Here is a 72089-nt window from a genome sequence, read left to right on the forward strand (position 1 = left end):
ATGTTTCTTAAAATTCAACTGGATGGGACAGAATGGCAGTATAGAGCGCTGCCAAATGGGTTAACATCAGCCCCCAGACTGTTCACACAAATTTTGAAACCAGCCCTAGGGTTTCTACGGAAACGAAAACACATGGTCATGGCATATCTAGATGACATACTTATTGTGGGCAAAACTTTGGAATTGGCCAAGCAAACTGTAACAGCCACAAAACAGTTATTTGAAAAACTGGGGTTTATTATCCATCCAGTTAAATCTAAATTAACGCCTTCCACTACTATGGACTATTTGGGGTTCACCATTGACTCAGTTCACATGTCGGGGACTTTGCCAAAGGGAAAGGCTATAGACTTAATAGAGGCTTGTAATAACCTCATTAACATCAGTAAACCATCCATCACATTGGTAGCAAAAGTAATTGGCAAAATGGTGGCTGCCTTTCCAGCCACACAATTTGGACCTTTACATTACCAAAATTTACAGAGAGCAAAAATACAAGCACTCAAAATCAATGCTGGTCATTTTGACAGACCAATGAAGCTACCAATCAAAGCTATAATGGAACTAAAATGGTGGGTAGATAACATTTGGCTTTGTTTCAATCCAATCATTATCAGCAACCTTTCAATGGTGCTACAAACTGATGTCAGTGCACTTGGTTGGGGTGCCACCAATTCCATCTCCAGCTGTGGAGGTAGATGGACTGCTCAGGATGCATCATTATTACTCACACTGGGCATAAACTACCTGGAAATGTTGGGTGCATTCTATGGCCTAAAGTCATATTGTTCTGGGTCATATCACCAGCACGTTAGACTACAAATTGACAATACCACCATGGTAGCATATATCAACCACATGGGTGGAAACAAATCGACATCATGTGACAATCTGGCTAATACAATTTGGCAATAGCGTATCCAGAGAGATATTTGGATATCAGCTACTTACCTACCAGGTAAACTAAATTTAGTGGCAGACACCAGGTCACGCAAATTTAATGAAAACACCGAATGGATGTTGAATAAAAAAGTATTTGCTGATATTACAGCACGATATGGAACACCAGATATCGATCTATTCGCATCCAGGCTTAATTGCCAGTTATCAAATTATGTTTCATGGGAACCAGACCCTGGGGCAGCGGCGACAGATGCATTTTCGCTGCATTGGGGGTATTGTTTATTTATGCATTCCGCCTCATCAGTTGGGTATAAAGGAAAATACAGCAGGACTCTGCGTCTGATATTTTCGTAGTACCCGATTGGCCTACTCAACCATTGTTCCCAGTGATACTGAACATGGTATTAGAACCATGTATCACCATCCCGAATAGACTAGACTTGTTGGTTCATCCCGTAACAAGGGATAGACACCCATGCCATAACTATTTGAATTTATTCATTTGTAGAGTTTAAAAATACGTCTACTACAGCTGGGACTGATGGACCGAACAGTGAATATGATTTTGGCGGCCCAAAGACAGTATACCAAAAAACAGTATCTGGTCTATATCAGGAAGTGGGAGATGTATTGTAACAAAGACAGCATCACCTACAGAGATATGAACATCCCGTCTGTTCTGGAATACCTGGCAGGCCTCCATTATGATGAGGGGCTCGGTTATAGTGCCATCAACTGCGCCAGAAGTGCCTTATCAACTTATCTATGGCAAGGAACAGAGCATCACTCTGTTGGAACTCACCCAATGGTAACAAAACTTATGAGGGGAATTTTTAATACCAATCCCCCAAGAACCAGGTACTCCCAAATATGGGATGCGAGTATTGTCCTGAAGATGCTCAGGAATTGGTCTCCAGCAACAGCTCTGTCCCTACATAGACTGACATTAAAAAACAGTCATGCTTATGGCATTGGTCACGGCACAAAGGGTACAGTCATTACATAAATTAAGACTGGACAACATGACTTCTTCATCTGAAATTATTATGTTTCATATTTATCAATTAGTGAAGCAGAACAGACGGGGATCAGCGGGCCTCAATATAGAATGTAGGTCTTACCCTACAGGTGATCGTCTCTGTATAGTAAGACATTTGTCGTTATACATAGAGAAAACTAAAATCATTAGAGACAATGAGAAGGCACTTTTAGTCAGCCATAAGCAACCACACAAAAAAGTGACGGTCCAGACCATCTCAAGATGGCTCAAACAGGTTCTAACACAGGCTGGGGTGTATAGTAATATTTTTAAATCTCATTCCACCAGGGCTGCAGCTACATCAGCAGCTATGCAGTTGGATGTACCAATGGACCAAATCCTCAAGGCAGCAGGATGGTCAGGGGAAAAAACATTCCAACTATTTTATAATAAACCAGTCATGAAACCTGGAATGTTTGCAGAAACAATTTTAAGTTCTGTAATTAAATTTATCCTATAAATAGGGGCTATAATCTGCGTTAATAAATTTCATGGATTTTAATGTCGGATTCATGTCTAAATTATGTTGACACAATTCCTCGTACAGTCATTAAGGCAGATGTGATGCATGGACTCGTTTCCACGGCATGAAATCACAGAGTTTTGAAATCTTCACGTAGTCACTTACGTGACTCCGAAGTAAAATAGTAAGATTAAACGAAAACTTACCAGTTCGAAGTTTGATCATTATTTTATGAGCAGTACGTTGAGGGAATACGTGCCATCCGCTCCCACCCATGATCATATACTCAACTGGTATTTCTTTCTCTAATCTTACTATGTTTAAGTCATTACAGTTATCTGTTATTTCACACCACTGCTTTGAAGAATTACACGCATGCGTCCAGGCGGGGTTCTTCACGTATTCCCTCAACGTACTCCTCATAAAATAATGATCAAACGTCGAACTGGTAAGTTCTTGTTTAATCTTACTATTCTGTGACATTTCCCAGGATGAGCCATACTGATTCATTGGGTTTTTTTAATTTTAGCAAATGTGCAGGGAGCTGAATAAATCACCGTATAAAAAGATTTCCCATGAAAATTGTATGGCACTCTATATCTCACCAGAGTGAAACTACTTCATAGACATTTTTATATCGACCAATAGGTTAAAATTTACAGGCATGGAACTGAAAATTACATATTTTGGTTTAAGTACAAAATCATGTAATATAGTCTTTCCGCTGACTGGTTAGCACGCAACAAAACCTTTTCACTGTTCATATGACAATAAAATAAACTAAAGTAAATTAAAAAATGCACCAAAAATAACATGCAAACATTCAGTCGAAACAAACAACTGCAGATTCTGTTTTAAGGACCCAAAGTGCTGGAATAGTTCAGCGAGTCAGGCAGCATCTCTGGAGAACATGGATAGGTGATGTTTTGGGTTGAGGCCCTTCTTCAAACATTCTCACTGATATTATTAATTAAAATTACAATTAATTCTATTGACTTGTTTAACGAATAAATAAAAAGCTGCTCTTCACTTCACCCTTTGGGCATGACAGAGAGAGTGATACAGTGTGGAAACAGGCCCTTCGGCCCAACTTGCCTATGCCAACCAACACATCGGGGCGCTGCATGATTGCTGCCTCTGCCTACAGTCTGTTTGTTTTTTCTGTTTTTTTCAATTTTAGTTTATTTAAGGTATGTTTTGGAGGGTTTGTTTCAGTGCTTTGTGTGGGAGAGGGGGGTAGGGTAGGGGGAAACCGTTTTTCGGTCACTTCCTGGCGAGATGCGACTGTTCTTCAAGTCGCGCCCTCGCCCCTCCCTCCTCGTGGCATACCACATGGATTGGAACGCCTTTCCTGCCGGGGACCGGACCAGAGGTTCAGCAACGGCGGCGCAGCGCTGGATACATTGCGGAGCAGGTGATGCCTCACTTTGGATCGCCGTTTGAAGCTCCGGAGTATTGGACCTGCTGCATCGACATCGCGGAGCTGTGGTTTGCGGAGCTCCTAGCGCGGGCGGCGCTGACCAACATCGCGGAGTCCTGGGACCCTTTGCCGAGGACCGCTAGCGTTGAATCTCCGCCCGGCTTGGCCTGTGGATTTTGGGAACTGCGGACTCCTGTAGGAAGTGGCCGATTTGTAGGTCCAAGCTACTGAGGATGTTCTTTCGTCTGATGTCGGAGTTCCATCATCCCGGTGAGAGGGCCTGAACATCGGGCCGCCTGTAGCGGCGACTGCAGGGGGCTCGTGAGGCCCCGACCACGGGTTAACATCGGGGAACATCGCAGAGCATCAACAGGGAGGTTGAGTGAACTTTGGTGCCTTCCCTCACGGTGGGAAGCTTTGGTGCCGCTGTGGGGATGATTGTGTTGTAGACTATCGTGTTTTGTGCTCTCTCTCGTGAATCCCACCTCCTCCATCAGATCGTCACAGAGACACCAGGATGAGTGCGCCTCAAGTCACGGCACCCCGTTCATGGGGCCTTTTCAGCGCCCGGCGCGGCTTAAAATCAAACTGCTGCATCGAGGCGATCAATGTTTAAGCCCCCGCCGGTCAATGGAAAGACCCGCGAATGGGCCGATTCACGCCCCATGATTCGGGGCGGATGAAGCTGCTGTTGCTGGAGTTCGGAGTCGGTCACCAACCAGGTCAGCTCCCGATGTTACCGTCCACAGGGCCCACGGCCGAAGCTTCACGTGTGTGCTTGTGTGAAGAAATTGCGTCTTCCCCTTGTTTTGATAGCGATTTCTGTGCCTGACTCAGTGGGCTGAGGGGCCTCTTTCCATGCTGAATATCTCAATAAAATAAAATAATTCTTCAACATGTTAACATGGTATTTTTTACAAAAGAGCAGAGCAGAATAAACAGTCTACTTGTCACAGGAAGTCTCTTGCTTTCTCAATACACCTGGAATTTCAATAAAATGCATTCTTCATGATAATGGATTTTGCAATATTTTCTTTGTCACATCCTGGCACAAAGGAAGACTTCAAAGTGTCCTTAATTAGTAAAATATAGGGATGACCTGATGTTCTGCGTGTGTGAACTCCAACCAACATTTGATTGATTCTGTCCGTAGATTTTCTGACATTCTTTGCTATAATGAACAGCAGTTGAAATGCTTTAAAATCAGTGTCCACCTCACACAATCTCACACGACAGAAGTGAGACACTTTTTTTCCCCATCTCATTAAATGTAAACATGCCTGCTCTCCGTTAATTAGTCAAGCAGGATTGCATAATTTTCTCCGCTTTCTGAGACCTGCTGCCAGACGCTTGGGAAGATATTCCTGTGAATCCAACTCTTTTAAGGGAAAAAATAAACACACACAATGTAATGTGCGGCTCTGTGGCTAATAGGAGGTAAAAACTGTGCCACGTCATTATAGAGGTACAATAAAGATATTGCATGCAGCAAAATGAATTGAATTGAAATGAATTGAATTTCTTTATTTATCATTGAAAAACAAGTTTGAACAAAATGTTGTTGCCATGCAGTCATAATAATAATAATAATAACTTTATTTATAAAGCGCTTTTAGACAACATCAGTTACCACAAAGTGCTGTACATGGGAAGTCAACAAAAAGTTATTACAAACTACTAAAATCATTAAGACGACAGGACTATAAAAACAGTAAAAATTAAAAGACATTAAAAGCACTAAAACAGGAACAATGTCTCAGCCAGTGTCGAAAGCCAGTGAATAAAAGTGAGTTTTTAGGGAGGATTTAAAGTGAAGTGGACAGTGAAGGGGCCTGTCTGATCTGCAGCGGCAAGGTGTTCCAGAGTGCCGGGGCAGCAACAGAAAAGGCTTTATCCCCTCTGAGCTTCCGCTTAGACCTTGGTACCTCAGTACCTCAGTCATAACAGTAAAAAAGCAACAAAACACGCAATTAACACAATTTAACACATCCATCACAGTGATTCTCCTCCAGGCACCTCCTCACTGTATTGGAAGGTAAAAAAAAAGTCTTATCTCTTCCCTGCTCCTTCTCCCGTAGTCAGTCAAACTGATACATCGTGGCGATCGAGGCTCCCGATGTTGAAGCCCCCGTCGGTCGCCAACCAGGGACCTGCGAGCTCCCGATGTTGCACAGGGTCCACAGCCGAAGCCTCCGAAGTTGAGTCGCAGCCTCTTCGCAGCGCCACCACAGCCTCCAAAGTCAGCCAGCTCCGCGATGGCAAGTCCACAGGCTCTGCAAGCGGAGCTCTCAAGGTCGATTCCAGTTGGAGGCCGCAAACTCCTCGATGTTGGGTCTCAGCGTGAACGGAGACACGACACGGAAAAAGGTTGCATCTTCGTTGAAGGAAGGGATTAAAAAAAAATTTCCCCACCCCCCTAGCATAATACACAACTAAAAATAGACTAAAACATAGTCTAACATTAATGATAAGGCAAAGGAGGAAGCAAGACAGATGGACTGCAGGCACTACACGGAAATTAGCTCCATTGTTACTAATTCCTAAAGGGCCTGTCCCACTTGGGCGACATAATCCACGAGTTCTGGCGAGTTTGCCATCGACTCATACTCGCAGCATGGTCGCCACGAGGTCATAGGGGGTCTTCGTAACTCCCCTTCATGCTCGAGAGTGGTCCCCGCGAACGCGAGGTCTCAGCTGGGTCGCAGTGTTTTTTTCAATATGTTAAAAAATCCCCGCGAGTAAAAGAAAAATCACCATGGAAAAATCGATACATTTTTTACTCGTAGATTTAGTCGTAGTAGGTCGTAGTAGGTTGGCATGTTAGTTGTATGTAGTCGAGGGTAATCGAAGGTAGTCGTAGATAGTCTTCATCGTAGTTGAAGGGAGGTCGGATAAGATCGAAGGATGTCGTCTTCACTCTCCACTATTCAGTGACCAATTTTCCCGAGGGTAGTCGAAGCTAGTCTTCAACATAGTCGAAGGAGGTCTTCAATGTCATTTTTTCAAACTCTTCTAAACTTGCCAATTAGGTCACCCAAGTGGAACAGCCCCTTAACGCTATTGTTGCTAATTCCTAACGCTATTGTTGTTATTTCCAAACGCTCTCAGAAAGGCTGTGAATTGTGCTGTTTAGTTTCGTTTAGAAATACAGGCCCTTCGGCCCACCGAATTTGCACTGACCAGCGATCCCCGCACATCAACACTATCCTACACACACTAGGGACAATGTTACATTCATACCAAGTCAAGTAGCCTGCAAACCTGTACGTATATAACCATATAACAATTACAGCACGGAAACAGGCCATCTCGTCCCTACAAGTCCGTGCCGAACAACTTTTTTCCCTTAGTCCCACCTGCCTGCACTCATACCATAACCCTCCATTCCCTATCCAACTTATTTTTAAATGATACCAATGAGCCTGCCTCCACCACTTCCACTGGAAGCTCATTCCACACCGCTACCACTCTCTGAGTAAAGAAGTTTCCCCCTCATGTTACCCCTAAACTTCTGTCCCTTAATTTTGAAGTCATGTCCTCTTGTTTGAATCTTCCCTATTCTCAGTGGAAAGCTTGTCCACATCAACTCTGTCTATCCCTCTCATCATTTTAAAGACCTCTATCAAGTCCCCCCTTAACCTTCTGCGCTCCAGAGAATAAAGACCTAACTTATTCAACCTATCTCTGTAACTTAGTTGTTGAAACCCAGGCAACATTCTAGTAAATCTCCTCTGTACTCTCTCTATTTTGTTGACATCCTTCCTATAATTAGGCGACCAAAATTGTACACCATACTCCAGATTTGGTCTCACCAATGCCTTGTACAATTTTAACATTACATCCCAGCTTCTATACTCATTTTTTTGAGTATTTGGAGTGTGGGAGGAAACTGAAAGATCTCGGTGGAAAACCACATGCAGGTCACGGGGAGAACATACAAGTTCTGTACAGACAGCACCTGTAGTCAGGATGGAACCCGGGTTTCTGGCACTGTAAGGCAGCAACACTACCGCTGTGCCACAGTGTCACTGGTGCAAATTGATTGTTGCAATATTTTCTGTAGTGATGGAGAAAGGAAAATAGTGCAGGGGAAATAAAGAGAAATCGCAAGAAATTGCAGAGAACTGTGGATGCAGCCCAGATTATCACGCAATCCATCCTCACTTCCATTCACTCTTTACATACAGTAGGTTTAAGCTGAAGGGGGAAAGATTTAACAGGGATCTGAGGAGTAACTTTTTCACATAGTGGTGGGTGTATGGAATGAGCTGCCCGTGAGGTAGACAATAGATAAGAGGAGCCAGCACCGCCATTCAATGGCTAATTCATGGTTGAAGAAGGGTCTCGACCTGAACCGTCATCTATTCCTTTGCTCCATAGATGCTGCACCCGCTGAGTTTCTGTAGTATTTTTGTCAACCTTTGATTTGTCCAGCATCTGCAGTTCTTTCTTAAACATAGAAACATAGAAAATAGGTACAGGAGAAGGCCATTCGGCCCTTCGAGCCAGCACCGGCATTCAATTTGATCATGGCAGACCATCCTAAACCAGCACCCCGTTCCTGCTTTTTCCCCACATCCCTTGATTTAGCTAAGAGCTAAATATAACTCTCTCTTGAAAACATCCAGCGAATTGGCATCCACTGCCTTCTGTGGCAGAGAATTCCACAGATTCAGAACTCTCTGGGTGAAAAGGATTTTCCTCATCTCAGTTCGTAATGGCCTACCCCTTATTCTTAAACTGTGACCCCTAGTTCTGGAGTCCCCCAATATCTGGAACATTCTTCCTGCATCTAGCCTGTCCAATACCTTAAGTGCTTTATATGTTTATATCAGATCCCCTCTCATCCTTCTAAATTCCAGTGAATACCGGCTCAGTCGACCCATTCTTTCATCATTTGTCATTTGAGGCAGGGACTATTGCAATGTTTAAGAAACAATTAGACAGGTACATGGATAGAACAGATTTAGAGGGATATGGGCCAAATGCAGGCAGGTGGGACAAGTGTGCACATGATGAGTTAGTCGATGTGGGAAAGTTGGGCCGAAGAGCCTGTTTCCACACTGCATCACTTTATGACTATAACTTCATGCTCTCTTGGCAAGGCCACCAACATAAGCAAGGATGAGTCTCAACCCAGACCCTCCCTCTTCTCTCCTCTCCCATCAGACAAGAGGCACAGACGTGTGAAAACACATATCTCCAGATTCAGGGACAGTTTCTTCCCAGCTATTTCAGGCAATGGAACCATCCTATCACCAACTAAAGAGCAGTCCTGACTTACTATCTAACTCATTGGATACCCTTGGACAATTTTTACTTGGGCATTACTGGACTTTAGATTCAGATTCAATTTTAATTGTCATTGTCAGTGTACAGTACAGAGACAACTAAATGCATTTAGCATCTCCCTGGAAGAGCGACATAGCAAATAATTTGAATAAATAATAATAAGTGTCCGGTGGGGGTGGTGATTGGCAGTCACCAAGGTACGTTGTTGAGTAGAGTGACAGCCGCCGGGAAGAAGCTGTTCCTCGACCTGCTGGTTCGGCAACGGAGAGACCTGTAGCGCCTCCCGGATGGTAGGAGGGTAAACAGTCCATGGTTGGGGTGAGAGCAGTCCTTGGCGATGCTGAGCGCCCTCCGCAGACAACGCTTGCTTTGGACAGACTCAATGGAGGGGAGCGAGGAACCGGTGATGCGTTGGGCAATTTTCACCACCCTCTGCAATGCCTTCCGGTCGGAGACAGAGCAGTTGCTATACCATACTGTGATGCAGTTGGTAAGGATGCTCTCGATGGTGCAGCGGTAGAAGTTCACCAGGATCTGAGGAGACAGATGGACCTTCTTCAGTCTCCTCAGGAAGAAGAGACGCTGGTGAGCCTTCTTGATCAGAGTTGAGGTATTGTGGGTCCAAGAGAAGTCATCGGAGATGTTGACTCCCAGGAACCTGAAGCTAGAAACACGTTCCACCTCCGTCCCGTTAATGTGGATGGGGGTGTGCGTGCCGCCCCTAGACTTTCTGAAGTCTACAATGAGCTCCTTGGTCTTCTTGGAGTTAAGGGCCAGGTTTACCTTGCACTAAACATTATTCCTTTTAGCCTGTATCTGTACACTGATGACAGTCTCAATGTGATCATGTACAGTCTCCAATGAGGTACATGGTAGCTCAGGACTGCTCTCTGGTTGGTGATTGGAGGGTTCAGTTGCCAATAGCATTATTGTTAATTCTGGAAATGTCAACAACATATATTTTTACAGATACAGCACGGAAACAGTCCCATTGGCCCATTGAGTCCATACCAACCAACGATCCCGGCACATTAACACTATCCTACACACACTAGGGACAATTTTCAATTATACCAAACCAATTAGCCTACAAACCTGTTTAAGAAGGAACTGCAGATGCTGGAAAATCGAAGGTAGACAAAAATGCTGGAGAAACTCAGCAGGTGCAGTAGCATCTATGGAGCGAAGGAAATAGGCAACGTTTCGGGCCAAAACCCTTCTTCGGACTGATGTGGGGTGGGGGAGCGGGGGGAGAAGAAAGGAAAAAGGAGGAGGAGGAGTCCGAGGGCTGAGGGAGACAGCAAGGACTAACAAAGTTGGGAGAATTCAATGTTCATGCCCCCAGGATGCAGACACCCCAAGCGAAATATGAGGTGCTGTTCCTCCAATTTCCGGTGTTGCTCGCTCTGGCCATGGAGGAGACCCAGGACAGAGAGGTCGGATACGGAATGGGAGGGGAAGTTGAAGTGCTGAGCCACCGGGAGGTCAGGTTGGTTAATGTGGACCAAGCGGAGTTGTTCGGTGAAACGATCGCCAAGCCTACGCTTGGTCTCACCGATGTAGACCTACAAACCTGTACGTCTTTGGAGTGTGGGGGGAAACCAAAGATCTTGGAAAAAACCCATGTGGTCACCGGGAGAACGTACAAACTCCGTACAGACAGCACCCATAGTTGGGATCGAAACCGGCTCTCTGGCGCTGTAAGAGCTGTTAGGCAGCAACTCTACCGCTGCGCCACCGTGTAGCCTCTTTATTTGATTTAATAACATATTTATTTTGTCTTGTCATCTGAATCACTTTCCTTCTGAGCTTTCTGCATGAAAGGATTTTGCCTTTGCAATTCATGCATTATTTCCTGAAATATCAGCTCTCGACTGTCCAGTGTCAATCCTTGCAATGTATTTACCAAATTAACTGCAGCCAATTCTCACCCTGAGATCCACTCTGTTTCCTTTGTTAATAAAAGTTTCAAGTTAAATATATTATTTCCAAAGTCTTATGACATTTTATTATATTACGTTCACTCTTTGTATTTTCCTCTTTACAAGATCATCAATTAAAGTTCTTCAATGTGTAATGTGGTACGGTGGTGCAGCGGTAGAGTTGCTGCCTTACAGCACCAGAGACCCATTTTTGATCCTGACTGCAGGTGCTGTCTGTATGGAGTTTGTACTATGTGTTTGTCCCTGTGGCCGGGTGGTCCGGTTTGCTCCCACAATAGACAATAGTCGCAGGAGAAGGCTATTCGGCCCTTTGAGCCAGCACCGCCATTCAATATGATCATGGCTGATCATCCCCTGACTCCGCCATCTTTAAGAGCCCTATCTAGCTCTCTCTTGAAAGTATCAAGAAAACCTGCCTCTGAGGCAGAGAATTCCACAGTGCAGACTCGGTGGGCTGAAGGGCCTGTTTCCCCACTGTATCTCTAAACTAAACTAATCTAGTGTAGGGGTGATTGTTGGCTGGTGCTTGACAATAATAAATCTAAACCTAATGAGAAAGTCGAGGTGTATCATCCACTCAATGATGTGATTACTTTAGCTAATTTTCAGCGCTCTTATAGGTTGGGTCAACCATCACTGCAGCTGGGTATATGCCTAGATATCCTTCCTATTTATTGTTTAATGGTCAGAGTAGGGGAACTGAGAACCAGAGAACATAGGTTTAAGGTGAAGGGGGAAAGAGAGTCGCAGTCTGCCCTCTCCTCATCCTCATCCACTTCACCTCCCAGTACTTTTCCACCGGTCCCTCCTTCTCCTCACCTGCCTGCCTGCCACTCCCCTCTCATCAGCCTAACTCCCCTCACCTGTTGCACTCAGTTGCCTCTGATCACCTATTAACCCGGTATATAGACTCTCCTCACCATTCACACAGTGCCAGATTGTTCTCAGCATTCATGCAAGGCTCTCCAGCGATTTCCCGACTGCCTACACGGATTCGAACCTGCCTGCCCCTGACCATTCCGTCCTGTCGTCTTCCCGGATAGCACCTCAGCCTTCTGTCCCCGACCTCCGGCTTTCTGTCTGCCTCTCTCCTGGGCTGTTTGGTGTATCCCTGCAACGGCTCCTCGACTTCCTGCCTGACTTCGGCTCTCCTTTCGTCTGTCCCTCGCTGGTTTGTTTGCATCGTGTGTTGGATCTCCTGGTTACCTGATCTTCCGCTACCCCGACTACGTCTCCTGCCTGCCCCTCTTCGGAACCCTCGCTCAATCCTGAGCCTCTGTGTGAGTACGGTGTACCCATTCCTGTGTTACTACTCTGTGTTACAGTATCGTAATAAGGTTCATTATCAATTATACCTGCCTGATTCTGTGCTGCTATTGGATCCAAGCTATACCCGTTACAGAAAGAGTTAATAGGAAAATGAAGTACAGAAGTGTATTAAGTATATGGAATGAGCTGCCAGAGTTGAGGCAAGTTCTGTCATACTGTTTATGAAACATTTAGACAGGTCCATGGGTAGGACAGGTTTGGAGGGATATGGGCTAAACGCAGGCAGGTGGGACTAGTGTACATGGGGCATGTTGGTCGATATGGACAAGAAGGGCCTGTTTCTACCCTGTGTGACTATCACTCAAGGTCTCTAATGCTCCTGCAAACCAAGCAGGGATATTTTTGCCTCCTGAAGCTGCTATAACGGGAGGTTACTGCATTGAATTATATTACATCTAACCAAGTGCTTGCAGAGTGTACATTAATGCAAAAAGTACTACAATTGTTCCAAAATAAATCGATTCTTTTACCCCTGAGGCATCTTAACATTAAAATTCTCCCTTTCTCCACATTCTGTTACAAATTCCATTTCTTTTCCAACCAGTTCCAAGATTGCCAGTTTTAATAGCTTCAACCTACATTTTTTTGTTCAATCGGATTTCTGCCTCAACACGTGAAATTGTGTTTCCTTTGACATTCATTAAAATTAGAAAGTGTGATTTTTCACTAATAGGGGGCAGAGTAGCTACCAGCGGCCTGAGTTTGATCCTGGTTACGGGTGCTGTCTGTACAGAGTTTGCACGTTCTCACCGTGACCCGCGTGGGTTTTCTCCGGTGCTCCAGTTTCTTCCCACATTCAAAAGACAATAGACAATAGGTGCAGAAGTAGACCATTCGGCCCTTCGAGCCAGCACCGCCATTCAATGTGGTCATGGCTGATCATCCCCAATCAGTACCCCGTTCCTGCCTTCTCCCCATATCCCCTGACTCTGCTATCTTTAAAAGCCCTATCTAGCCTTCTCTTGAAAGCATTCAGAGAACCGGCCTCCACTGTCCTCTGAGGCAGAGAATTCCACAGACTCACAACTCTCTGTGGAAACTGCACACAATACTCCAGATGTGGTCATACTAGGGCCCTGTACAACTGCAGAAGGACCTCTTTGGTCCTATTCTCAACCTCTTGTTATAAAGGTCAACATGCCATTCGCTTTCTTTACTGCCTGTTGTACCTGCATGCTTAATTTCATTGACTGATCAACAACGACCCCCAGATCCCGTTGTACTTCCCCTTTTCCCAACTTGACACCATTTAGATAATAATCTGCCTTCCTGTTTTTCATGCCAAAGTGGATAACCTCCCATTTATCCACATTAAACTGCATCTGCCATGCATCTGCCCACTCACCCCAACCTGTCCAAATCACCGTTCATTCTCATAGCATCCTCCACACAGTTCACACTCCCACCCACCTTTGTGTCATCAGCAAATCTGCTAATGTTACTTTGAATCCCTTCACCTAAATCATTGATGTATATTGTAAATAGCTGCGGTCCCAGTATCGAGCCTTGCGGTATCTCACTAGTCACAGCCTGCCATTCTGAAAGGGACCCGTTAATCCCAACTCTTTGTTTCCTGTCTGCCAACCAATTTTCTATCCGTGTCAGCACTCTTCCCCCAATACCATGTGCCCTAATTTTGCCCAGTAATCTCCTATGTGGGACCTTTTCAAATGCTTTCCGAAAGTCCAGGTAAACTACATCCTCTGGCTCTCCCTTGTCCATTTTCCTAGTTACAGCCTCAAAAAATTCCAGAAGATTAGTCGAGCATGATTTCCCCTTCGTAAATCTATGCTGACTCGGACCGATCCTGTTACTGCTATCCAAATGTGCCGCTATTTGATCTTTTATTATTGACTCCAGCATCTTCCAAAGATGTGCTGGTTTGGAGGCCAATTGGCTTCTATAACTTGTACTTAGTATGTAGGATTGAGACAGTGTACGGGTGTTAGACATAAAAAATCTGGAGGAACTCTGTGGTTCAGGCAGCATCTCTGGAGGAAATAGGAGCAGATGACGTTTCAGTTTGATACTCTTTTTCAGACTTCAGTCTTGACCCGAGACGTTCGTTCCTGACGTTGATTTCTCGAATTTCAAGTAACCCCAGCTTTCCCTCTTTCACCCCACTTCCACCACACCAGTCACACTACTGTTCACATCCCTGCATCCCTGTCATTATCACCACGTCCCCAGCCAACAATGGACCATTATGGGCTCCACCCTTTCTTGGTCATCTGTAGCCAGCTCTGATTTGTCCTGGCCTTTTTCCAACCTCCAGTTCCCCCCCCCCACCCAACTCTCAGTCTGAAGAAGGGTCCCGACCCGAAAAGTTACCCATCCTCTCTCTCCGGAGATGTGCCTGACCCCTGAGTTACTCCAACGCCTTGTGTCTATCTCCCTTGTGACCACGTGGGTTTTCTCCGGGTGCTTCGGTTTCCCCCCCACACATACGAATTACAGCCTCTTCGGCCCACCAAGTCCTCACGCGACCAGAGGTCACATAACCATGTGCTTGTTTGTAGGTTAATTGGACTCTGAAAATTGCTTCTAGTGGGTAGGCAGTGGATGAGAAAGTGGGGTAACATCAAACTAGTGTGAAGGGGCAGTGGATGGTCAGCATGGTGGGCCCAAGGGCCTGATTCCATGCTGTATCTCTAAACTAAACTGAAAAGCAGTTTAATATTGGTGATCCCAGAGGCAATTCGGACTGTAAACGCCTATCTCACCAGGGACTAACTCTACAGAACGTTTTTCCTTCCATTATTTATTATGTAAAAGAATATGTGTGTTATGATTGTGTTTATAATTTGTTTGGTTGTTTTGTTGTTTGTCTTTTGCACAAAAGTCCGCGAGCATTGCCACTTTCATTTCACTGCACATCTCGTATGTGTATGTGACAAATAAACTTGACTTGACTTGATGGTGGTCATTTGTACTTTTGGGGCACTGATGATCAGCCATGATCACATTGAATGGCGGTGCTGGCTCGAAGGGCCGAATGGCTACGTCTGCACCTATTAGCTATTGTCTATTGTCTATTTTATCTGTGCACTGCAAATAGCTCCATTGTAATCATGTATTGTCTTTCCTCTGACTGGATAGCACGCAACAAAAGCTTTTCACTGTACCTCGGTACACAAGACAATACACTAATCTAAACTAAATGGCTTGAGGTCAAATGTCTTCTGATAAAGCTCCTGCTAAACATTTTGTATGCTAAAGCTGCTATAAATGGACATTATTGTTCGGGAAAATACCACACACAACCATGCTTGGAGAGTCTGTGTTTACATGGAAAGGGCTTGAGCAGTTGTAAGGAGAATCAATTTGCTTTTCATCCCTCAGGCCACTATGCCAGAGTGACATGCACATTCTACTCAATCTGCCACTTCTGTTACAAATGCTATTTCTGTTTCAATCTAATTTTATATTGTACAACTCGGCCTTTGATTGCCGAGAATTGTGGACGCAGCCCAGACCATCACACAAACAAACCTCCCTTCCATTGACTCCATTTACACCTCACGCTGCCTCGGCAAGGCCAGCAGCATAATCAAGGACAAGTTGCACCCTGGCCACTCCCTCTTCTCCCCTCTCCCATCGGGCAAAAGGTAAACAAGCGTGCAAACGCACAACTCCAGATTCAGGGGCAGTTTTATCCCAGCTCCTATCGGGTAATTGAACTGTCCATCCACAACTAGAGAGCAGTCCTAAACTACTATCTACCTCATTGGAGACCCACAGATTATACTCGATCGGACTTTGCTGGCTTTACTTTGCACTAAACGTTATTCTCTTATCATGTGTCTGTACACTGTGAATTGCTCGACTGTAATCGTGTATTGTCTTTCTGCTGACTGGGTAGCACGCAACAAAAGTTTTTCATAGAAACTTAGAAATTAGGTGCAGGAGTAGGCCATTCGGCCCTTCGAGCCTGCACCGCCATTCAATATGATCATGGCTGATCATCCAACTCGGTATCCTGTACCTACCTTCTCTCCATAACCCCTGATACCTTTAGCCACAAGGGCCACATCTAACTCCCTCTTAAATATAGCCAATGAACTGGCCTCAACTACTTTCTGTGGCAGAGAATTCCAGAAATTCACCACTGTGAAAAATGTTTTTCTCATCTCGGTCCTAAAAGGTTTCCCCCTTATCGTTACACTGTGAATCCTTGTTCTGGACTTCCCCAACATCGGGAACAATCTTCTTGCATCTAGCCTGTCCAACTCCAAGTTTCTATAATATCCCCCATCAATCTTGTAACTTCTAGCGAGTACAAGCCGAGTCTATCCAGTCTTTCTTCATATGAAAGTCCTGACATCCCAGGAATCAGTCTGGTGAACCTTCTCTGTACTCCCTCTATGGCAAGAATGTCTTTCCTCAGATTTGGAGACCAAAACTGTACGCAATACTCCAGGTGTGGTCTCACCAAGACCCTGTACAACTGCAGTAGAACCTCCCTGCTCCTATACTCAAATCCTTTTGCTATGAATGCTAACATACCATTCGCTTTCTTCACTGCCTGCTGCACCTGCATGCCTACTTTTCACTGTACCTCGGTACATGTGACAATAAACTAAACTGAACTGAAACTGTGATTCCTTGCCCCAGTTGTGCAAACTCCTGTAGATCAACCATGCCCACATGGCCATTAAATTCATGAATTATTACCCCCACTTCTTTCCCTGCAACATCAATCTGTTGGATCCCAACCCAAAAGGACTTCTAACCATTCCCTCCACAGATGCTGCTTGACCCACTAAGTTTGGACTTTAGCCATCAGAGATACAATGCGTAAAGAGGCCCTTCAGCCAAATTGGGTCCATGCCGACCAGCGATCACCCTGTACACTAACACTATCCTACTTAGTTTAGGGAGAGTTTAAAGATGCAGATACATCATGGAAACTGGCCCTTTGGCCCATCGAGTCCATGCAGACCAGCGATCCCTGTACATGAACACTATCCTGCACCGTAAGGCCAGTTTACAAATTTTCCTGAAGCTAATTAACCTTCAGTAGGCACCACCCTACTGTCCCGCCCAGTCTTGGACATTTACACACGTGCAGTTCCTCAGTGAATACTTTTATATGATTGTTCATAAGGGTCTCCTGCCTTCTCTCCATAACCCCTATCAAATGTACTAATCAGAGATCTGTCTCTGATTTAAAAATATCCAATGACTTGGCCTCCACAGCTGCCTGTGGCAATTAATTCCACAGATTCACCACCCACTGACTGAAGACATTACTTCTCATCTCCTTCCTAAAGGAATGTCCTTTCATTCGATGCCCTCTGGTCCTAGATTTTCCCACTAGAGGAAACGTCCCCTCCACGTCCACTCTATCCTGGCCTTTCACCATTAATGCACTGATGAAAGCTATTTACGAATAACTGCACCATGCAAGTTGCCACATATAGCAAGCAATGCTCCAGCAACTGGAGGGTGATCAACTCTGAGAGGACACAGAGCAAAAACACAGGCTCAACACTAAATCCAGCAGAGGTTTAGGTCAAAGCACCAGAATGCAAGGCACATGTGAGTCATTTTGGGAAGTCAAACAGCCTGATTAGTACGGGTGTCGTGGGGTTTATGGGGAGAAGGCAGGAGAATGGGGTTGAGAGGGAAAGATAAATCGGTCATGATTGAATGGCGCAGTAGACTTGATGGGCTGAATGGCCTAATTCTGCTCCGATCATTTAGGACCATGTACTTATGAACATGGGCAGGACCTGCAGTGAATGGTAGGGCTCTGGGGAGTGTTGTAGAGCAGAGGGATCTAGGAATGCAGGTGTGCATGGTTTCTTGAAGATGGAGTCCCAGGTAGATGGGGTGGTCAAAAAGGCTTTTGGCACATAGGCCTTTATCAGTCAGAGTATTGAGTATGGAAGTTGGGAGGTTATGTTGCAGTTGTGCAGGACATTGGTGAGGTCGCATTTAAAGCAGTGTATTCAATTCTGGGCACCATGTTATAGAAAATATGTTGTCAATCAGGAAAGGGTACAGAGAAGATTTACAAGGATATTGCGAGGACTGAGCTATAGGAAGAGGATGAGCAGGCTGGGACTCTATTCCTTGGAGAGCAGGAGGATGAGGGGTGATCTTATAGAGTTGTATAAAATCATGAGAGGCATAGGTCAGATAAATGCACAGTCTCTTGGCCAGAGGACATAGGTTTAAGGTGGAGGGGAAAATATTGAATGGGAGTCTGGGGTAATCTTTTCACGCAAAGGGTGGTGGGTGTTTGGAACGAGCTGCTGGAGGAGGCAGGAACTATATTAGGAAACAGTTAGAGGTACATGGATAGGATGGGTTTGGAGGGATATGGGCCAAACGCAGGCTGGTGGGATGAGAGTAGCTGGGACATGTTGGCCAGTATGGGCAAGTTGTGCCGAAGGGCCTGTTTCCACACTGTGTCACTCTATGGCACCATGACACAGTGTTATCAGCTGAACGCACACAAAGTGATCAGATCACTGTCAGCAAAGCTATGAATTATAGCCCTACTCCAGAGAGCAAAAATCTGGTTCAACATTTCCGAAGGCATTCGACAGGTAATTACACAAGATGGCTCGTGCAAAGAAGGGCAGCTGAATCAACAGAAAGGAAAATTGTACGGGAAAATTATTAACTTTCCCCGATTTAGTTGTTCTCAAACTGATGAGAAACACAAATTAGTGAAAGCAGATTTAATTCCCACTTATTCCATGTTACCTGTTCTTATCTAACGTGACAATGTGACAATGGAAGTCAAGTAACTGCACGGTGGCGCAGTGTAGAGTTGCTGCCTCACAGCGCCAGAGACCCGGGTTCGATCCTGACTACGGGTGCTCTCAGTACAGTATTTGTACGTTCTCCCTGTGACCTGCATCCCGGGAATTAACTTACAAGGTTAATTCCCGGGATGGTGGAACTGTCATATGCTAAGAGAGTGGAGCGGCTGGGCTTGTACACTCGGGAGTTTAGAAGGATGAGAGGTGATCTCATTGAAACATATAAGATTGTTAAGGGTTTGCACACGCTAGAGGCAGGAAACGTGTTCCCGATGTTGGGGGAGTCCAGAACCAGGGGCCACAGTTTAAGAATAAGGAGTAAGCCATTTAGAACGGAGATGAGGAAACAATTTTTGGTGAGTCTGTGGAATTCTCTCCCGCAGAGGGCGGTGGAGGCCGGTTGTCTGGATGCTTTCAAGAGAGAGCTAGATTGGGCTCTTAAAAATAGCGGAGTCAGGGGATATGGGAGAAAAGGCAGGAACAGGGTACTGATTGGGGATGATCAGCCATGATCACATTGAATGGCTGTGCTGACTTGAAGGGCCGAATGGCCTACTCCTGCCCCAATTGTCTATTGTCTTCCACATTCCAAAGATGTACAGGTTTGTAGGTTAATAACCATATAACAATTACAGCACGGAAACAGGCCATCTCGACCCTTCTAGTCCGTGCCGAACACATAATCTCCCCTAGTCCCATATACCTGCGCTCAGACCATAACCCTCCATTCCCTTCCCATCCATATAACTATCCAATTTATTTTTAAATGATAAAAACGAACCTGCCTCCACCACCTAAATTGGCTCAGTGTAATTGGCTCAGTGTAAATGTAAAATTGTCCCTAGTGTGTGTAGGATAGTGTTAATGTGTTGGGGTTATGGGTCAGTGCGGACTCAGTGGGCCGAAGGGCCTGCTTCCACACTGTATCACTAGACTAAAAAGTGTTGAAATGCCCTAGGGATTAAGCCGTGGCACTTGCGGCATTCAAAAGTAGAACTTATGAGCCTTCTGAACATTTTTCCTAAAATATTAAAATTGTTCTACATTAAATGCCTGTCAGACTCCTGCTATGCCAGTTGTCATCAGTTTGACAAAGTGCTTGAATCGTACAATCTGGGTGATTCCAGCAACTGGAACTAAAGATGAATCATTTCATAGTTTTCAATAACACGTTGATTTTCATTCTGAGAGCTTTGTATTTCGAACCTCTTGAAAACACTTCTGTACTCATTGTCACCATTATATATTTTCAGAGGTGGAAATATACCTCGTTGGCTGCCCTCTTTCCCCCGCTCCCAGTTCATAATCAGAGTGCAGGCCATAACTCATTAAATAAATTTGCATTTATATGGTTTTGGGTTATGTCTATTATTGTCACGGGTACCAAGGTAGAGTGAAGAGCTTTGTTTTGTATGCTATCCACACAGATCAGCCAACCCTATACATAAATACAATCATGTATTGCACGCAGAGAGTGGTGAATCTGTGGAATTCTCTGCCACAGGAGGTAGTTGAGGCCAGTTCATTGGCTATATTTAAGAGGGAGTTAGATGTGGCCCTTGTGGCTAAGGGGATCAGGGGGTATGGAGAGAAGGCAGGTACGGGATACTGAGTTGGATGATCAGCCATGATCATATTGAAAGTCGGTGCAGGCTCGAAGGACCAAATGGCCTACTCCTGCACCTATTTTCTGTGTTTCTATGCCTATATGTAAAACCATGAGAGGAATAGATCTTATAGACTCCCCACACACTATGGACAATTTATGGTGCACCCTGGTTCTCGATGCCCCTATTCCATAGACTGAAGGGCCAGTCGCACTTAGGCTATTTCTAGGCGACTGCCAGCGACTGTCATGGTCGTAGCAAGTCACCAAAAAAACGGCGACTGGACCCCCCTTTGACACAAAATTTGAAATGGAATCTTTTTAAAAAAACTTTAACAACAAAAAATATATAAAGTCTTCACCAGCGACAAGAGTGGTAGCTGTGTGGAATGAGCTTCCAGTGAAGGTGGTGGAGGCAGGTTCGTTTTTATCATTTAAAAATAAATTGGATAGTTATATGGATGGGAAGGGAATGGAGGGTTATGGTCTGAGCGCAGGTATATGGGACTAGGGTCAATATGTGTTCGGCACGGACTAGAAGGGTCGAGATGGCCTGTTTCCGTGCTGTAATTGTTATATGGTTATAAGCTACGTCAGCTGGCCAGAACCTACTTTAACCTGGGGACAACTACGACAGCACCAACGTCTGGAGAAGTCAAGCTTCGCTCATTGGTGTCAAACCCACTGATGCCCACTGTCTCCGAAAATGTTTTCAACATGTTGAAAATCCAGCGGCGACCAGAAAGACGCTACGACTCTTTGGGCGACTGAGGTGACGACTCACGGCCATACAGGCAGCGCACCGGCGCCCATGTGGTGACAACCTACTCATAGAAACATAGAAATTAGGTGCAGGAATGGGCCATTCGGCCCTTCGAGCCTGCACCGCCATTCAATATGATCATGGCTGATCATCCAACTCAGTATCCCGTACCTGCCTTCTCTCCATACCCCCTGATCCCCTTAGCCACAAGGGCCACATCTAACTCCCTCTTAAATATAGCCAATGAACTGGCCTCAACTACCCTCTGTGGCAGAGAGTTCCAGAGATTCACCCCTCTCTGTGTGAAAAAAAAGTTCTTCTCATCTCGATTTTAAAGGATTTCCCCCTTATCCTTAAGCTGTGACCCCTTGTCCTGGACTTCCCCAACATCGGGAACAATCTTCCTGCATCTAGCCTGTCCAACCCCTTAAGAATTTTGTAAGTTTCTATAAGATCCCCTCTCAATCTCCTAAATTCTAGAGAGTATAAACCAAGTCTATCCAGTCTTTCTTCATAAGACAGTCCTGACATCCCAGGAATCAGTCTGGTAAACCTTCTCTGCACTCCCTCTATGGCAATAATGTCCTTCCTCAGATTTGGAGACCAAAACTGTACGCAATACTCCAGGTGTGGTCTCACCAAGACCCTGTACAACTGCAGTAGAACCTCCCTGCTCCTATACTCAAATCATTTTGCAATGAAAGCTAACATACCATTCGCTTTCTTTACTGCCTGCTGCACCTGCATGCCTACCTTCAATGACTGGTGTACCATGACACCCAGGTCTTGCTGCATCTCCCCCTTTCCCAATCGGCCACCATTTAGATAATAGTCTGCTTACCCGTTTTTGCCCCCAAAATGGATAACTCGCCTGTAGTCGCCTAACAAACCGACTATGGGTCAGGCCCATTAGATTTTAGACTTTTAGAGATACAGCGCAGAAGCAGGCCCTTCAACCCACTGGGTTCGAACTGATTAGCGATCACCCTGTACGCTCGCTCTCTCCTACACACTAGGGACAATTTACTATATTTTATTACCAAATCCAATTAACGTACAAACCTGTGTATTTTTGGAGTATGGGAGGGAACGGGAGGACCCAGAGATAAACACAGTCAAGGGTAGAACATGCTTTAAACTCCTTACGGACAGCACCCGTAGTCACGATCAAACCCGGGTCTCTGGCGCTGTGAGGCGGCAACTCTACCGCTGCGCCACCGTGCTGCCCCAATGGCCACTCTGCGTAAAAGACTGTGAATCTACCCGATCTATTCCTCTCATGATTCAATATATCTCTATACGATCGCCCCTCATCCTCCTGCATTCCAAGGAATAGAGTTCTACTCTGCTCAACTGTTCCCTGAACTCAGCCCATGGAGTCTTGGCAACATCCTCGTAAATCTGCTCTATAACCATATAACCATATAACAATTACAGCACGGAAACAGGCCATCTCGGCCCTACAAGTCCGTGCCGAACAACTTTTTTCCCTTAGTCCCACCTGCCTGCACTCATACCATAACCCTCCATTACCTTCTCATCCGTATGCCTATCCAATTTATTTTTAAATGATACCAATGAACCTGCCGACACCACTTCCACTGGAAGCTCATTCCACACCGCTACCACTATCTGAGTAAAGAAGTTCCCCCTCATGTTACCCCTAAACTTCTGTCCCTTAATTCTGAAGTCATATAACCATATAACAATTACAGCACGGAAACAGGCCATCTCGGCCCTACAAGTCCATGCCGAACAATTTTTTTCCCCTTAGCCCCACCTGCCTGCACTCGTACCATAACCCTCCATTCCCTTCTCATCCATATGCCTATCCAATTTATTTTTAAATGATACCAATGAACCTGCCTCCACCACTTCCACTGGGAGCTCATTCCACACCACCACCACTCTCTGCGTAAAGAAGTTCCCCCTCATATTACCCCTAAACTTCTGTCCCTTAATTCTGAAGTCATGTCCTCTTGTTTGAATCTTCCCTATTCTCAAAGGGAAAAGCTGGTCCACATCAACTCTGTCTATCCCTCTCATCATTTTAAAGACCTCTATCAAGTCCCCCCTTAACCTTCTGCGCTCCAGAGAATAAAGACCTAACTTATTCAACCTATCTCTGTAACTTAGTTGTTGAAACCCAGGCAACATTCTAGTAAATCTCCTCTGTACTCTCTCTATTTTGTTGACATCCTTCCTATAATTGGGCGACCAAAATTGTACACCATACTCCCAATTTGGTCTCACCAATGCCTTGTACAATTTTAACATTACATCCCAGCTTCTATACTCAATGCTCTGATTTATAAAGGCTAGCATACCAAAAGCTTTCTTTACCACCCTATCTATATGAGATTCCACCTTCAAGGAACTATGCACGGTTATTCCCAGATCCCTCTGTTCAACTGTATTCTTCAATTCCCTACCATTGCACTGTTTGCAGCTTAACGACAACCTTCTTGAATCAGGGTGACCATAACTGAACACAATCCTCCAAATGCAGTCTCACCAACGTCTTGTACAATGGTAATATAACATCCCAACCTCAAATTCTGGCCCCTGGTTCTGGAATCCTCCAACAACGGGAACATGTTTCCTGCCTCTAGCGTTAAACCAAACCCTGAATAATATTATACGTTTCAATAAGATTCCCTCTCATCCTTCTAAACTCCAAAGAATGCAAGCCCTGCCACTCCATTCTCTCAGCATATTACAGTCCCGCCATCCCGGGAATTAACCTTGTAAACCTACGCTGCACTCCCTCAATAGCAGGAATATCCTTCCTCAAATTAGGGGACCAAAACTGCACACAATACTCCAGGTATGGTCTGACTAGGGCCCTATAAAACTGCAGTAGGACCTCTTTGCAGTTATATTCAACTCCTCTTGTTATGAAGGCCTACTTGCCATTCATTTTCTTCACTGCCTGCTGTACCTACATGCTTAAAGAACCACAGATGCTGGAATCTTGAGAAAACTACAAGCTGCTGCGGTAATTCAGCAGGTCAGGCAGCATCTCTGGAGAACCGTACATCACAAGAACAGTCACATGGATAGGACAGGTTTGGAGGTATGGACCAAAAGCAGGTAGCGTAGCTGGGACATGTTGGCGGGCGTGGGCAAGTTGCGCCGAAGGGCCTGTTTTCACACTGTATCACTCTATGACTACATTATACCTCCACAATGCATGAATGTTTCAAAATCAAGTGATCGAGTTTTATTGCCATATACTCAAGCATCTAAACATCGAAAATAGATGCAGGAATAGGCCATCGGCCCTTCGAGCCAGCACTGCCATTCATAGAAACATAGAAACATAGAAATTAGGTGCAGGAGTAGGCCATTCGGCCATTCGAGCCTGCACCGCCATTCAATATGATCATGGCTGATCATCCAACTCAGTATCCCGTACCTGCCTTCTCTCCATACCCTCTGATCCCCTTAGCCACAAGGGCCACATCTAACTCCCTCTTAAATATAGCCAATGAACTGGCCTCGACTACCCTCTGCGGCAGAGAGTTCCAGAGACTCACCACTCTCTGTGTGAAAAAAGTTCTTCTCATCTCGGTTTTAAAGGATTTCCCCCTTATCCTTAAGCTGTGACCCCTTGTCCTGGACTTCCCCAACATCGGGAGCAATCTTCCTGCATCTAGCCTGTCCAACCCCTTAAGAATTTTGTAAGTTGCTATAAGATCCCCTCTCAATCTCCTAAATTCTAGAGTATAAACCAAGTCTATCCAGTCTTTCTTCATAAGACAGTCCTGACATCCCAGGAATCAGTCTGGTGAACCTTCTCTGCACTCCCTCTATGGCAATAATATCCTTCCTCAGATTTGGAGACCAAAACTGTACGCAATACTCCAGGTGTGGTCTCACCAAGACCCTGTACAACTGCAGTAGAACCTCCCTGCTCCTATACTCAAATCCTTTTGCTATGAAAGCTAACATACCATTCGCTTTCTTCACTGCCTGCTGCACCTGCATGCCTACTTTCAATGACTGGTGTACCATGACACCCAGGTCTCACTGCATCTCCCCTTTTCCCAGTCGGCCACCATTTAGATAATAGTCTGCTTTCCTGTTTTTGCCACCAAAATGGATAACCTCACATTTATCCACATTATACTGCATCTGCCAAACATTTGCCCACTCACCCAGCCTATCCAAGTCACCTTGCAGTCTCCTAGCATCCTCCTCACAGCTAACACTGCCCCCCAGCTTAGTGTCATCCGCAAACTTGGAGATATTGCCTTCAATTCCCTCATCCAGATCATTAATATATATATTGTAAATAGCTGGGGTTCCAGCACTGAGCCTTGCGGTACCCCACTAATCACTGCCTGCCATTGTGAAAAGGACCCGTTTACTCCTACTCTTTGCTTCCTGTTTGCCAGCCAGTTCTCTATCCACATCAATACTGAACCGCCAATGCTGTGTGCTTTAAGTTTGTATACTAATCTCTTATGTGGGACCTTGTCGAAAGCCTTCTGGAAGTCCAGTTACACCACATCCACTGGTTCTCCCCTATCCACGCTACTAGTTACATCCTCGAAAAATTCTATAAGATTCGTCAGACATGATTTACCTTTCGTAAATCCATGCTGACTTTGTCCAATGATTTCACCACTTTCCAAATGTGCTGCTATCCCATCTTTAATAACTGACTCTGGCAGTTTCCCCACTACCGATGTTCGACTACCTGGTCTGTAATTCCCCATTTTCTCTCTCCCTCCCTGCTTAAAAAGTGGGGTTACGTTTGGTACCCGCCAATCTTCAGGAACTACTCCAGAATCTAAAGAGTTTTGAAGATTCAGATTCAGATTCAATTTTAATTGTCATTGTCAGTGTACAGTACAGAGACAACGAAATGCATTTAGCATCTCCTTTGAAGAGCGACATAGCAAACGATTTTGAATAAAAAAAAAAAATAATAAGTGTAATAAGTGTCCGGGGGGGGGGGGGGGGGATTGGCAGTCACCGAGGTACGTTGTTTAGTAGAGTGACAGCGGCCGGAAAGAAGCTGTTCCTCGACCTGCTGGTTCGGCAACGGGGAGACCTGTAGTGCCTCCCGGATGGTAGGAGGGTAAATAGTCCATGGTTGGGGTGAGAGCAGTCCTTGGCGATGCTGAGCGCCCTCCGCAGACAGCCCTTGCTTTGGACAGACTCAATGGAGGGGAGCGTGGAACCGGTGATGCGTTGGGCAATTTTCACCACCCTCTGCAATGCCTTCCGGTCGGAGACAGAGCAGTTGCCATACCATACTGTGATGCAGTTGGTAAGGATGCTCTCGATGGTGCAGCGGTAGAATTTCACCAGGATCTGAGGAGACAGATGGACCTTCTTCAGTCTTCTCAGGAAGAAGAGACGCTGATGAGCCTTCTTGATCAGAGTAGAGGTATTGTGGGTCCAAGAGAGGTCATCGGAGATGTTGACTCCCAGGAACCTGAAGCTAGAAACACGTTCCACCTCCGTTTGAAAGATTATTACTAATGCATCCTATGCAAAAAGGTACAGAAGTGTGAAAACGCACTCCTCCAGATTCAGGGCCAGTTTGTTCCCAGCTGTTATCAGACAACTGAATCATCCTACCATAACTAGAGAGCAGTGCTGAACTACTATCTACCTCATTGGTGACCCTCGGACTATCCTTGATTGGACTTTGCTGGCTTTACCTTGCACTGACCTTATTCCCTTATCATGTATCTGTACACTGTAAATTGCTCGATGCTAATCATATGTTGTTATTCACGCAACTAAAGCTTTTCATTGTACCTCGGTACACGTCGCAATACACTAAAACATGAACACAAACTATGACCAAATGCCGTGAGCAGGGCTGGAAGGCAAGGTGTAGGCCCATCGAGGTTGGCTGCAGAGGTTTTGCAGGGCAATCGCTCTACAAAGCCTTGAGTGCACTGGGCATCAATGGAATGGAGAGGAGAAGAGCCATCAAGAACACCACAGAGGCAGTGGAGACACATAGAAAATAGGTGCAGGAGTAGGCCATTCGGCCCTTCGAGCCTGAACCGCCATTCAATATGATCATGGCTGATCATCCAACTCGGTATCCCGTACCTGCCTTCTCTCCATACCCCCTGATCCCTTTAGCCACAAGGGCAACATCTAATTCCCTCTTAAATACAGCCAATGAACTGGCCTCAACTACATTCTGTGGCAGGGAATTCCAGAGATTCACCATTCTCTGTGTAAAAAATGTGTTTCTCATCTCAGTCCTAAAAGATTTCCCCTTTATCCTTAAACTGTGACCCCTTGTTCTGGACTTCCCCAACATCGGGAACAATCTTCCTGCATCTACCCTGTCCAACCCCTTAAGAATTTTGTAAGCTTCCATAAGATCACCCCTCAATCTTCTAAATTCTAGCAAGTACAAGCCGAGTCTATCCAGTCTTTCTTCATATGAAAGTCCTGACATCCCAGGAATCAGTCTGGTGAACCTTCTCTGCACTCCCTCTATGGCAAGAATGTCTTTTCTCAGATTAGGAGACCAAAACTGTACGCAATACTCCAGGTGTGGTCTCACCAAGACCCTGTACAACGGCCTCGAGATGGCTCTGGATCAGGAGAGAAGGTCCATGGGGAGGAGAAAATGCCACCTGAACACGTCATGGTCTGATCAACCACAGCTGGGTCGCCTGGGAGAGGGTGTCTGATGTTGAAAGACCCGAAACACCCAATGACCCCAGGTTACATCACTGATGATGTGTGCAGGAGCATCGAGAGATGTGTTTTATTAATCAAAAACTCAAACACAAACTATGACCTATTTGTCTGTGACTTCCTCTATTGTAACAAGAGGCCAATGCAAGTTTTAAGAAGACCTTATCTTTATCCTGGTCATGCTGCCGTCTTTAAGTCTCAATGGTGAAATCGCTAGATTAAAGTAACTTGTATGAGAACTGGCTGTTTCTGTTGTGTCATCTATCTGCACTTTTGGCTCTGTTTATTTACAAGGATGAGAGGGCATCTCATGGCAACATAGAAGATTATTAAGGGTTTGGACACGCTAGAGGCAGGAAACATGTTTCCGCTATTGGGGGAGGCCAGAACCAGGGGCCACAGTTTAAGAATAAGGGGCAAGCCATTTAGAACGGAGATGAGGAAACACTTTTTCTCACAGAGAGTTGTGAGAGAATTCTCTGCCTCAGAGGGTGGTGGAGGCCGGTTCTTTAGATACTTTCAAGAGAGAGCTAGATAGGGCTCTTATAGTTAGCGGAGTCGGGGGATATGGGGAGAAGGCAGGAACGGGGTACTGATTGGAGATGATCAGCCATGATCACATTGAATGGCGGTGCTGGCTCGAAGGGCCGAATGGCCTCCTCCTGCACCTATTGTCTATTGTCTTTGTGGCTCCTGTACTGTTCTATTGTATCAGTTCTGACCATATGATTTGTCATGTAATAAAGGGAAAAATTACAAAGATGTTGCCATTACTCGACAGCCTGAGCTATCGGGAGAGGTTGAGCAGGCTAGGACTCTATTCCTCAGAGGGTGAGGGGTGATCTTGTAGAGGTGCACAATGTCAGATCAGGTAAAGGCACAGTCTCTTGCCCAGAGTATTCAATTCAATTCAATTCAACTTTAATGTCATTGCACAAATACGAGTATGGGTACAACAAAATGCAGTTTAGCGTCAGTCCGTAGTATAGCGCAATATAGAAATAAAAATAAAAATACAGAATAATCAAACAATAATCGAACAATGTGGACGGAGAGACTGGAGAAGTCTATCGGCGGGACTCCGAGTTCAGCAATGTGATGGTATTATTGTAGAAGCTGTTCCTCATCCTACTGGATTCCCCTACAGAGTAGGGGAATCAAGAACCTGAGGACATAGGTTTAAGGTGAAGGCGGAAAGGCTTAATAGGAAACTGAGGGGTAACTTTTTCACACAAATGATGGTGGGTGGGTGGGTGGAACGAGCTGCTGGAGGTGGTAGTTGAGGCTGGGACTATTCCAATGTTTAAGAAACATTTAAAGCCCTGTCCCACGGTACGAGTTCATTCCAAGAGCTCTCCCGAGTTTAAAAAACATAAAACTCGTGTTAAGCAAAGAGAATGAACGTAGCGGGTACGTCGGAGCTCGGGGACGTCTCTTAGCGGTAACGGCAGGTACTCGGGAAGACTCGTTAACGGCAGGTAAGCTCGGGAAGACTCGTGAAGATTATTCAACATGATGAAAAATGTCCACAAGAGCCCCGAGTACCGACGAGTGGCCATTACCGTAAATCTCCGTGTTCGAATCAGGGCAAACTCAGGAGAGCTCTTGGAATGAACTCATACCGTGGGACAGGGGTATTTGACAGGTGCATGGATAGCTCAGGTTTGGAGGGATATGGGCCAAACGCAGGCAGGTGGGACGAGTGTAGATGGGACATGTTGGTCGGTATGGGCAAGTTGGGCCGAAGGGCCTGTTTCCTGGCAGTATGACTCTAGGACTCTATGACACACCTATAACAATAACAGACTGGGGAATGAAGATCAGAAGCAAATGGAGTCTGGAAAATACATTAAGATGTATTCTTTGCCGAGGAACTTGGTCACCCCCAAGTGTCCATCATCAATGACATCAGTCTGAAGAAGGGTCTCGACCCGAAACGTCACCCATTCCTTCTCTCCAGAGATGCCGCCTGTCCCGCTGAATTACTCCAGCATTTTGTGTCCATCATCCAGAATCTGCAACGCAGCAGGGAGTTTGGAAATAAATGATAATTTGAGACTCCACTTTGATTCCCTGAACTCTTATCCCTTTAAGCTGCATTATTAATGGTATCGCACTGCAAGAGCTGGGAACAATTAAAATGATTGTCAGTTATTTTCAAAGCATCTGAGGTTTGGTTGTTAAAAGTATGGTAATTTTTCAAGTTAATCCTCTGCAGAATACTTTACCAGGCAAACAATTCTGTGAGGAAGGGACACAGTGGGAAGTGTAGGCCTAAGCACCAGTGATGAAAATCAGTTTCAGTTTAGTTCATTATCGCATGTATCGAGGTACAGTGAAAAGCTTTTATTGCTTGCTAACCAGTCAGCGGAAAGACAATCTTCTTCTTCTTAAGGGCCTGTCCCGCGAGCATGCGACTCCATGTGGCAAGCGCGACCTAACATGGTCGCTTGAGCCATACGGCCTCGCGGGGCCGGTCCCACTTCAATCGCCGGAGTTGTGCGGAGCTGGTCCCGGCATCGCGCGGGGCTCCGAAAAACTGACCGTGTTCAAAAATTCCGCGCGGCAACAGCCTGCCGGCCTGCAGCCGCCTCGATGCCGTACGCACCGCCTCGACGGGCGTGCGCAGCGTCTTGACGCCGTACGCAGCGTCTTGACGCCGTACGTCACGCGCTAACTTCCCGCGAACTTCGCTCGAACTTCACGTCACTCGCTCGACCACACGTGGCCCCCGCTTCTGGTTTGGTTGCGCTTGCCACATGCAGGTCGCATGCTCATGGGCCAGGCCCTTTAGGCCTCCCTCGGTGATCATGGGTGTCTCCAGGGTGCTATTCCCTATATGGAGGATGCCTGTGCGTGACTTTGTTTAACGTGGGGAGACTGGTGCACAGACAGCCACCACACGGTCCTTGACAGATCTGGGTCAGGACCCAGTTGCATGGAGTCCAAGACGACCGGAGACCCTTTTCTGCTGCAGCCTTCATCCGCCTTCCCAGCCGTTGTGACGCTCCACTAAGGTCAGCCATCTTTCTCCGCCTGTTCCACTGTTGAGATCTTGGTTGAATTGCTCTTTGTCAGAGACCTCCCCCTCGACCTTGCCGCCATGGGTGGCCCTACCAGACGGCATCGCTCCAGACGCCATCGCTCTCAGGATCTCAGGTCCACACAAGCTTCTCCACTATGACATGAAGACAATACATGATTACAATCGATCCATATACGGTGTACAGATACATGATGAGGGAATAAGGTTTAGTTCAAGGTAAAGCCAGTAAAGTCCGATAGTCTGAGCCTGAGAAAACTTGCCTGTGAAAGTCCCCGTCAGAATTGGATGTATTGGTGAAGATAAATCAGGTAAATCAGCTAAACCTGGAATATCTAACATGTGTTCTCTGTGATGGCAAGTGCAGGAATCCAGGGCCTGAGTTTAGTTTTGTTTAGTCTAGTTCAGTTTAGTTTAGAGATGCAGCACGGAAACTGGCCCTTCGGCCCACCAACGATCCCCGCACACTAACGCTATCCTACACACACTGGTGACAATTCACTATCTTTTCCAAAGCCAATTAACCTGCAAACCTGAGCATCTTTGGAGAGTGGAAGGAAAACCGGAGCACCCGGGGAAAACCCACGCAGTCACGGAGAGAACGTACAAACTCCACATAGACAACACCCGTAGTCGGGATCAAACCCGGGTCTCTGGCACTGTAATGCCCCTGTCCCACTTAGGAATCCTGAACGGAAACCATTGGAGACTTTGCACCCCACCCAAGGTTTCCGTGCGGTTCCCGGAGGTTTTTGTCAGTCTCCCTAATGGTCGAAAGTGGTTTCCGCTTCTTCTATGTTCCGGCGATCATTTAAAAAAATTCAAAACTGTCCGCGACTAAAAATAGTTTGCCGTTTTAAAAATGGGTAATTTTTTAGTCTAAGCCGGTTGCGATGTTAGTTGAAAGTGGCTGCTGGAGGTTGCATCTCTAAACTAAACTAAACTATGAAAAGCGTTCGGAAGAATTTGCAGATACGTTGTACCTTGTACCTTCCGAAGAGTCCATCAGGGACGATATTAGATGTTGGACAATTTTATACCAGACAACTTTTACATTTTTATCAAGCCAATTAATCTAGCCAATTAACCTACTAAACTGTACGTCTTTGGAATGTGGGAGGAAACCAAAGATCACGGAGAAAACCTACGCAGGTCACGGGGAGAACGTACAAACTCCGTACAGACCGCACCCGTAGTCGGGATCGAACCCGGGTCTCCGGCGCTGCATTTTGCTGCAAGGCAGCAACTCTACCCCTGCGCCACCGTATCCATACAGCAACTGAGATACTTCTACATTGCTTTGAGGTGTCTGCTATAGATTGTCCATGAATCCAAAGGATCAAAGAGGGAGACATGACTGACGCACTTAGAACCATGAGTTTTGGTTGGGGTTTGAGCTCTTGATTTAGGATCGATCTCTTCCTTGGACAGCTGGTGCACCGGAGATGGTGGCTATTGAGCAGTGGCTCCCAAGGTACTGAAATGGATGCATATTATCCACGGCTTTCTGTGGAACAGTATTGTGGGAATGCGTGGTGGTGTGACCCAGGACAATGCGATAGAGGACTTCAGTCTTACATACTGTGGACTTTATTTTTGACTTTAGCCCGTAGTCAGGGTGCTCTCTGTATGGAGTTTATACACAAGGTCTCCCTGTGACCACTTGGGTTTGATCCGGGTGCACCGGTTTCCTCCCACACTCCAAAGACATACAGGTTTGTAAGTTAATTGAACAGTAAAACTGGGAAAAGGGGAAGTACAATGGGATCTGGGTGTCTATGAAAGTAAGCATGCAGGTACAGCAGGCAGTGAAGACAGCAAATGGCATGTTGACCTTTATATCAAGAGGAGCTGAGTATAGGAACAAAGAGGTCCTTCTGCAGTTGTACAGGGCCTTAGTGAGACCACACCTGAAGGATTGTGTGCAGTTTTGGTCCCCTAATTTGAGGAAGGACATTCTTGCTATTGAGGGAGTACAGCGGGTTACAAGGTTAATTCCCGGAATGGTGGGATGGTCATATGCTGAGAGAATGGAGCGGCTGGGCTTGTATGCACTGGACTTTAGACGGATGAGAGGATATCTTATTGAAACATATAAGATTATTAAGGATTTGGACAGTCTAGAGGCAGGAAACATGTTCCCGATATAGGGGGAGTCCAGAACCAAGGGCCATAGTTTAAGAACAAGGGGCAAGTCATTTAGAACAGAGACAAAGAAACACCTCTTCCCACAGAGCGTTGTGAGTTTGTGTGCGGTGGAGGCTGGTTCTCTGGACACTTTCAAGAGAGAGCTAGATAGGGCTCTTAAAGAAAGCAGAGTCAGGAGATACGAGGAGAAAGCAGGAACGGGGTACCAATTGGGGATGATCAGGCATGATCACATTGAATGGTGGTGCTAGCTCAAAGGGCCAAATGGCCTACTACTGCACCTATTGTCTATAGTCTATTTTAAAGTTATCTCTAGCGTGTTGGAAGGAGCTAGTGTACAGTGAACAGTGATCGCTGGTCGGCGTGGGCCGAGAGGGCCTGTTTCCACGCTGTATCTCCAAACTACACGTAACTAAACTAAACTATACTATACTAAAATGAACTAAACCAAACTAAACTAAACTGAAATATGTAATAGCACATTTTTATCGATGCCCAAAAAGAATGAATTAAAAAGTGATTGAATTATATTTGAGCAGGAATAATTATTTGAATTTTCCCAAACCATCAACACACATGTGGCAGAAAATATTTTTTTTAATACAGATATCACAGTATCAATGGTGCTGGTACTGGAGCGAGATTCATTTATTTCCAACATAAATTGATCTTGCGCAGTTAAAATTTTATAATAATCTGATCTGCGAGCATGAACTGATTTTGTTCCTTTCCCTTGGGTTTTTGCGGTTGGTTTTCCTTCATATCATTGACACATTGAGGTTCTTTGTGACCCTGGAGAGTTGGACGTGTACGGACATTCCTGTCATCTTTAGTTTCATGCACGTTCCACTATATTAATTGGTCCTTTCAAGCCTGCCTGAGCGCCACTTGTTAATTGGCCACAGGTAACCCGCTGTTGGGAAAGCAAGTCGCACGCTGTGAGCTCCAAGAAGGAGTTCGCTGATTGCAGTAAATTGATATTGAACGCTTTTGGACATCTAGCTGAGCAGCCTCCCTTCCGTTCTCCATCTACTCCTCACGCTGCCTCGGCAAGGCCAGCAGCATAATCAAGGACGAGTCGCACCCTGGCCACTCCCTCTTCTCCCCTCTCCCATCAGGCAAATGGTACAGAAGTGTGAAAACGCACACCTCCAGATTCGGGGACAGTTTCTTCCCAGCTGTTATCAGGCAACTGAACCATCCTACCACAAACAGAGAGCGGTCCTGAACCAATCTATCTTATTGGTGACCCTCGGACTATCCTTGATCGGATTTTGCTGGCTTTTGCCTTGAACAAAACATTATTCCCTTGTCCTAGAAACATAGAAACATAGAAAATAGGTGCAGGAGTAGGCCATTCGGCCCTTCGAGCCTGCAGAGCCATTCGATATGATCATGGCTGATCATCCAACTCGGTATCCCGTACCTGCCTTCTCTCCATACCCCCTGATCCCCTTAGCCACAAGGGCCACATCTAACTCCCTCTTAAAATATAGCCAATGAACTGGCCTCAACTACCCTCTGTGGCAGAGAGTTCCAGAGATTCACCACTCTCTGTGTGAAAAAAGTTCTTCTCATCTCGGTTTTAAAGGATTTCCCCTTTATCCTTAAGCTGTGACCCCTTGTCCTGGACTTCCCTAACATCGGGAACAATCTTCCTGCATCTAGCCTGTCCAACCCCTTAAGATTTTGTAAGTTTCTATAAGATCCCCTCTCAATCTCCTAAATTCTAGAGAGCATAAACCAAGTCTATCCAGTCTTTCTTCATAAGACAGTCCTGACATCCCAGGAATCAGTCTGGTGAACCGTCTCTGCACTCCCTCTATGGCAATAATGTCCTTCCTCAGATTTGGAGACCAAAACTGTACGCAATACTCCAGGTGTGGTCTCACCAAGACCCTGTACAACTGCAGTAGAACCTCTCTGCTCCTATACTCAAATCCTTTTGCAATGAAAGCTAACATACCATTCGCTTTCTTTACTGCCTGCTGCACCTGCATGCCTACCTTCAATGACTGGTGTACCATGACACCCAGGTCTCGCTGCGTCTCCCCCTTTCCCAATCGGCCACCATTTAGATAATAGTCTGCTTTCCTGTTTTTGCCACCAAAATGGATAACCTCACATTTATCCACATTATACTGCATCTCCCCCTGAATTTAATCTACTCAGCCTTATCCACTGCCTCGAGGATATAAAATGCTGGATGGCCCAGAACTTCCTCCAACTAAACGAGAGTAAGTCTGAGGTCATCCTACTCGGCCCCTCGGACTCAATCAAACGGATAGCAGGCAACCTTAGAAGCCTTACGCCATTACCCAAACCTCACGTCAAAAACCTTGCCGTGATATTTGACTCCGCATTGAAATTTGACAAATAAGTCAATGCCGTGGTAAAAGCTAGCTTCTTTCAGCTTCGGACGATAGCTAAAATAAAACAATTCCTCCAGTTTGACAACCTCTGAAAGATCATCCACTCATTTATCTCCTCCCGCCTAGATTACTGCAACTCCCTTTACACTGGCATCAGCCAACCTTCCCTGTCCCGCCTGCAATTGGTCCACAATGCCGCAGCGAGACTCCTGACGGGCACCCGAAAAAGGGACCACATCACCCCGATTCTGGCCTCTCTCCACTGGCTCCCTGTGCTGGTTCTGAATCAATTACAAGCTCCTTCTCCATGTATACAAAGCCCTCAACGGGCTTGCTCCCACCTACCTCAAAACTCTGCTCACCCACCACACCTCCACCAGGTACCTCAGGTCGGCCGACTTGGGATTACGGACCATCCTGCGGTCTAGGCATGAGCTCAGGGGCGACCGCGCTTTTGTAGCCTTTGGAACAGCATCCTTCTTCCCATCCGAACTGCCCCCTCCATTGACTCTTTTAAGTCGAGACTTAAACTTATTTTTACTCTCAAGCCTTTCTTGAGGTCCTCTGAGGGAGCGCTGTATGGATGTATCTATGTGTGTATGGTAGATCTATGTACCACTGTTTGTGGCATGTTAGCACCTGCACCAATGTAAAGCACCTTGGTCAACGCGAGCTGTTTTTAAATGTGCTATAGAAATAAAATTGACTTGACTTGACTTGATAACTAGTTTTCCAAAGTTAAAAATATTTACATGCAGATACTCACTAATCCCATCAGACAAGAACGCTAATTACACTGTAATTCACCTAGAATTACAATAGTGTTATATATTATCCCTTGTCAGCCTTCAAAGAAAACACTTCACCGAATCTGTATTGTGTGTGGGTGTTTTTACCTGTGCCTTATCACAACATACATATTTGTAGCAATTCTAAAGTAGTGAAATGTATTTTTTTTTCCGCACTCTGATAATAAGGTCCAAAGTTTGTTTTCTCCTGGTTCAAACTCCTTAGGGAGGGTGGAATGAGTGGGTTCAGAGTTATAAAACTGCAGCAGGCTGAGGTAAATCAAGACGGAACACGCAGTCTGGTCTCATTTATCATTGCCTTGATTAAACTTGGAACAAACATCCAACATCAAGTTAACAGGACAGTTCATAAGGTCAAAAGTGATAGGGGCAGACTTAGACCATTCAGCCCATCATGTCTACTCCACCATTCAATCACGGCTGTTCTATCTTTCCCTCTCAACACCATTCTGCCTTAGAAACATAGAAACATCGAAACATAGAAAATTGGTGCAGGAGTAGGCCACTCGGCCCTTCAAGCCGGCACCGCCATTCAATATGAGCATAGCTGATCATCCAGAATCAGTACCTCGTTCCTGCTTTCTCCCCATATCCCTTGATTCCGTTAGCCCAAAGAGCTATATCCAACTATCTCTTGAAAACATCCTGTGAATTGTTTGCTGATGACACTGTGGTGGTGGGCCTGATCTCAGACAACGATGAGAAGGCCTACCGTGAGGAGGTGGCTGGTCTAGCACTCTGGTGCCAGGATAACAGCCTCCTCTTGAACATCAAAAAAACGAAGGAGCTGATCATGGACTTTAGGAGGGCACATCATCCAAGGACGTACACTCCATTGAGGATAAATGGGGATCCTGTGGATAGGGTGAACTGTTTTAAATATCTGGGAGTCCACATCTCCGAGGATATGACATGGGCATCACACGCCTCAGCACTCGTGAGTAAGGCAAGGCAGCACCTTTACCACCTCAGGTAATTGAGGACATTCAGAGTGTCTCCGAGGATCCTCCAGTGCTTCTACGCAGCGGCGGTGGAAAGCATCTTGTCCGGGAACATTACCATCAGGTTTGGGAATTGCTCTGCCAAGGACAAGAAGGCTCTGCAGAGAGTAGTGCGTTCGGCAAAACGTACTTTGGGAACTTCACTTGCCTCCCTGCAGGAACTATACATCAGGAGGTGCAACTCCAGACCCAACAATATCATGAGAGACCCCTTCCACCCCTGCAATGGACTGTTCCAGCTGCTACGGTCAGGCAAACGCCTCCGTTGCCATGCAGTGAGAACGGAGAGGTTGAGAAGGAGTTTCTTCCCAGAGGCCATTCGGACTGTAAATGCCTATCTCACCAGGGACTAACTCTACGGAACGTTTTTCCTTCCATTATTTATTATGTAAAAGAATATGTGTGTTATGATTGTGTTTATAGTTTGTTTGGTTGTTTGGTTGTTTGTCTTTTGCACAAAAGTCCGCGAGCATTGCAACTTTCATTTCACTGCACATCTCATATGTATATGTGACAAATAAACTTGACGACTTGACTTGACTTGAATTGGCCACCATTGTGGCAGAAAATCCCACAGATTCACAACTCTCTGGGTGAAAACGTTTTCCTCATCTCAGACTGAAAGGCATTCTCCCCGTAACCTTTGACATCCGTACTAATCAAGAATCTTTCAATCTCTGCTGTAAACATACCCAATGACTTGGCCTCCACAGCCATCTGTGGCAATGAATTCCACAGATTCGCCACCCTCCTCATCTCCATTTCTGATGGTACATCCTTTTATTCTGAGGTTGCTAGATTCTCACACCAGTGGAAACATTCACTCCACATCCAGGCCTTTCATTATCCAGTAGGTTTCAATGAGATATCCCCTCATCCTTCTGAACTCTGGCAAGTGCAGGCCCAGAGCCTATAAACGCTCCTCACACATCATCCCAATCATCCCAGGGATCATTCTAGTAAACCTCCTCTGGACCCTCTCCCTCCCTAAACAAAAAAAAAAATCCCTAGTGGTTGCAAGAAAGTATTAATGTGCGGGGATCGCTGGTCGGCACGGACCCGGTGGGCCAAAGGGGCTGTTTCCACTCTGTATCTCTAAACTAAACTAAACTAAATATGGGGCCCAAAACGGATCACAATATTCCAAATTTGGCTGACCAGTGTCACATAAAGCCTCAGCATTACACCCTGGCTTGATGATCTTGGATTGGTTTCTCTGGAGAGTCGGCGGCTGAGTGGAGACCTGATATATAAACTTTTAAAGAGTATAGATACGGTAGACAGTCAGAATATTTCCCCTAGGGTGGAAACGTCAACGAGCATAGCTTTGAGGTGGATTGAATTTCACCATCATTCGAGTTTGCTTGCAATTCCCCAGAATTAATTTACCTTCATTTACCTGATTTTACAGTTTGCATATTATTTTCAATTTTAATTGTCATTGTCAGTGTACAGTACAGAGACAACGAAATGCATAAGACAACAAAATTTTTATTTTCCAATTAATTATTATGACATTAATTATGTCATAGTCACAGAGAGTCATAGTCATGCAGCATGAAAACAAGCCCTTTGACCCATCTTGCCCAAATTGACCAACATGTCCCATCTATGCTAGTCCCACCTACCTGCATTTGGCCCATATCCCTCTAAACCTGTCCTATCCATGTACCTGTCTTAAAAGTTGGGATAGTCCCAGCGTCAACTACCTCCTCTGGCAAGTCCCTGCCCTCCTCTGGCTGGTGTCTAATGAGGGTATGATGTCTAAATGATCTTTAAATACATCAATTGCCCAATTATATTCCCCAAAACTAGCTCCTGCCTTGTTTCCCTCTGCTATGTAGTAGAGATGTACTAATCACCAAAGCTCCCTTCCATTTAATTCAGGATTTTTCTCCTTCCCATTCACTTTTATATTTCCTTGCCTACATTAAGATGATCAAAATCCCAGCACTTCATGCATTGGAAAATAAGCTTTGCAGAGTCAATGTGTAACCCAGTTGATGAGCTCAGATTGAGTTCCATGCAACCTAACATACCACACTAGCCCACCTTGTGGGACCTTGTCATAAGTCCATGTGGACTACACCTACCACCCTTTCCTTATTAATCCCTTTGGTGACATATTCAAAATACTCTATCAGATTTGTGGAGCATGATTTCCCACACACAAACCCATGCTGACTATCACTAAAAACTGGAGTGTTATCTCCTTGCACCCGCTGACTTCCAAGAGGAAGATTCCAAGATGGCGGCCAAGCCAGGCGACTCTTTGTGTGCTGGTGCCAAATGTGGATCTGTAATCAAGTATTACAATCACTCCACTCTTATCTGTACACTGTGGATGGATTGATTGTACTCATGTACAGTCGTTCCACAGACTGGTTAACATGCAACGGAAGCTTTTCACTGTACCCCCTGCCACAGAGGGTAGTTGAGGCCAGTTCATTGGCTATATTTAAGAGGGAGTTAGATGTGGCCCTTGTGGCTAAGGGGATCAGAGGATATGGAGAGAAGGCAGGACAAAGTTGGAGATCAGCCATGATCATATTCATGGCGGTGCAGGCTCTCTGTATGATGTTTCTATGTTTACCTCGATGACAACAATTATTTGGCATCGACCATTATCATTTGTTGACGTGTGATCAGTATCATTTGTTCTGTATATCTCTATAATCACAGTCTATATCTTGTTTTGCGTTCCCCTGACTATTCGCCCATTCAGGACGAGGGTGGCACGGTGGTGTGGCGGTAATGCTGCTCTTGTTTAGTACGGGGATCAGAGGTAATGAGGAGAAGGCAGGAGCATGGGGTTGTGAGGGAAAAATAGAATTAACGCCGAATGCCCGAATTCACTCATGACCTATGACTTTATGATCGTCTGAAGAAGGGTCTCGACCTGAAACGTCGCCAGTTTCTTCTCTCCAGAGATGCCGCCTGTCCCGCTGATTTACTCTAACATTTTAATAATAATAATAATAAATTTTATTAATGGGCGCCTTTCAAGAGTCTCAAGGACACCGTACAAAATTTGGCAAATAGAGTAAAAACATGTAAGCGGAATGAAATAAATAGTAAAGAGATCACCAGTACACAAATTAAAGACAGAATTCAATCCAAAGACAAAAATCAAAAACACAATATGAAGCGAGAGCAGCGGCAGCTGAAGCGCGCCAGCGTACACTCTCCCTTCCGGCAGCCATCTTGGACACAGAATAAAATAATCATTTACACGCAAAAAAACATCCCCCTACAATGGAGTGGTACCACTCTCTGGAGGGAAGGCACAATGTCCATGTGGCCCATAAGGGATCCCCAGATTCTCCCATATTAGTGCAAGCCTATTGAGGCCTACTCCCACATTTCTTGCCTCTATGTGGGGAGGCCCGATGTTCCCCTGGCCATTCTCTCCCCGGGTCCACAGTTTGCCTCTACGGAGGCCCGATGTTCCTGGCCGTTCTCGCCGGGTGGTGTTGCTCCGGCGTCGGGAGAGTCCTCACAGCGGCTGGGACGATTTAGTGTCGATCTCCAGTTTAAACCGGCAGTTCCTTCCTGCACATCTTAAACATTTGACTTTACTGACTGGAAGATGCGAGGTGTCTGAAGCTGACCTCAGACTGAGAGAGATGAAGGAGGGATCGTTTATGTTTTTTGAGGAGCACAGGGAGGGCCTCGGGAAAAATTGACAGTGTTTGCTGTGGGGCGAAGACCTTCTTCATGACAGGCAGAGGAGATGAACACCATCTGAAGGATATCTTCTGGCGAGAACTGTCGCTCTGACTCACTCGTGCATTTTTTTATCACAACTTTTTATAAACTCTGCGCTCCAGCCAAATATCCTCAGGGGAATGAATAAGAAAGAATTGCAGATGCTGGAAAAATCAATGCTAGATTAAAATGCTGGAGAAACACAGCGGGTGAGGTAGCATCTATGGAGCGAAGGAATTGGTAACGTTCCGGGTCGAGACCCTTCTTCGGTCATCTATTCCTTCGCTCCATAGATGCTTCCTCACCCTCTGAGTTTCTCCAGCATTTTTATCTACCTCCGGGGAATGAAGTTAGTTTACCATATAATCATATAACCATATAACAATTACAGCACGGAAACAGGCCATCTCGGCCCTACAAGTCCATGCCGAACAAATTTTTTTTCCCCTTAGTCCCACCTGCCTGCACTCATACCATAACCCTCCATTCCCTTCTCATCCATATGCCTATCCAATTTATTTTAAATGATACCAATGAACCTGCCTCCACCACTTCCACTGGAAGCTCATTCCACACCGCTACCATTCTCTGAGTAAAGAAGTTCCCCCTCATATTACCCCTAAACTTCTGTCCCTTAATTCTGAAGTCATGTCCTCTTGTTTGAATCTTCCCTATTCTCAAAGGGAAAAGCTTGTCCACATCAACTCTGTCTATCCCTCTCATCATTTTAAAGACCTCTATCAGGTCCCCCCTTAACCTTCTGCGCTCCAGAGAATAAAGACCTAACTTATTCAACCTATCTCTGTAACTTAGTTGTTACAAGATGTCGGAGCGACAAGGTGTCGCTGAATCTGCATGTGTGCGTTTTCACGCTTCTATACCCCCTCACCTTAAACCAATGCCCTCTGGTTCTCGATTCCCGTACTCTGGGGATGGGTCAACCCGATCTATTCCTCTCATGATGTTGTGCACCTCTATAAGATCATCCCTCATCCTCCTGCGCTCCAAGGAATAGAGTCCCAGCCTGCCCAACCTCTCTCTATTAGCGTTTAGAATCACCACTGTTCTCTTCCAGAAGAATGAACCGATCAAAGTCGTGAACTGTCAGCATTTTCACGGATGGAAAGTCCTTGAGAACTCATGAGATTCTGCTGTCTCCCTCGCTGTTCAGCCGATTAGTTTGCAGAAGGATTTAAGTGCAGCTGGAAGCCAGTGAGTGCCTCTCCATTCTGTATAACAATGGTGACGTTAAAGGGCAGATGATGAATAAAGCTCGACTTCCGTGCTTAAAGGGCCTGAAAGCTGTTTATTTGCTTCAGTGTATCAGAGAAAACAGCTCTTAGCAATGAACTTCAGATAAAATCAAAACTCCAAGGTGACTCCTACTGAAAATATACGATCGAGGGGAAAAAAAAAAAGCATTGAAAATGTTAGCTGCGCTGAGCTTAGAGATACAGCGTGGAAACAGGCAGGTCAATTAAACTTTCCCCCTCACCTCACAATTGTTCTGTTTAGATCGATAAGGAGAGTTCGAAGAGAGGTAGATTAAGCTGAGGGTAAACAAAGTCGCAGCAGTAGAGTTGCTGCCTTACAGCGCAAGAAACCCCAGTTCGATCCTGACCACGGGTGCTAGTGTGTACAGAGTTTGTACGTTCTCCCCGTCACTGCGTGGGTTTTCTCAGGGTGATCCGGTTCCCACATTCCAAAGACATGGGTTTGGCTTAATCAAATTGTAAATTATCCCAAGTGTGTGTAGGATACATTAAAGTGCGGGGATCGCTGGTCAGCGCGCGCGGACACGGTGGGCCGAAGACCTTGTTTCCATGCTGAATCTCTGAAATTAAACCAAACAAAAATGCTGAAATAGCAAAAGGATTTGAGTATAGGAGCAGGGAGGTTCTACTGCAGTTGTACAGGGTCTTGGTGAGACCACACCTGGAGTATTGCGTACAGTTTTGGTCTCCTAATCTGAGGAAGGACATTCTTGCCAGAGAGGGAGTACAGAGAAGGTTCACCAGACTGATTCCTGGGATGTCAGGACTTTCATATGAAAAAAGACTGGATAGACTCGGCTTGTACACGCTAAAATTTAGAAGATTGAGGAGGGATCTTATAGAAGCTTACAACATTCTTAAGGGGTTGGACAGGCTAGATGCAGGAAGATTGTTCCCGATGTTGGGGAAGTCCAGAACAAGGGGTCACAGTTTAAGGATAAGGGGGAAATCTTTTGGGACTGAGAAGAGAAAAACATTTTTCACACAGAGAGCGGTGAATCTCTGGAACTCTCTGCCACAGAAGGTAGTTGAGGCCAGTTCATTGGCTATATTTAAGAGGGAGTATGATGTGGCCCTAGTGGCTAAAGGGATCAGGGGGTATGGAGAGAAAGCAGGTACAGGATACTGAGTTGGATGATCAGCCATGATCATATTGAATGGCGGTGCAGGCTCGAAGGGCCGAATGGCCTACTCCTGCACCTATTTTCTATGTGTCTATAAAGGGAATTATGTGAATAACGTTCAGTGCAAGATAAAGTCCAGTAAAGTCCGATCTAATATAGTCCAATGGTCTCCAATGAGGTAGATAATAGCTGAAGAAATTGCAGAGAATTCTAGACGCAGCCCAGACCATCACACATACCAATCTCCCTTCCATCGACTCCATTTACACCTCATGCTGCCTCGGTAAGGCCAGCAGCATAATCAAGGATGGATCGCACCCTGTCCACTCCCTCTTCTCCCCTCTTCCATCAGGCAAAAGTTAGAGTAGTGTGAAAACGTACAGCTCCAGTTTCTGGGACAGTTTCTTCCCACCTGTCAAGGGCCTGTCTCACTTGGCGATGTTTTCGGTGACTGCCGGCATAATTAACTGCCGTAACAGGTCACCGAAAAATTTGCTCCGTGGTGCGGCGGTGACGTGGCGTGACCCGGCGTGATGACATATGACGCGCGATGTTTTTTCAAGTGTCCCAACATTTTTTTTGTCACCGCTGTATTTTGAAATGTTCAAAATCTTTTAGCGACACTGATATGACGCCGACAGTCGCTGAAAAAATTGCCAAGTGGGACAGGCCCTAGAATCAGGCAACCGAATCACCCTACCTCAACCAGAGAGCAGTCCTGAACTACTATCTATCTCTTTGGAGACCCTCGGACTATCCTTGATCGGACTTTGCTGGCTTTACTTTGCACAAAACTTTATTCCCTTATCATGTATCTGTACATTGTAAACGGCTCGATTGTAATCATGTTATTGTCTTTCAGATGACTGGCTAGCACGTAAAAAAAGCTTTTCACAGTACCTCGGTACACGTGACAATAAACTAAACTCAAACTCAAAAACAGCTGGGAATAATCTGTCCCTGAATTTCAGAACTTGAGGGTCCAGCAGAGACTGCACTTCCTGAGGGGGCTCAGGAAGAATAACATCACTCAGAGACTGCTGCTGTCCTTTTATTGGTGCTCCATTGAGAGCATCCTAACATACCGTGTATGCGTATGGTACACCAGCTGCACAGCGGCTCAGAGGAAAGCGCTCCAGTGGGCCATTGACAACGCCCAGAGGATTGTCGGCTGCCCTCTCCTTACCTTGGAGGACTTACACAGTTCCCGCTGCATCAAAAAATTCCAGAATATTATAAAGAACATTTCCCACCCCGGACACTCCCTGTTTGAACTGTTGCCGTCAGGCAGACGGTACAGATCTACAAGGACTAGGACAAACAGACTTAAAAACAGTTTTTACCCCACTGCTATAAAGGCACTAAATGTAGCCGCCAAGGAACGCAGCGACGATACAGACTAAGGGACTGTGGTAACTGTGGAATCGACAGAAGGATGGAGGGTTGGGTGTTTATGCGTGCTGTTTTCGTGATATTCATTTTAGTTGTTTATCTTTTTTAATATTTTACCTTGTATGTATCGTTAACTTTTAGAAATGTTTGAATGGTGCACTGACTGGCTGACATTTTTAAATTTTGTTGTACAGGTGCACAACCTTTTATCCGAAGATCCAAATAACGAAAACCTCCGAATAGCGACATTTTTTCGGTCCTTGAAGAAAGGTCCTTGAAAACGTTCACCGAGGGCCTCGAAGAAAGGGGAACTAAATCCCCATCCATAAAAGAGAAGGTGAGGGTATATTGCGCGGGAGGGTTAATAATTGACAATCTGCTGCTGCCTGCCCGCTGAGGTTAAAAAGTTCCCACGGTAGACTCACGATACACAGTGTGCAGGCAGCAGTAGATTGTCGCTCCCTTCAGTTTCACCCCACCTACACCCCTCTGCTTCCCGGCCATGTGTGTGACCCCTTCCCTCCCCTCTCCAGCTCCCCGCTCATTGCACCGGCGCGGGGGCTTTGTACTGTCTTCACGTCGCGATGCTAGCAGCACAGTGGCAGTCACCGGAGACGTCAGGACCAACGGAACACCGACCCCCAGGCCCACTGCAAGCACGGAGATCCCAGATCAGCAACTCCAGCCCAGCCCCGTTCCAACTCCAGAAGAACACGCTCCCCGTATGGGCAGAAGCTGATGGTGTGCAAGAATAACGTCTTGTTCTTGGGTCGCGCAGCTCGGGCTGTGGGCGAACTGCCACTTGTCGCCATAGTGGCCCATCGGGGAGCGGAGTTGGAGGGGGTGGGGGGTATTGTGCTGTTTGATCGCTCCCTACTATTCCAGGGACAGGGAGACAGGACGTTCACCGAGGGCGGCCCGCAGAGGTGACAGCGGAACCTCCGGTCGGTCCTGGAAGAAAGGGGAACTAAATCCCCATCCATAAAAGAGAAGGTGAGGGTATATTGCGCGGGAGGGTTAATAATTGACAATCTGCTGCTACCTGCCCGCTAAGTTAAAAAGTTCCCACGGTAGACAAGATACACAGTGTAGGCAGCAGCAGATTGTCGCTCCCTTCAGTTTCACCCCACCTACACCCCTCTGCTCCCCGGCCATGTGTGTGACCCCTTCCCTCCCCTCTCCAGCTCCCCGCTCATTGCACCGGCGCGGAGGCTTTGTACTGTCTTCACGTCGGCGATGGCTGCCAGCAGGTCAGTGCAGTCACCGGAGACGTCAGGACCAATTGGACGTCGACCACCAGGCCCACCGCAAGCACGGAGAACCCAGAGACCCACAGCCAACAGCAGCCCAGCCCTGCTCCAACTACAGAGGAACATGGGTTGCGGATGACGGGGTGCAGCTCGGGGCGTCGTAGGGGCCCCATCGGGGAGCGGGTTCCTGTTGGTCCTGACATCTCCGGCCACCTGCTATCCTCCGGGAACTGTACCGCCCTTGCAGGAGAGTGGGGTTGTTTGCAGTTGCAGAGGGAGGGGGCAAGGGCGGTACAGTTCCCAGTCTCAGCTCCAGTCCAGGGGGGTGGCCGGAGACGTCAGGACCAATGGGACAGCGACCCCCAGGCCCACTGCAAGCACGGAGATCCCAGAGACCCACAGCCAGCAGCAACTCTAGCCCAGCCCCGCTCCAACTCCAGAGGAACACGTAGGGGCAGAAGCTGATGGTGTGCAAGGTACGTCTTGTTCTTGGGGTGGCGCAGCTCAGGCTGTGGGCAAACTGCCACTTGTAGCTGTAGCGGCCCATCGGGGAGTGGATTCCTCTGGAGTTGGAGGGGGAGGGGGGGTATTGTGCTGTTTGATCGCCCCCTGCTATCCCAGGGACAGGGAGACACAGCGGCTTTTTAGACTGGTGGGCAATCACTTCCAAAGTTCTGCCCACACAGTCAGTACACCTCTCCTACACTGCATTTCATACAAACATTTATTCTGCAAGAAAAAACGACATTGAAGACTCAAACTCGCGACCGAGTAACTGCCTGGATCAAGGCGCAAACTCGCGACCTTGCGGATATGAGCCGAACACTCTACCACTGAGCCAGCCATTAAAGTCTACGCTAAAAAAGTTCCATTCCCAAGACCGACAAATTCTGAACTACGAAAAGTGTCTGGTCCCAAGGCTTTCAGATAAAAGGTTGTGCACCTGTACATGGTTCATGTTACAATGACAATAAAGAAACTATTCTATTCTATTCTAACTTTTTCACACAAAGGATGGTGAGCATATGGAACAAGCTGCTAGAGGAGGTAGTTGAGGCAGGTACTATCGCGATGTTAAGGCAACATTTAGGCAGGTACATTGATAGGACAGGTTTAGAGGGATATGGGCCAAACGCAGGGAGGTGGGACTGGTGTAGATGGGACATGTTCATAAGATAGGAGCAGAACTAAGCCATTCAGTCCATCAAGTCTACTCCGCCATTCAATCATGTCTGATCAATTTCTCCTTTCTAACCCCATTCTCCTGCCTTCTTCCCATAACCCCTGAGACCTGTACTAATCAAGAATCTATCTCTGCCTTAAAAATATCCATTGACTTGGTCTCTCTCCATTGCCTTCTGTGGCCACTAAGGACAAGTTGGGCTGAAGAGCCTGTTTCCACGCCGTATGACTCTATGACTCTGTGACAAAACAAAACATAACAAAGTCAACAGTTAACATTTTCCCTTTTCTGCAGGGCCTGCTGATATGAACATAACAAGAACGGAACTACACGGTAGAATGAATGACAAAAGGTAGAATTAAACACTGCGTTAGGCTGCTATAATTATCGTTTTCGACGTGCGAATCTGATTATTTCTCTTCTCTCTGTAGTCCGTGCCCACTCAATGGGAACGTGGACAGAATTGGAAGGGGGAAGAGGTTAACCTGAAATAATACGATGTGTGGCCAAGCGTGAAGCTAATCGATGAGCAGAAACCTAAATGACAAATATTTTTATTACAGTCAAACCTTTCAGCTGCTATTTGGTGTTTCTTGTTTTTAATTGCTGCTGATGTTCCTGCGATAATGAAAAGTAAATGAGGCCGAAAAGGGGAAAAGGTGCCAACTCTCTCTATTCCCTTAGGAGCACTGGGCGGCGAGCAGTAGAGTTGCTGTCTTGCAGCGCTTACAGCGCCAGAGACTCAGGTTCGATCCTGATTATGGGTGCTGTCTCTATGGAATTTGTACGTTCTCTCTGTGACCACATGGGTTTTCCCTGATATCCTCCCACACTCCAAAGGTCCACAGGTTTGAACGTTGATAGGCTTGTTATGAATTGTAAATTGTTCCTAGTGTGTGTAGGACAGTGCGGGGATCGCTGGTCGGCGTGGACTCGGTGGGCTGAAGGGCCTGTTTCCACACCGTATCTCTAAACTAACGTAAACTGAAACCATGTAAGTTGCTTCCTGAGCAGTTTATGACTCTATTCCTTGGAGTGCAGGAGGGTGAGGGTGATCTTACAGAGGTGTACAAAATCATGAGAGGAATAGATCAGGTAGATGCACAGAGTCAATAGACAATGGGTGCAGGAGTAGGCCATTTGGCCCTTCGAGCCAGTACGCAATTCAATGTGATCATGGCTGATCATCCCCAATCAGTACCCCGTTCCTGCCTTCTCCCCATATCCCCTGACCGCTATTTTTAAGAGCCCTATCTAGCTGTCTCTTGAAAGCATCCAGAGAACCTGCCTCCACTGCCCTCTGAGGCAGAGAATTCCACAGACACCACTCTCTGTGAGAAAAAGCGTTTCCCCATCTCTGTTCTAAATGGCCTACTCCTTATTCTTAAACTGTGACCCCTGGTTCTGGACTCCCCCAACATCGGGAACATGTTTCCTGCCTCCAGCGTGTCCAAGCCCTTAATAATCTTATATGTTTCAAGTCCCTTGCGCGGAGTAGAATAATCGAGAACCAGAGGACATAGGTTTCAGATGAGAGGGGAAAGATTAAATAGAAACTTAAGGGGTAACTTTTTTCACACAAAGGGTGGTGGGTGTATGAGCTGCCGGAGGAGGTAGTTGAGGCAGGGATCATCGTAACGTTTACGAAACATTGAGACAGGTACATGGATAGGACAGGTTTAGAGGGATATGGGCCAAACCCAGGCAGGTGGGACTTGTGTAGATGGGACATGTTGGTCGGTGTGGGCAAGTTGGGCCGAAGGGCCTATTTCCACTGTATGACTCCATGAATCAAAAAGGTCCACCACTGATTTTCTGACAATCTTCGTCCCGGAGCTTTTCTGGATTATCCGATTAGGTCACGGCCGCTACGTGCTCGAGACGCCAGCCCGTAAAGCCAGCCGTGGAAATCGCCTGTGAGAACAGATCTGCCGTTCGCTCCATGACTATGAATCTTCTCCTCGCTCTTTCCAATCGCTGAGAATGGTGGAAACCTCAGGGCTAATCCCCATTCTCATCGCATTCTTTTCTGGTGTCTAAGCTGCAGATGGTATCAGCCTGAGCTACTTCACTCTCCTCCTCTCTCTGAACTGTAGCCTTTTACTGCTCCCTTTTTCATCTCAATTGCTTAATAACTACAAAAGCAAGCCAAGCTGGCAGGAGGATGAAGTTGAATTGAATTGAATTGAATACTTTATTGTCACATGTGGCAAATCACAGTGAAATTGCGTAGCCAAGGTATGCCAATAGTTGCCACATAAAGGGCACTGACTAAGTTACAAATTCTCTCCCACCCCCTCTCCCCTTTGTTCTCCGCCTCCCTCACAGCGGTCCACCCAAGCTGGGTCCTCCTTTGTTCCTTCCTCGGTAGCGGCGTCCTCACTTCCACGTGTCCGTCCTCGTCCGCTGGTTGGCGCCATCATTGACCGCCGCACCGACCTCACCACTAATGCCGGTGGGTCCTCCCCAGAAGCCTCCGAGTTATCATTTGAAAGTCAGACACACTAAGCCAGATTTCCTTTCACTGATCTGTTATTCACCATCTTTATATTCACATCACCACCAGTTTCTGGGGTTAACTTATGTTGGGCGATATGTAAAATGGACAATGTTGCTGCGGATTCGCATTACCCACTGATTGATTGAAAGATAACGAGCAATTAAACAGGCCCTTCAGCCCACCGATCCACGCCGACCATCGATCATCCGAGTTCTAAGTTATCGCACTTTTTCATCCACTCCCTACACACTAGGGGGTAATTTACAGAGGGCCAATGAACCTGCAAACCGCATGTCGGGGAGAAATGTGAGGAAACCGGAACACCCGGAGGAAACCCACGTGGTCTTTGGGAGAACGTGCAAACTCCACACAGACAGCAACCGAGGTCAGGATCAAACCTGGTCTCTGGTGCCGTGAGGCATCAGCTCTACCCACTGTGCTCTTGTCGAATTTTACACTTTAGACTTTGTAGAAACAGAGTCGGAAACAAGCCCTTTGGCCCACGGTCCATGCCGACCAGCGATCACCTACACTACACTACACTAATCTACACACACTAGGGAGCATTTTTTGTACAACTTACAGAAGCAATTTAAACTACAAACCTCTACATCTTTGGAGTGTGGGAGGACACCTGAGCTGGTGAAAACACCCATTTAAATGTAATTTCTTTAACATTTTATGTCCACAGTTTAGTGGGATGTACTGTCTTATCGATGCTTTTACTCACTGAAAGGTGGCTTATAGAAACCAAAATTCTAAAGCACCTAGAAGAAGATTCCCTCAGGACAAGGGGTCAAGTTTTATCCTTTAAAACCGAGATGAGAAGAACTTTTTTCACCAGTAACTCTGGATGTGCCACAGAGGGTAGTCGAGCCAGTTCATTGGCTATATTTAGGAGGGAGTTAGATGTGGCCCTTGTGGCTAAGGGGATCAGGGGGTATGGAGAGAAGGCAGGTACGGGATACTGAGTTGGATGAACAGCCATGATCATAGTGAATGGCGGTTACAGGCTCGAAGGGCCGAATGGCCAATCCTGACTAATTTCTATGCTGTATGTACGAAGCTATTCTGCAGGTAGCTCCCTAAAGCACCTAAGTGACAAATTTATCAGTGCGTGGGTAACCTGGATGTCAGCCAGGTGCTCTCTGATTTACTCCTATGCTCCAGAAATATGACTACGGGCACTGTCTGTATGCAGTTTGTATCCCCCGTGACCTCGTGGGTTTGAAAATCCTGTAAATATGATTCCCCAGGGTGTGGCTTCGGTGAAAACTGTAATTGTGTGCGTAAGATAGATAGTGTGCGATGATCGCTGGTCGGCGCAGACTCTGTGGGCCAATAGGCCTGTTTACATGCTGTATCTCGAAACTAAACCAGAAATATTTAGCACCACATGGGAAGTGAGGTGCAGAGTTAATACTTCAGCATTGATGAAGGTCACTACGGTCTTTTTCTCTCCACGGGCAATACATCAGCTGCTGAATATGCCCAGCATTTTAAGACACAACTTGTTGGAGTAACTAAACGGGACAGCCAGCATCTCTGGCAAGCAAAACATTTGTCAAGCTCTTCCCTGCATGGTTGGAGAAATGCAGCCATGGCTTAACCTTTGTTGAGTTTAATAAAGGTCCATTTGAATCTACAGTAGATTGTACCTATCTATCCCCTTATTCACCTGTTTCAAAAGATTGTTTGGTCATCTACATCAATGATTTGGATGAAAACATGCACCGCAAGATTGGCAAGTTTGCAGATGATTCCAAAGTGGGTAGTTTTGCAGATGGTGAAGATGCTTGTGAAAAATTGCAGCAGGATCTTGATCTATTGGCCAGGTGGGCTGAGGAATAGTTGATGGAATTTAATGCGGAGAAATGTGAGGTGTTGCCTTTTGGGACGTTGAATAAGGGCAGGACCTACACAGTGAACGTTAGGGCTCTGGGTAGTGTTGTAGAGTGGAGGGATCTAGAAGCGCAGGTACATGGTTCCATGAATGTGGAGTGGCAGATAGATAATGTGGTCATAAAGGCATTTGGCACATTGGCCTTCATCAGTCAGAGTATTGTATATAGAATTTGTTTGATCATGTTACAATTGTATAGAACATTACAGCGACCGCATTTCGAGTTTTATGTTCAGTTCTGGACATCATGTTATAAGAAAGATAGTCAAACTCAAAAGGTACAGAAAGGATTTATGAGGATGTTGCATGGACTGAGCCATAGGGAGAGGTTGAGTTGGCTGGGACTCTATTCCTTGGAGGGCAGGAGGATCAGGGGTAATCTTCTAGAGGTGTATAAAATCATGAGAGGAATAGATTGGGTAGATGCATAAAGTTTCTTGTCCAGAGTAGGTGAATCGAAGACCAGAGGAGACAGGTTTAAGGTGAAGGGGTAAACATTTTTTAAGAATCTGAGGGGTAACTTTTTCATGCCAAGGGTGGTGGAACGAGCTGCCAGAGGAGGTAGTTGAGAAAGGGACTATCCCAATGTTTAAGAAACCTTTAGATAGGTACATGGACAGGACAGGTTTGGTGGCATAAGGGACAACCATAGGTCGGTGGGACTAGTGTAGCTGGGACATGTTGGCTGGTGTGGGCAAGTTGGAGCGAAGGGCTTGGGGGCGGTGAGATTACAGAGACAGAAGGGGGAGTGCAGGGGGAGAGAAGGAGAGAGGACTAGGAGAGTAGGGGCTGGAGAGAGAAGGGGGGAGAGGGGGGGAGAGAAGGGGGAGAGAAGGGCTTGGGGGAGAGGGGGAGAGAAGGGAGCTTGAAGGGGGAGAGAAGGGGGAGAGAAGGGGAGAGAGAAGGGGAGAGAGAAGGGGAGAGAATGGGGAGAGAAGGGAGAGAGAAGGAGGAGAGTAGGGGGGCGAGAAGGGGGGGCGAGAAGGAAGAGAGAGGGGGAGAGAGGGGGAGAGAGAAAGGGGGGCGAGAAGGAGTGGAGACACTTTTAAGAAGTTTAATAAAGTTTAGCGGGCATTTTACCTACCGGTAGGTCTTCCTAGGTCGTGAAACTCCTATGAGCCAATTAAAATGCCCTGTCAGCGAAGGAAATGGCGTATGGCTGCCCTCGACTGCCTGTAAGTATTAGCGACCCACTCAACTGCATTACGAGTGAAAAAGACCCATGCCGACCAAATTTACTCACGGAAAATATTTCAATATGCTGAAAAATATTCCGTGACCTAGCTGAGGCCACGAGTAGGCGGGAACCTCCCTCGAGCATGAAGGAGAGTTCCAGCCACCACATACGACCTCCTAGGACCTCGTGTCAACCATGCTGCGAGTTTGATTCCAGGGCAAACTCTTCTAAACTTGCAGCTTAGGTCGCCCAAGCGGTACCTCACCTATTCTTTTCCTTGAGGGATAGCTTGTGAAAAATTGCAGCAGGATCTTGATAGGATCCTGATTATTGGTGCTCCACTCCCCTTCCTGCTGGACATATACAGGAAGAGATGTATCAACAGAGCCATCTCCATCATCAAAGACCCTTACCACCCATCGCATGACATTTTCTCCATCCTCCCATCTGGGAAGAGGTACAGGAGCATTAGCTGCAAAACCAGCAGGATGCTCCTCAGCTTCTTCCCACAGGCTATAAGACTGTTAAATGGACTTTGCCCCCTGCCAAGTATCGCGCACAAACCCCCACACTGCAGCAGAGCCACTGTTGTGCCGCTGCCGGTCGGAACAGCTGTTGAATGTTTAGTAGAGTGTTAAATTTGTTCATGACATGTATTTTTATTTCTATTTATTTTTTCATGCACACTGAATGGACACTGGTTGAGCAACGTTTTTTTGTTTCCTCTGGGTATGCGAATACTCAGGAAATGACAATAAAGATATACAATACAATACAATACAATACCTGCCTGACCCGCTGAGTTACTCCCGCTTTTTGTGTCTATCTTCAGTTTAAGCCAACATCTGCAGTTCCTCCCTGCACATGGTGCCTGATGAACTTTGTGTTAAAAATGATAGCCCGTCTATATTCGCAGCCAATCCTTATCACTTTAAAGTTGTGCGGGATAGTTTAATTTAGAGATACAGCATGGAAACAGGCCCATTGGCCCACCGAGTCCACGCCGACTAGCAGTCACCGCACATTAACACTATCCCACACACACGCACACTATACCGAAGCCCATTAACCTACAAAATTGTACGTCTTTGGAGTGTGGGAGGAAACTGAAGATCTCTGAGAAAACCCACGCTGGGCACGGGGAGAATGTACAAACTTCTGACAGCAGCACCCGTAGTCGGGATCGAAGCCAGGTCTCTGGGGCTGTGATAGGTGGATGCTGATGATTGAGGGGGTTTGTGATGAGCCAAAACCCTTTTGACCATCCTATCTATCTGTGTCTTCACCTGCAAGGTGTCTAATTGGAAATGCTCAAAACATTCAACTCGTCAGACAGCATCCATGGAATAGTTAACATTCAGGTCTGGCACCCTTCACCAGAATTAGTTTGGTGGCTATGTTTACAAATACTAATTTCTTATTCCAGAATTACTTAATTAATTAAATTCAATTCTACATCTGCCATGATGTGATCTGAACATATGGTTATCAAATGTGTGCGGTGTATTTTTAAAAGATTGTTCATCTTTTTCTTTGATAGATGTTAACAACCTTGAAATGTTGTGCTGTTGCCTCAAAGCTACAGGGACCTGAGTATTATTGTAACCTTGGAAGCTGTCTCTGTGGAGTTTGCAGGTTCTCCCCATGATAGTGGGAGACCTCTGGTTTCATCTCACATTCCAAAGGTTAGATGACTACTCCTTGGTGTGGATAAGTGGTAAAAGAATTTGAAGGGGTATGGATGTACATCTGATAGAGATGAAAGGAAGACATGGATAAATAAAACAGGGAACAGGACCATCGCAACAAAGAATCTTCAGACAATATGTTCCTCTTGATAGTGGTGAGGGTGGAAGCTCAAGAACAGGTTGTACCTCCTGCAATTGCTGGAGAAAGCCTCTACTTCCTTGGAAGGCTTAGGAGGTTCGGCACTTCCCCAACAACCCTCACCAATTTCCACAGATGCACCAAGGAAAGTATTTTATCAGGATGTATCACAGCTTGTTTTGGGAACAGCTCCATCCAAGACCGCAAGACATTGCAGTGAATTGTGGACGCAGCCCAGACCATCAGCCAAACCAACCTCTATTGACTCCATTTATACCTCACGCTGCCTCGGCAAGGCCAGCAGCATAATCAAGGACGAGTCGCAACCTGGCCACTCCCTCTTCTCCCCTCTCCCATCGGGCAGAAGTTATAGAAGTGTGAAAACGCACACCTCCAGATTCAGGGACGGTTTCTTCCCAGCTGTTAGCAGGCAACTGAATCATCCCACCAACAACTAGAGAGCTGTGCTGAACTACTATCTACTTCATTGGAGACCCGCAGACTATCTTTGATCGGACTTTACTAGACTTTATCTTGCACTAAACGTTATTCAAGTTATTCACTTATCATGTATCAGTACACTGTCGATGGCTCGATTGTAATTACGTATGTAACTCCAGAGAATAAAGACCTAACTTATTAGGTTGAATAAGTTAGGTCTTTATTCTCTGGAGTGCAGAAGGTTAAGGGGGGACTTGATAGAGGTCTTTAAAATGATGAGAGGGATAGACAGAGTTGATGTGGACAAGCTTTTCCCTTTGAGAATAGGGAAGATTCAAACAAGAGGACATGACTTCAGAATTAAGGGACAGAAGTTTAGGGGTAACATGAGGGGGAACTTCTTTACTCAGAGAGTGGTAGCGGTGTGGAATGAGCTTCCAGTGGAAGTGGTGGAGGCAGGTTCATTGGTATCATTTAAAAATAAATTGGATAGGCATATGAATGAGAAGGGAATGGAGGGTTATGGTATGAGTGCAGGCAGGTGGGACTAAGGGGAAAAAAAGTTGTTCGGCACGGACTTGTAGGGCCGAGATGGCCTGTTTCAGTGCTGTAATTGTTATATGGTTATATGGTTATATGGTTATATGGTATGTATTGTCTTTCTGCTGACTGGTTAGCACACAACAAATGTTTTTTTCTGTACCTCGTTACACATGACATAAACTAAACTCAGGTCAACTCAAGGGTCAGGGACGGGATGGGTGGTAGATGTATTGTGGACCAGCAGACCCCTGCAGAAGGGTTTTGGAGGATCTGAAGATGTAACTGGTAGCGGGATATTGTTGCCTCTGTCAAAAATGATGGTGGATGTTGTGTTGGAAGTGTAGGCTATTAGGGTTTAAGGTGAGGACCTTAAGGTGAGAACAGAGATGTAATGTAGAGGTTTTATAAGGTGCTGGTCAGACTGCGTTTGGAGTATTGTGAGCAATTTTGAGCCCCATATCTGAGCAAGGAGATACCTGGCACTGGAGAGGGTCCAGAGGAGGTTTACGAGAATGATCCCAGGAATGAGTGGGTTAACATACCCACTCGTTTGAGCATCTGACGACGCTGGGCCTGACCTCACTGGAGTTTAGAAAGATGAAGGGGGACCTCATTGAAACTTACCGAATAGTGAAAGGCCAGGATAGAGTGGATGTGGAGAGGATGTTTCCACTGGTGGGAGAGTCTAGGACCAGAGGGCAATACTCAGAATAATAGGACATTCCTTTAGGAAGGAGATGAAGAGGAATTTCTTTAGTCAGAGGGTGGTGAATATGTAGAATTCATTGCCATAGAAGACTCTGGATGCTGTTAATGGATATTTTCAAGGCAGAGATTTTTGATTAGTACGGGTGTCAGGAGTTACGGGGAGAAGGCAGGAGAATGGGGTTGAGAGGGAGTGTCGGGTCAGGCATGATTGAATGGTGGAGTAGGCTTGATGGGTCGAATGGCTTAATTCTGCCCTTTCACTCATGAACCTCTGAACTATGACCAGGGGTTTAGTTTAGTTTAGAGATAGAGCGCAGCTAAAAGCCCTTCATCCCACCGAGCCCGCGCCGACCAGTGATCACCTGGAACACTTGCATTAACCTACACAATACGGACAATTTACAACATTTACTGAAGTGAATTAACCTACAAACCTGTACGCCTTCAGAGTGTAGGAGGGAACCGGAGCATCTGGGAAAAACCTATACGGTCACAGGGAGAATTTGCAAACTCTATACAGACAGCGCCCGTAGTCAGGATCGAACCCGGCTCTCTTGCGCTGTAAGGCAGCAACTCTACCGCAGCGCCACCATGCTGTCCTAAGGGGTAATCTATTGCTGCTCTGTATGGAGGGAGGTGGCGGGGAAAGCCTGTGTACGTTGAATGGAGGTGATGCAAGAGATTGCTCCATCAACGACTGTCAAAGGGAAACCATGTTTCCTGCAAAGGTCGGACATTACAGATTGGGTTGTTCTCCGGGGAGGTGTAAGAAAGATGTTGTTAAGCTGGAAAGGGTGCAGAGAAGTTTGGTGAGGATATTACCAGGATTCCGGGGCCTTTGGGAGAGGTTAAGCAGGCTAGGACTCTATTACTTGGAGCGCAGAAGGATGAGGGGTGATCTCATAGAGGTGTATAAAATCATGAGAGGAATAGAATGGGTAGATGCACAGAGTCTCTTGCCCAGAGTAGGGGAATCAAAAACTGGAGGACATAGATTTAAAGTGAGTGCGGAAGATGTAATAGGAACCTGAGGGGTAACTTTTTGACACAGGGAGCTTATGCAATGAGTTGCCAGAGGAGTTCAGGCAGGTACTATCGCAACTTTGGTAAAGGCATGTTGGCCTTCATAACAAGAGGATTCCAGTGTAGGAGTAAAGAGGTCCTTCTGTAGTTGTACAGGGCCCTGGTGAGACCACACTTGGAGTATCGTATGCAGTTTTGGTCTCCTAGTTTGAGAAAGGACATCCTTGATATTGAGGGAAAGCAGCGTAGGTTCACGAGGTTAATCCCCGGCATGGCGGGACTGTCATATGAGGAAAGATTGGAAAGACTGGGCTTGTATTCACTGGAATTTATAAGGATGAGAGGGTGGGGGGGATCTTACAGAAACGCATATAATTATAAAAGGACTTGACAAGCTTGATGCAGGTAAAATGGTCCCAATGATGGGGCGAGTCCAGAACCGGGGCCACAGTCTAAGAATAAAGGGGAGGCCATTTAAAACTGAGATGAGAAAAAACATTTTCAGCCAGAGAGTTGTGAATTTGTGGAATTCTGCTACAGGGGGCCAAATCACTGGATGAATTTAAAAGAGAGTTTGATAGAGCTCTAGTGGCTAGCGGAATCAAGCGATGTGGGGAGAAGGCAGGCACAGGTTATCGATTGTGGATGATCAGCCATGATCACAATGAATGGCGGTGCAGGCTCGAAGGGCAAAATGGCCGCCTCCTGCACCTATTTTCTATGTCTATGTTTAAGAAACATTTAGACAGGTACATACAGTAGCTAGGACAGATTTAGTGGGAGAAGCGGCAAATATGGGCAGATGGGACAAATGTAGATGGGACTTGTTGGTTGGTGTGGGCAGCAGGGCCTGTTTCCATGCTGTATAACTCCTTGATTCGATGGCTCCCTGACTCTATCAGTCAAAAGAAGATTGTTAACCACTCATCCATGTGTGTCTGAGGAGACAAGGAACTGCAGGTACTGGTTTACAAAATAAGGCACTAAGTGCTGGAGTGACTACTGTTGTGAAGTAACAGTATTAGCAAGGAAAACAAGCTTTAAGCGCTTTAATAGGAATTTAGTGTGTATCAATAAAATAATTTGCAGCAAGCGAATATATTTTATTACATCTTGACTAAGTAGCATGAATGAATCTCATAATAATAATAACAATTTGCAAGTAGTTTTGTGCAAAGCTGCCTAGAGTCATAGAGTGATAGTGTGGAAACTGGCCCTTTACCCCAACATGACCCAACCGGCCAACATGTCCCATCTCTTTGACACCACCGTCTGACTAAACATAGAAACATAGAAACATAGTTTGACTATGACTAATGACATTTCTCCACATCTCCTTCCTAAGAGAACACCCTTTAACTCTGAGGCTATGATGTCTAGTCCTAGAATCTCCCATTAGTGGAAACATCCTCTCCACAACCACTCTATCCAAGCCTTTCACTGTTCTCTGTTTCAATGAAGTCCACCCCCATTCTTCTAAACTCTATCCAAGCCTTTCACTGTTCTCTGTTTCAATGAAGTCCACCCCCATTCCTCTAAACTCCACGAGTGCAGGCCCAGGGTTATTAAACGCTCATCATAGGTTAACGTACTCAATCCTGGGAAAATTGGACACCGAATAGTGGAGAGTGAAGACGACCTCCTTTGACCTCCCTTCGACTATGATGAAGGCTATCTATGACTACCTTCGGCTACCTTCCATTACCTTCGACTATCCTTGATTACCTACGAAAAACATGCTGACCTACTACAACTTACTTCGACTAAACCTACAGCGTATTTTTCAACGTTGTTGAAAAAATACGCCGCGACATAGCTGAGGCCTCGAGTACGCGGGGACCACTCTCGAGCATGAAGGAGAGTTACAAAGATCTCCTACGACCTCGTGTCAACCATGCTGCGAGTATGAGTCGAGGGCAAACTCACCAGAACTCGCGGATTAGGTCACCACAGTGGGACAGCCCCTCAACAGTGTGAAGACGCACACCTCCAGATTCAGGGACAGTTTCATCCCAGCTGTTATAAGGCAACTGAATCATCCTACCACAACCAGAGAGCTGTCCTGAACTACTATCCAGTTCATTGGTGACCCTCGGACTATCCTTGATCAGACTTTGCTGGCTTTACCTTGCGCTCAAGGTTATTCCCTCATCATGTCTCCATATACTGTAAATGGGTCGATTCTAATCATGTATTGTCTTTCTGCTGACTGGTTAGCACGCAACTAAAGAGCTTTTCATTGTACCTGGGTACATGGCAATAACCTACAACTGAAACTGAAGTGCCATGTAGTTACCCCCCCACCCGTCGTCCCAGCTTCAAAGTCGTCTACATCAGTGATTCCCAACCTGGGGCCATATGGACACAAAGGGGCCATGGCAAATTTCAGGGGGGGCACAGAAACATTTAGGGATTTAGGGGGCCACAGGTTCAATGAAGGGTGGTACAGAGCTACCACTCTGTTGCCTCCTAAATTTCAGTTCTAATAAATTTAAATCTATGTAGTTGAAATATTTTTGATGTTTGTGGAATAGAATAAAAGAGAATATATGTGCAATTAATAGACACTGATATTTTTATGGAAGGTATTATAATATTGAAGTACTCCGCTAATAAAGTCAGGGGGGGGCCACAGAAAAATTAAAAGATGCCATGAGCTAAAAAAGGTTGGGAAGAAGGCTCACCAGTGTCTCTTCTTCCTGAGGAGACTGAAGAAGGTCCATCTGTCTCCTCAGATCCTGGTGAACTTCTACCGCTGCACCATCGAGAGCATCCTTACCAACTGCATCACAGTATGGTATGGCAACTGCTCTGTCTCCGACCGGAAGGCATTGCAGAGGGTGGTGAAAATTGCCCAACGCATCACCGGTTCCACGCTCCCCTCCATTGAGTCTGTCCAAAGCAAGCGTTGTCTGCGGAGGGCGCTCAGCATCGCCAAGGACTGCTCTCACCCCAACCATGGACTGTTTACCCTCCTATCATCCGGGAGGCGCTACAGGTCTCTCCGTTGCCGAACCAGCAGGTCGAGGAACAGCTTCTTCCCGGCGGCTGTCACTCTACTCAACAACGTACCTCGGTGACTGCCAATCACCACCCCCCCCCGGACACTTATCATTATTTATTCAAATCATTTGCTATGTCGCTCTTCCAGGGAGATGCTAAATGCATTTCGTTGTCTCTGTACTGTACACTGACAATGACAATTAAAATTGAATCTGAATCTGAGTCGGAACCACTGGTATAGTTGACTCTAGGTGTCTACGCGCTTTCACCTAGGCCACATTTAACAATGGCCTGTTTTCTTTATCATCGTTACTTTATTTACATATCTTTCATTCAATTTGTTCTGTATCTCTCTGCATCACCGTCTATATCTCTCGTTTCCCTTTTCCCCCCGACTCTCAGTCTGAAGAAGGGTCTCGACCTATTCCTTTTCTCATGGGATGCTGCCTGACCCGGTGAGTTACTCCAGCATTTTGTGTCAATCCTCGGTTTAAACCAGCATCTGCAGTTCCTTCCCCCCACATGCCGTGTAGTTAACACAGAAAGGCAGGATAAGTGCCAGCAATGAGGAATTGGCTGCGGCAATTAATTTAACCGCAGGCACTCAATCAGTCAGATCCTTCTCAACATCGGTGTGTCAATTGTGGGAGAATTACTTCACATAATCCTGTGTAATGCTGGTTGATGCAACAGCGGGAGGCCTGAGCAGCTAGTGTAAGTCCCAGCAGAAAGCCTTGCCACTGCTGGCAAATTAGATCAATCATTCATGTACGTAAGAACATAAGATAGAGAAACAGGAGATCACAGCTTAAAGTCTTTTCTGCCGCTCGATAGAATCACGCCTCATTTCCAGCCTTGAGTTCACATTTCCGGATGATTTTGGTTTAGTTTAGTTTAGAGATGCAGCACGGAAACAGGCCCTTTGGCCCACCAACCCGTGCTGACCAGCGATCCCCATACAGAATTTACAGAGTTTACAATTTACAGAAGGAAGATTAATGGGCCTGTCCCACTTAGGTGATTTTCTGGGCGACTACATTCGACTGCCACAAAATGTTCAACATGTTGAAAATTTTTCGGTGACAGTGGCGACAATTTTTGTTGTCGTTGGTTGACGTAGGTGTTGTCGTAGGTTGTTGTTGGTTTTCGTAGATGTTGTAGGTGAATTCCACTAAAACTAGTCCCTGGCGGTCGACTAAAGAGTCGCCTAAGTGGGACTGGCCCATTTAAATTTTTTTTAGTTAAAAGATACAGTGCGGAAACAGGCCGACCAGCGATACCCAGGCACTAACACTGCCACATACAATTTTTACCGAAGCCAAGTAACCTCCCAACCTGTACGTCTTTAGAAAGTGGAAAGACACCGTAACTCCTGGAGAAAACCCAGATGATCACAGGGAGAATGTAGAAACTCCATACAGACAGCAGCCGTAGTCAGGATCGAACCCGGGTCTCTGGCACAGTGAGGCAGGAACTCTACCGCTGCACAAACAATGCCGCTGATGTCTACCCAAAATCTACGCACACCAATATATTCAAGGATGTCCTCTGGGTTTAGAAAAATCTGAATAATAATCTAATGTACAAAAAAAATAAAAAATCTTCACTCTAAAACACCAAAATCTTATCCTGATATAATAATATATGTTAGTTTAGTTTGGTTTATTGTCACGTGTATCGAGGTACAGTGAAAAGCTTTTGTTACGTGGAAGGGTAGCACGGTGGCACAGCGGTAGAGATGCTGCCTAACAGCACCAGAGACCTGTGTTTGATCGTGACTACGGGTGCTGTCTGTATGGAGTTTGCACTTTCTCCCTGTGACCACGTGGGTTTTCCCCGGGTGCTCCGGTTTCCACCCACATTACAAATATGTACAGGTTTGTAGGTTAATTGGCCACTGTAAATTGTACCGAACGTGTAGAATAGAACTAGTTAAGAGTTAAGTTTAGAGATACAGGATGGAAGCAGGCCCTTCTGCCCAGCGGGGTCCACCCCAACCAGCGATCCCCGCACACTAACATTATCCTATACCCACTAGGAACAATTTTTACACTTACCAAGCCAATTAACCTCCAAACCTGTAACGTCTTTGGAGTGTGGGAGGAAACCAAAGGTCTCGGAGAAAACCCACACCGGTCACGGGGAGAACGTGCAAACTCCGTACAGACAGCACCCATACTCAGGATCGAACCCGGGTCTCCGGCGCTGCATTCGCTATAAGGCCGCAACTCTACCGCTGCGCCACCGTGAACTAGTGTATGGGAAATCACTGGTCGGTGCGGACGTGGTGGGCCGAATGGCCTGTTTCCATGCTGTATCTAAACTAAACTAAACTAAGAACAAAAAGATTTAAAATTATCCCATGAGAAACATAGAAACATAGAAAATTATAGCAGGAGTCGGCCATTCAGCCCTTCGAGCCAGCACCACCATTCAATATGATCATGGTTGATCATCCAAAATCAGTACCCAGTTCCTGCTTTCTCCCCATATCCCTTGATTCCGTTAGGCCTAAAAGCTAAAGCTAACTCTCTCTTGAATACATTAAGGAAAAAATAATTAATTATTCCAGTGGGGAAAAAAAGCAGATGGTAGAATGTTTCAGGATGGGTGTGAAGAGTTGAAAGAACTATATAAGACATTCAGCCTTTAGTTGAAATGCAAATCATTAGATACTTTGAGAGAATCCGAGCACCATGTTAACTATGTGCTACAGTATGGGTTTATTTGCCCAAGCTCTCTGCCTCTAACATCGTAATGTCTTAGAGTCATAGAGTGATACAATGTGGAACTTGCCCACACGGGCCAACAATGTCCCAGCTACAACAGTCCCACTTGCCAGTGCATGGTCCATATCCTTCCAAACCTGTCCTATCCATGTACCTGTCTAACTGCTTCTTAAATGATGGGATAGTCCCGGCCTCAACTGGTAGCTTGTTCCATACACCCACCACCCTCTGTGTGAAAAAGTAACCACTCAGATTCCTCTTAAATTTTTCCCTTTCACATTGAACCTTTGGCCTCTGTTCCCCGATTCCCCTACTCTGGGCAGGAGTCTCTGTGTGTTTACCCGATCTATTCCTCTCATGATTTTGTACACCTCTATAAGATCACCCTTCATCCTCCTGCGCTCCATGGAATAGAGACTCAGCTTACCCAATGTCTCCCTATAGCTCACACCCTGTAATAATGTGAAGTTCTGTCCTTTTAGGAGCAGGAAAAAAAGATTTCCTTCTTAGCTTAGTTTAGTTTAGTTTAGGAAAACAGCATAGACATCATATAAGTTTGTTATGGCTGGGATGGCAGGACTGTCTTATGAGGAAAGACTGGATAGGCTTGGTTTATACTCTCTAGAATTTAGGAGATTGAGAGGGGATCTTATAGAAACTTACAAAATTCTTAAGGGGTTGGACAGGCTAGATGCAGGAAGATTGTTCCCGATGTTAGGGAAGTCCAGGACAAGGGGTCACAGCTTAAGGATAAGGGGGAAATCCTTTTAAAACCGAGATGAGAAGAACTTTTTTCACGCAGAGAGTGGTGAATCTCTGGAACTCTCTGCCACAGAGGGTAGTTTGAGGCCAGTTCATTGGCTATATTTAAGAGGGAGTTAGATGTGGCCCTTGTGGCTAAGGGAATCAGGGGGTATGGAGAGAAGGCAGGTACGGGATACTGAGTTGGATGATCAGCCATGATCATATTGAATGGCGGTGCAGGCTCGAAGGGCCGAATGGCCTACTCCTGCACCTAATTTCTATGTTTCTATGTTTCTATGTTATGGGCTTGGACACGCAAGAGGCAGGAAACATGTTCCCGATGTTGGAGGAGTCCAGAACCAGGGGCCACAGTTTAAGAATAAGGAGTAAGCCATTTAGAACGGTGACGAGGAAACACTTTTTCTCACAGAGATTGGTGAGTGTGGAATTCACTGCCTCAGAGGGCAGTGGAGGCAGGTTCTCTGGATGCTTTCAAGAGAGAGCTAGATAGGTGTAAAGAAGTCTCAACAACACATTGTCTTAACTGTAGCTTTTATTAACTGTTCACATAATTGCTATACTAGCTGTACGTGGTCTGTCACTGGAGCTAGAGAGAGAGACCCCAGGGAGGGAACATGCAATTATACACCTAATAAGGGGAGTGGTTAAGGGTGGTGAGGTCACTATGTTAAAGGCACATGCACTAGCCATCTACATCCTTCCTCTTGGAACAAAGCAATATAACAGTGACAGGGCGACCACGTCTCATGCGCTACAAGCAGGCATACAATGATTACAGAGCTAAACAAAATCCCCGTAGCAAACAGGCGGCTTGACCAGCCTGCCTGACCGGGTGCGAAGCTCGCCACCTCCTCCCCCTGCAGGAACAAGAGCAGCCGGGGCCGGGGCAGGCGAGCGAACCGGGGATACAGGGGGAGAAGAGGCAGGAGAAGACCCACCCGCCGGCGGGGTAGAGGGAGAACGAGGGCTGGGAGGCGGAGACGGGGGCTTAATCAACGGCGAAGGGAGGGATCTGGGCATCTGCGGAACGGCAGGAGCGGAAACAGACAAGGGAGGGGAGAAGGGGGCAGCAGGCGGAGGTCGGGGCTCGTTAACGAGCAGCAGATGCTGGCGGGAGCGGCGGCAGATGACCCCGTCGTGGTCCACCAAGTAAGACCGCGGTGAGCCGGCATCACCGACCACCGTGGCGAGCTTGTAGTGGCCAGAGGCAGTCTGCATCCGGACGATCTGGCCGGGAAACAGGGGCGGCAGGGGGCGGCAGGACTGGTCGTGGGAGCGCTTCTGCGAGTCTTGCTTGGTGGTGATACGCTCCTGGACAGTAGCAGGGGGGAGAACAGAGGGAACAAGGGATTGCTGGGCAACAGGGAGGGGGGGGCGAGTTCTGCGAGACAGCAGTCGTTGTGCCGGCGAACCCAGGGCAGGGTCGCGGGAGATGTTGCGGAGATTAAATAGGGCCAGGTGGAAGTCCGACTTGGACAGCCGACAGTGCTCCAGCAAACCCTTAGCACTGCGGACTGCACGCTCCGCCAGGCCGTTGCTTTGCGGGTACTCAGGGCTGCTGGTGAAATGTTTAAAGTTCCACTGAGAAGCGAAACGCTGGAACTCGGCACTGGTGAACTGGCTGCCGTTGTCAGATTGGAGGCGAGCAGGGGAGCCAAACGTGGCAAAGTGGCGACGCAGCCTCCCGATGACAGCCGAGGAGGAGAGGGAGTGGAGTTGGTCGACCTCAAACCAGTTAGAATAGGAGTCGACGAGGACCAGGAAGTGTTTCCCACGCCACTCGAAAATGTCAGTAGCGACCGCCGTCCAGGGGAGATCGGGGGCAGGCTGTTGCAGCAGCGGCTGACGTTGTTGATGTGGAGCCAGGCTGTTGCAAGAAGGGCAAGCAGAGACCCACTCCCGGATGTCGTTGGCCATGCTGGGCCAGTAGAACTGGCCCTGGGCGCTGGACAGAGTGGCCTCGGCCCCAGGATGACCGTTGTGGGCAGACTGAAAATAGGCAACCCTCAGTGATTCGGGCACTACGACCTTGTGCCCCTTAACCACCACGCCGTCGTGCAGGACGAGCTCATCGCGGACCAGGAAGTATGGGACTACACTGACCGGCAAGGGGGAGCGGCGTTCAGGCCAACCCTGGATGATGATGTCGGACAGTAGCTGCAGGGTAGGATCCTTGGCAGTGTGGGAGACGAGGGACTGCATCTGCTTGGAAGGCACAAAGTTGACATTAAGCACCATTAGGTCCGACGACTCGTAGGGGTGGTGGGCAGAGGAAGGCAGAGGGGCGCGGGACAGTGTGTCGGCAACGAACATGTCTTTGCCTTTTCGGTAAACGATGGTAAAAGTAAATCGTTGCAGCTGCAACATCATACGCTGCAGCCTGGAACATAGAAACATAGAAACATAGAAACATAGAAAATTATAGCAGGAGTCGGCCATTCAGCCCTTCGAGCCAGCACCACCATTCAATATGATCACGGTTGATCATCCAAAATCAGTACCCAGTTCCTGCTTTCTCCCCATATACCTTGATTCCGTTAGGCCTAAAAGCTAAATCTAACTCTCTCTTGAATACATTAAGGGAAAAATAATTAATTATTCCAGTGGAGAAAAAAAGCAGATGGTAGAATGTTTCAGGATGGGTGTGAAGAGTTGAAAGAACTATATAAGACATTCAACCTTTAGTTGAAATGCAAATCATTAGATACTTTGAGAGAATCTGAGCACCATGTTAACTATGTGCTACAATATGGGTTTATTTGCCCGAGCTCTCTGCCTCTAACATCGTAATGTCTTAGAGTCATAGAGTGATACAATGTGGAACTTGCCCACACGGGCCAACAATGTCCCAGCTACACTAGTCCCACTTGCCAGCGCATGGTCCATATCCTTCCAAACCTGTCCTATCCATGTACCTGTCTAACTGCTTCTTAAATGATGGGATAGTCCCGGCCTCAACTATCTCCTCTGGTAGCTTGTTCCATACACCCACCACCCTCTGTGTGAAAAAGTAACCACTCAGATTCCTCTTAAATTTTTCCCTTTCACATTGAACCTTTGGCCTCTGTTCCCCGATTCCCCTACTCTGGGCAGGAGTCTCTGTGTGTTTACCTGATCTATTCCTCTCATGATTTTGTACACCTCTATAAGATCACCCTTCATCCTCCTGCGCTCCATGGAATAGAGACCCAGCCTACCCAACGTCTCCCTATAGCTCACACCCTGTAATAATGTGAAGTTCTGTCCTTTTAGGAGCAGGGAAAAAAGATTTCCTTCTTAGCTTAGTTTAGTTTAGGAAAACAGCACAGACATCATATAAGATTGTTATGGGCTTGGACACGCAAGAGGCAGGAAACATGTTCCCGATGTTGGAGGAGTCCAGAACCAGGGGCCACAGTTTAAGAATAAGGAGTAAGCCATTTAGAACGGTGACGAGGAAACACTTTTTCTCACAGAGATTGGTGAGTGTGGAATTCTCTGCCTCAGAGGGCGGTGGAGGCAGGTTCTCTGGATGCTTTCAAGAGAGAGCTAGATAGGGCTCTTAAAAATAGCAGTCAGGGGATATGGGGAGAAGGCAGGAACGGGGTACTGATTGGGGATGATCAGCCATGATCACATTGAATGGTGGTGCAGGCTCGAAGGGCCGAATGGTCTACTCCTGCACCTATTGTCTATTGTCTTTCGGCCTACCGAGTCCACACTGACCAGCGATCAGCAGTGACTATCACTATCCTACACACACTGGGGAGAATTTACAATTTTTAGTCAAATCAACCTCCAATCCTGTACGTCTTTGGAGTGTGGAAGGAAACCGAAGATCTCTGAGAAAACCCACCCTGGTCACGGGGAGAACGTACAAACTTCGTACAGACCGCACCCATAGTCACGAACGAGGCTGGGTCTCCGAATTCCTCACGTTCTCTGCCTTTAACACCTGTCCTTTCAGACACAAGGAAAAAAAGAACTGATTTCCCTCTTGTGGAGTGTTTTGTGTGAAATAATGCATTTCATCAGGGGAAGTTTGCACAAGGTAGAGGAAGGTTAATTAGTGGATGGTAGATAGTGGCGTTTATTAGCACTCTGACCCTCTGTGCCCAGCTTAAGCAGTCAAAGCGATTGGACTTTTGTTTTTCCATTTCAATGTCAGTAGTCAATGTCAGTAGGCACAAAACCGCTGGCTTTATTCTTCCCAGCCATGTACTTGTGCTGGAGTAACTCAGCAGGTAAGGCAGTATTTAGTTTAGTTGAGTTTAGAGATACAGCACGGAAACAGGCCCTTCCGCCCAGAGAGTCCGCGCCGACCAACGTTCCCCGCACACTAACACTATCCCACACACACTAGGGACAATTTACACTTATACCAAGCCAATTAACCTAAAAACCTGTACTGCTTTAGAGTGTGGGAGGGAACCGAAGATCTCGGAGAAAACCTATGCCATCGTGCCACCTTCAGTATCTCTGGAGAAAAATATTAGGTAACGATTCCGGTCAAAAACTGAAGAAGGGTTTCGACCCGGAACAGCACCAATCCCTTTTCTCCAGAGACATGGCCTGACCCGCTGAGTTAAAACCAGCATTTTAATGGCCCTGTCCCACAGTACGATTTCATTCCAAGAGCTCTCCCGAGTTTGCCCTGATTCGAACTCGGAGATTTACGGTAATGGCCGCTCGTCGGTACTCGGGGCTCTGTTGGACATTTTTCATCATGTTGAAAAATCTTCACGAGTCTTCCCGTGCTTACCTGTTGTTAGCGAGTCTTCCCGAGTACCTGCCGTTAGCGTTACAAGCCGCTAAGAGATGTCCCCGAGCTCCAACGTACCCGCTACGTTCATTCTCCATGCTTACCACAAGTTGTTTTTTTTAAACTTAGGAGAGCTCTTGGAATTAACTCGTACCGTGGGACAGGGCCATAAATCACCATCTGCAGTTCCTTCCTACACATAATAAAACTGATGATGGATAACACAGTAATGGACATGAAATTAACCACACTATGACAGACTGAAAATAGAAGCAGGGGTATTGGGGAAGGGAAAAAAATCTAATGTCCTTGTCTATAAACCTTGTTGGAAGTTGTGCAGGGGACATACCTTTTAAATGAAAATCTGCTGAAAAGAATGAAGCAAGCAGCGTTATAATTTTGCCTAAAAGAGACACAATGTACTCAAGAAACTCAGCAGTATCTCTGGTGTGATGTTTCAGTTTGGTGCCACTCTTCAGACTGATTGCTCATAAGTTCATAAGTGACAGGAGAAGAAATCGGCCATTTGGCTCATCTAATCTACCCAGCCATGCAATCATGGCTGATGTGTCTCTCCCTGCCAACCCCATTCTCCTGCCTTCTCCCCATAACCCCTGACACCTGCACAAATCAAGAATCTGTCTATCTATCTCTGCCCTAAATATATCCATTGTCTTGGCCTCCACAACCATCTGTGGCAAAGAATTCCGCAGATAGAAACATAGAAGCATAGAGAATAGGTGCAGGAGTAGGCCATTCGGCCCTTCGAGCCTGCACCACTGATCATCCAACTCGGTATCCTGTACCTGCCTTCTCTCCATACCCCCTGATACCTTTAGCCACAAGGGCCACATCTAACTCCCTCTTAAATATAGCCAATGAACTGGCCTCAACTACCTTCTGTGGCAGAGAATTCCATAGATTCACCACTCTCTGTATGAAAAATGTTTTTCTCATCTCGGTCCTAAAAGATTTTCCCCTTATCCTTAAACTGTGACCCCTTGTCCTGGACTTCCCCAACATCGGGAACAATCTTCCTGCATCTAGCCTGTCCAACCCCTTAAGAATTTTGTAAGTTTCTATAAGATCTTATAATCAATCTTATAAATTCTAGCGAGTACAAGCCGAGTCTATCCAGTCTTTCTTTTATGAAAGTCCTGACATCACAGGAATCAGTCTGGTGAACCTTCTCTGCCCACTGACTAAAGATTATGATGCGGGGGTGGGGGGGGATGGTGAGATCGCTGGAAGAGTGGAGGGGCAGGAAAAGCATGGTAGGTAATAGGTAATCGCAGGCGAGGAAGTTTCTTGATGGAAAGATGGTTAGACAGATGCTGGAGATGAGAAAAAACAGAAACTGTTGTACCCAGGGGTGGAAGATTTGTGAATTATGAAGCCGGAGGAAGGAAAACAGGGGGAAGGGAGAAATAGGCGCATGTCCAGGTGGGGTGCAGGGGGAGGGAGGGAAGAAAGGGAGTTGTGGGGGAGAAAGGGGAACGGAGGGGAGCTGGTAAATGTTGCCCAAAATTGGAGATTTCAACGTTCATACCATTGCGTTGTAAGCTATCCAAACCTCTCTCTCACCTGTCCATTCCCACTCTAGATGCTGCCTGACACGGTGAGCTTAGTTTAGTTTAGTTTAGTTCAGTTTAGAGATACAACACGGAAACAAGCCCTTCGACCCACCGAGTCCGCGCTGGCTAGCGATCACTCTGTACACTAGTTCTACCCCAGTCACTGGAGACAATTTACAAGAGCCAATTAACGTACAAACCTGCATGGCTTTGGAGAATGGGAGGAAACTGGAGCACCCGGAGAAAACCCACGCGTTCACATGGAGAACGTACAAACTCCGTACAGACAGCGCATGTAGTCAGCATCGAACCGATTCCCTGACCGTGTAAGGCTGCAACTCTACCGCTGCACCACCAAGCCACAGTTCCTCCAATATTTTATACATTTCGGCTTATTGTTAAATAACTATTTATTTGTCCAGAACTTTGGAAATAATTTCTGGGTATAAGGCTCACAACTCACAGGGGTGACACAGTGGAGCAAGGGCAGAGTTCCTGCCTCACAGCATTAGGGAATTGTTAAATTATCTCTAGTGTTTGTCGGATAATGCTAGTGTGGATTGATCGCTGGTCAGCACGGACTTGGTGGGCCGAAAGGCCTGTTTCTGTGCTGTATCTCTAAACTAAACTAAACTAAACTAAAACTAAACCAAACTTCTGTGTATAAAATCATGAGAGGAATAGATCGGGTAGAGTCCCTTGCCCAAATTTGGGGAATCGAGAACTGGAGGACATAAACTTAAGGTGAGGGGGGGGGGGGGGGGGGGGGGGGGGGGGGGAGGGAAATGTTGAATAGGAACCTGAGGGATATCTTTTTTCACACAAAGGATGATGGGTGTATGGAACGAGCTGCCAGAGGAGGTAGTTGAGGCTGGGACTATCGCGACGTTTAGATAGGTGCATGGATAGGACAGGTGTAGAGGGATATGGGTGAAACGCAGGCAGGTGGGACTAATGTAGATGGGACATGTTGGCCGGTGTGGGCAAGTTGGGCTGAAGGGCCTGTTTTCCACTCTGTAAGACTCTGACTCTAAACTACTGGAATATATCTGCGTAATACTTTAATTTTGTTTTTTATGCATGTGAGGCTCAGGGTCAAAAGTGAAATATTTGTGCATAATGAGTATGATGTGGGCGTGAGTGCATCAGCTGCCTGCTAATTCCTCCCTTGGACACTAATCAGAATAGAAATCGGGTGAGATGTAAAGCAGACAGCTGAAAACCTCCCACCCATTTTACAAGATCACTCGCAGCCAAAATCTGCCATTTAGTTCCTTCTCTAGGTGAGTTCTCTCACAGTGATCATCACAATTGCATGAAACGTCTTTTCACAATCAGCGTTTTGTCGCAGCGATTATTGTGAAAACTCTTTAACATGCCAATGATTTAAATATGCTTTGTGAGAGAGTTACACCGCGTGCGTTGTATTGATGCCAAAACTGACTCGCGTAGAGGCAAAACACCAACCTGATTGTCAATACAATGTTTGGACCCAAATTCACATTTATACCAAGCCAATTAACCTGCAGGTCTTTATAGTGTGGGAGGAAACCGAAGATCGCAGAGAAAACTCACGCAGTCACGGGGAGAACATACAGACAGCACCCATAGTCAGGATTGTCAAGTCAAGTCA

This window comes from Leucoraja erinacea, chromosome 5 (genome assembly GCF_028641065.1).
Source record: "Leucoraja erinacea ecotype New England chromosome 5, Leri_hhj_1, whole genome shotgun sequence".
NCBI lineage: Eukaryota > Metazoa > Chordata > Chondrichthyes > Rajiformes > Rajidae > Leucoraja > Leucoraja erinaceus.